Genomic DNA, 71,890 nt, shown 5'->3' with positions numbered 1-71,890 from the left:
ATTTTTAGCTGTTTTTGGGACGTGTCATATTTTGCCATTTTTGCCATACTATAGCCTTGCTTTTTGGGTCATTTTTTCAAGCTGCTTTAATATGGTGTTTTTGGCGGTTTTTGCAACTTTCTGTGCTATGGCATGTCTTTCCACGCTATTTTAAGTTGTTTTAAACTATTTTTAGCTGTTTTTGGGACGTGTCATATTTTGCCATTTTTGCCATACTATAGCCTTGCTTTTTGGGTCATTTTTTCAAGATGCTATATTATGGTGTTTTTGGCGGTTTTTGCAACTTTCTATGCTATGGCGTGTCTCTCCACTCTATTTTAAGTTATTTTAAATTGGTTTTAGCTGTTTTTGGGACGTGTCATATTTTGCCATTTTTGCCATACTATAGCCTTGCTTTTTGGGTCATTTTTCAAGATGCTATATTATGGTGTTTTTAGACATTTTGCAACTTTCTATGCTATGGCATGTCTCTCCACGCTATTTTAAGTTGTTTTAAACTATTTTAGCTGTTTTGGGACGTGTCATATTTTGCCATTTTGCCATACTATAGCCTTGCTTTTTGGGTCATTTTTTCAAGCTGCTTTAATATGGTGTTTTTGGCGGTTTTTGCAACTTTCTGTGCTATGGCATGTCTTTCCACGCTATTTTAAGTTGTTTTAAACTATTTTTAGCTGTTTTTGGGACGTGTCATATTTTGCCATTTTTGCCATACTATAGCCTTGCTTTTTGGGTCATTTTTTCAAGATGCTATATTATGCTGTTTTTGGTCATTTTTGCAACTTTCTATGCTATGGCGTGTCTCTCCACGCTATTTTAAGTTGTTTTAAATTGGTTTTAGCTGTTTTTGGGACGTGTCATATTTTGCCATTTTTGCCATACTATAGCCTTGCTTTTTGGGTCATTTTTTCAAGATGCTATATTATGTTGTTTTTGGTCGTTTTTGCAACTTTCTATGCTATGGCGTGTTTCTCCACTCTATTTTAAGTTATTTTAAATTGGTTTTAGCTGTTTTTGGGACGTGTCATATTTTGCCATTTTTGCCATACTATAGCCTTGCTTTTTGGGTCATTTTTCAAGATGCTATATTATGGTGTTTTTAGACATTTTTGCAACTTTCTATGCTATGGCATGTCTCTCCACGCTATTTTAAGTTGTTTTAAACTATTTTTAGCTGTTTTTGGGACGTGTCATATTTTGCCATTTTTGCCATACTATAGCCTTGCTTTTTGGGTCATTTTTTCAAGATGCTTTAATATGGTGTTTTTGGCGGTTTTTGCAACTTTCTGTGCTATGGCATGTCTTTCCACGCTATTTTAAGTTGTTTTAAACTATTTTTAGCTGTTTTTGGGACGTGTCATATTTTGCCATTTTTGCCATACTATAGCCTTGCTTTTTGGGTCATTTTTTCAAGATGCTTTAATATGGTGTTTTTGGCGGTTTTTGCAACTTTCTATGCTATGGCGTGTCTCTCCACTCTATTTTAAGTTATTTTAAATTGGTTTTAGCTGTTTTTGGGACGTGTCATATTTTGCCATTTTTGCCATACTATAGCCTTGCTTTTTGGGTCATTTTTTCAAGATGCTATATTATGGTGTTTTTAGACATTTTTGCAACTTTCTATGCTATGGCATGTCTCTCCACGCTATTTTAAGTTGTTTTAAACTATTTTTAGCTGTTTTTGGGACGTGTCATATTTTGCCATTTTTGCCATACTATAGCCTTGCTTTTTGGGTCATTTTTTCAAGCTGCTTTAATATGGTGTTTTTGGCGGTTTTTGCAACTTTCTGTGCTATGGCATGTCTTTCCACGCTATTTTAAGTTGTTTTAAACTATTTTTAGCTGTTTTTGGGATGTGTCATATTTTGCCATTTTTGCCATACTATAGCCTTGCTTTTTGGGTCATTTTTTCAAGATGCTATATTATGCTGTTTTTGGTCATTTTTGCAACTTTCTATGCTATGGCGTGTCTCTCCACGCTATTTTAAGTTGTTTTAAATTGGTTTTAGCTGTTTTTGGGACGTGTCATATTTTGCCATTTTTGCCATACTATAGCCTTGCTTTTTGGGTCATTTTTTCAAGATGCTATATTATGTTGTTTTTGGTCGTTTTTGCAACTTTCTATGCTATGGCGTGTTTCTCCACTCTATTTTAAGTTATTTTAAATTGGTTTTAGCTGTTTTTGGGACGTGTCATATTTTGCCATTTTTGCCATACTATAGCCTTGCTTTTTGGGTCATTTTTTCAAGATGCTATATTATGCTGTTTTAGACATTTTGCAACTTTCTGTGCGATGGCATGTCTCTCCACGCTATTTTAAGTTGTTTTAAACTATTTTTAGATGTTTTTGGGACGTGTCATATTTTGCCATTTTTGCCATACTATAGCCTTGCTTTTTGGGTCATTTTTTCAAGATGCTTTAATATGGTGTTTTTGGCGGTTTTTGCAACTTTCTGTGCGATGGCATGTCTCTCCACGCTATTTTAAGTTGTTTTAAACTATTTTTAGCTGTTTTTGGGACGTGTCATATTTTGCCATTTTTGCCATACTATAGCCTTGCTTTTTGGGTCATTTTTTCAAGATGCTATATTATGGTGTTTTTGGACATTTTTGCAACTTTCTATGCTATGGCATGTCTCTCCATGCTATTTTACGTTGTTTTAAACTGGTTTTAGCTGTTTTTGGGACGTGTCATATTTTGCCATTTTTGTCATACTATAGCCTTGCTTTTTGGGTCATTTTTTCAAGATGCTATATTATGTTGTTTTTGGTCGTTTTTGCAACTTTCTATGCTATGGCGTGTCTCTCCACTCTATTTTAAGTTATTTTAAATTGGTTTTAGCTGTTTTTGGGACGTGTCATATTTTGCCATTTTTGCCATACTATAGCCTTGCTTTTTGGGTCATTTTTTCAAGATGCTTTAATATGGTGTTTTTGGCGGTTTTTGCAACTTTCTGTGCGATGGCATGTCTCTCCACGCTATTTTAAGTTGTTTTAAACTATTTTTAGCTGTTTTTGGGACGTGTCATATTTTGCCATTTTTGCCATACTATAGCCTTGCTTTTTGGGTCATTTTTTCAAGATGCTATATTATGGTGTTTTTGGTCGTTTTTGCAACTTTCTATGCTATGGCGTGTCTCTCCACTCTATTTTAAGTTATTTTAAATTGGTTTTAGCTGTTTTTGGGACGTGTCATATTTCGCCATTTTTGCCATACTATAGCCTTGCTTTTTGGGTCATTTTTTCAAGATGCTGTATTATGCTGTTTTTGGACATTTTTGCAACTTTCTATGCTATGGCATGTCTCCACGCTATTTTAAGTTGTTTTAAACTATTTTTAGCTGTTTTTGGGACATGTCATATTTTGCCATTTTTGCCATACTATAGCCTTGCTTTTTGGGTCATTTTTTCAAGATGCTTTAATATGGTGTTTTTGGCGGTTTTTGCAACTTTCTGTCCTATGGCATGTCTTTCCACGCTATTTTAAGTTGTTTTGAAATGGTTTTAGCTGTTTTTGGGACGTGTCATATTTTGCCATTTTTGCCATACTATAGCCTTGCTTTTTGGGTCATTTTTTCAAGATGCTTTAATATGGTGTTTTTGGCGGTTTTTGCAACTTTCTGTGCGATGGCATGTCTCTCCACGCTATTTTAAGTTGTTTTAAACTATTTTTAGCTGTTTTTGGGACGTGTCATATTTTGCCATTTTTGCCATACTATAGCCTTGCTTTTTGGGTCATTTTTTCAAGATGCTATATTATGGTGTTTTTGGACATTTTTGCAACTTTCTATGCTATGGCATGTCTCTCCATGCTATTTTACGTTGTTTTAAACTGGTTTTAGCTGTTTTTGGGACGTGTCATATTTTGCCATTTTTGTCATACTATAGCCTTGCTTTTTGGGTCATTTTTTCAAGATGCTATATTATGTTGTTTTTGGTCGTTTTGCAACTTTCTATGCTATGGCGTGTCTCTCCACTCTATTTTAAGTTATTTTAAATTGGTTTTAGCTGTTTTTGGGACGTGTCATATTTTGCCATTTTTGCCATACTATAGCCTTGCTTTTTGGGTCATTTTTTCAAGATGCTTTAATATGGTGTTTTTGGCGGTTTTTGCAACTTTCTGTGCGATGGCATGTCTCTCCACGCTATTTTAAGTTGTTTTAAACTATTTTTAGCTGTTTTTGGGACGTGTCATATTTTGCCATTTTTGCCATACTATAGCCTTGCTTTTTGGGTCATTTTTTCAAGATGCTATATTATGGTGTTTTTGGTCGTTTTTGCAACTTTCTATGCTATGGCGTGTCTCTCCACTCTATTTTAAGTTATTTTAAATTGGTTTTAGCTGTTTTTGGGACGTGTCATATTTCGCCATTTTTGCCATACTATAGCCTTGCTTTTTGGGTCATTTTTTCAAGATGCTATATTATGCTGTTTTTGGACATTTTTGCAACTTTCTGTGCGATGGCATGTCTCTCCACGCTATTTTAAGTTGTTTTAAACTATTTTTAGATGTTTTTGGGACGTGTCATATTTTGCCATTTTTGCCATACTATAGCCTTGCTTTTTGGGTCATTTTTTCAAGATGCTTTACTATGGTGTTTTTGGCCGTTTTTGCAACTTTCTGTGCGATGGCATGTCTCCACGCTATTTTAAGTTGTTTTAAACTATTTTAGCTGTTTTTGGGACGTGTCATATTTTGCCATTTTGCCATACTATAGCCTTGCTTTTTGGGTCATTTTTTCAAGATGCTATATTATGGTGTTTTTGGACATTTTTGCAACTTTCTATGCTATGGCATGTCTCTCCATGCTATTTTACGTTGTTTTAAACTGGTTTTAGCTGTTTTTGGGACGTGTCATATTTTGCCATTTTTGTCATACTATAGCCTTGCTTTTTGGGTCATTTTTTCAAGATGCTATATTATGTTGTTTTTGGTCGTTTTTGCAACTTTCTATGCTATGGCGTGTCTCTCCACTCTATTTTAAGTTATTTTAAATTGGTTTTAGCTGTTTTTGGGACGTGTCATATTTTGCCATTTTTGCCATACTATAGCCTTGCTTTTTGGGTCATTTTTTCAAGATGCTTTAATATGGTGTTTTTGGCGGTTTTTGCAACTTTCTGTGCGATGGCATGTCTCTCCACGCTATTTTAAGTTGTTTTAAACTATTTTTAGCTGTTTTTGGGACGTGTCATATTTTGCCATTTTTGCCATACTATAGCCTTGCTTTTTGGGTCATTTTTTCAAGATGCTATATTATGGTGTTTTTGGTCATTTTGCAACTTTCTATGCTATGGCGTGTCTCTCCACTCTATTTTAAGTTATTTTAAATTGGTTTTAGCTGTTTTTGGGACGTGTCATATTTCGCCATTTTTGCCATACTATAGCCTTGCTTTTTGGGTCATTTTTTCAAGATGCTATATTATGCTGTTTTTGGACATTTTTGCAACTTTCTATGCTATGGCATGTCTCTCCACGCTATTTTAAGTTGTTTTAAACTATTTTTAGCTGTTTTTGGGACATGTCATATTTTGCCATTTTTGCCATACTATAGCCTTGCTTTTTGGGTCATTTTTTCAAGATGCTTTAATATGGTGTTTTTGGCGGTTTTTGCAACTTTCTGTCCTATGGCATGTCTTTCCACGCTATTTTAAGTTGTTTTGAAATGGTTTTAGCTGTTTTTGGGACGTGTCATATTTTGCCATTTTTGCCATACTATAGCCTTGCTTTTTGGGTCATTTTTTCAAGATGCTTTAATATGGTGTTTTTATGGTTTTTGCAACTTTCTGTGCGATGGCATGTCTCTCCACGCTATTTTAAGTTGTTTTAAACTATTTTAGCTGTTTTTGGGACGTGTCATATTTTGCCATTTTGCCATACTATAGCGTTGCTTTTTGGGTCATTTTTTCAAGATGCTATATTATGGTGTTTTTGGACATTTTTGCAACTTTCTATGCTATGGCATGTCTCTCCATGCTATTTTACGTTGTTTTAAACTGGTTTTAGCTGTTTTTGGGACGTGTCATATTTTGCCATTTTTGTCATACTATAGCCTTGCTTTTTGGGTCATTTTTTCAAGATGCTATATTATGTTGTTTTTGGTCGTTTTTGCAACTTTCTATGCTATGGCGTGTCTCTCCACTCTATTTTAAGTTATTTTAAATTGGTTTTAGCTGTTTTTGGGACGTGTCATATTTTGCCATTTTTGCCATACTATAGCCTTGCTTTTTGGGTCATTTTTTCAAGATGCTTTAATATGGTGTTTTTGGCGGTTTTTGCAACTTTCTGTGCTATGGCATGTCTCTCCACGCTATTTTAAGTTGTTTTAAACTATTTTTAGCTGTTTTTGGGACGTGTCATATTTTGCCATTTTTGCCATACTATAGCCTTGCTTTTTGGGTCATTTTTTCAAGATGCTATATTATGGTGTTTTTGGTCGTTTTTGCAACTTTCTATGCTATGGCGTGTCTCTCCACTCTATTTTAAGTTATTTTAAATTGGTTTTAGCTGTTTTTGGGACGTGTCATATTTCGCCATTTTTGCCATACTATAGCCTTGCTTTTTGGGTCATTTTTTCAAGATGCTATATTATGCTGTTTTTGGACATTTTTGCAACTTTCTATGCTATGGCATGTCTCTCCACGCTATTTTAAGTTGTTTTAAACTATTTTTAGCTGTTTTTGGGACATGTCATATTTTGCCATTTTTGCCATACTATAGCCTTGCTTTTTGGGTCATTTTTTCAAGATGCTTTAATATGGTGTTTTTGGCGGTTTTTGCAACTTTCTGTCCTATGGCATGTCTTTCCACGCTATTTTAAGTTGTTTTGAAATGGTTTTAGCTGTTTTTGGGACGTGTCATATTTTGCCATTTTTGCCATACTATAGCCTTGCTTTTTGGGTCATTTTTTCAAGATGCTTTAATATGGTGTTTTTGGCGGTTTTTGCAACTTTCTGTCCTATGGCATGTCTCTCCACGCTATTTGAAGTTGTTTTGAAATGGTTTTAGCTGTTTTTGGGACGTGTCATATTTTGCCATTTTTGCCATACTATAGCCTTGCTTTTTGGGTCATTTTTTCAAGATGCTATATTATGTTGTTTTTGGTTGTTTTTGCAACTTTCTATGCTATGGCGTGTCTCTCCACTCTATTTTAAGTTATTTTGAATTGGTTTTAGCTGTTTTTGGGACGTGTCATATTTCGCCATTTTTGCCATACTATAGCCTTGCTTTTTGGGTCATTTTTTCAAGATGCTATATTATGCTGTTTTTGGTCATTTTTGCAACTTTCTATGCTATGGCGTGTCTCTCCACGCTATTTTAAGTTGTTTTAAATTGGTTTTAGCTGTTTTTGGGACGTGTCATATTTTGCCATTTTTGCCATACTATAGCCTTGCTTTTTGGGTCATTTTTTCAAGATGCTTTAATATGGTGTTTTTGGCGGTTTTTGCAACTTTCTGTGCAATGGCATGTCTCTCCACGCTATTTAAGTTGTTTTAAACTATTTTTAGCTGTTTTTGGGACGTGTCATATTTTGCCATTTTTGCCATACTATAGCCTTGCTTTTTGGGTCATTTTTTCAAGATGCTATATTATGGTGTTTTTGGTCATTTTTGCAATTTTCTATGCTATGGCATGTCTCTCCACGCTATTTTAAGTTGTTTTAAATTGGCTTTAGCTGTTTTTGGGACGTGTCATATTTTGCCATTTTTGCCATACTATAGCCTTGCTTTTTGGGTCATTTTTCAAGATGCTTTATTATTCTGTTTTTGGTCATTTTTGCAACTTTCTATGCTATGGCGTGTTTCTCCACTCTATTTTAAGTTATTTTAAATTGGTTTTAGCTGTTTTTGGGACGTGTCATATTTTGCCATTTTTGCCATACTATAGCCTTGCTTTTTGGGTCATTTTTTCAAGATGCTATATTATGGTGTTTTTGGACATTTTTGCAACTTTCTATGCTATGGCATGTCTCTCCACGCTATTTTAAGTTGTTTTAAACTATTTTTAGCTGTTTTTGGGACGTGTCATATTTTGCCATTTTTGCCATACTATAGCCTTGCTTTTTGGGTCATTTTTTCAAGATGCTTTAATATGGTGTTTTTGGTGGTTTTTGCAACTTTCTGTCCTATGGCATGTCTTTCCATGCTATTTTAAGTTGTTTTGAAATGGTTTTAGCTGTTTTTGGGACGTGTCATATTTTGCCATTTTTGCCATACTATAGCCTTGCTTTTTGGGTCATTTTTTCAAGATGCTATATTATGGTGTTTTTGGACATTTTTGCAACTTTCTATGCTATGGCATGTCTCTCCACGCTATTTTAAGTTGTTTTAAACTATTTTTAGCTGTTTTTGGGACGTGTCATATTTTGCCATTTTTGCCATACTATAGCCTTGCTTTTTGGGTCATTTTTTCAAGATGCTTTAATATGGTGTTTTTGGCGGTTTTTGCAACTTTCTGTCCTATGGCATGTCTTTCCATGTTATTTTAAGTTGTTTTGAAATGGTTTTAGCTGTTTTTGGGACGTGTCATATTTTGCCATTTTTGCCAAACTATAGCCTTGCTTTTTGGGTCATTTTTTCAGGATGCTTTAATATGGTGTTTTTGGCGGTTTTTGCAACTTTCTGTGCTATGGCATGTCTTTCCACACTATTTTAAGTCGTTTTAAACTATTTTTAGCTGTTTTTGGGACGTGTCATATTTCACCATTTTTCCCATACTATAGCCTTGCTTTTTGCGTCATTTTTTCAAGCTGCTTCAATATGTTGTTTTTGGCAGTTTTTGCAACTTTCTATGCTATGGCATGTCTCTCCACGCTATTTTAAGTTGTTTTAAATTGGTTTTAGCTGTTTTTGGGACGTGTCATATTTTGCCATTTTTGCCATACTATAGCCTTGCATTTTGGGTCATTTTTTCAAGATGCATAAACATGGTGTTTTTGGCCGTTCTTGCAACTTTCTATGCTATGGCGTGTCTCTCCACGCTATTTTAAGTTGTTTTAAATTGGTTTTAGCTGTTTTTGGGACGTGTCATATTTCACCATTTTTGCCATACTATAGCCTTGCTTTTTGCGTCATTTTTTCAAGCTGCTTCAATATGTTGTTTTTGGCAGTTTTTGCAACTTTCTGTGCTATGGCATGTCTTTCCACGCTATTTTAAGTTGTTTTAAACTATTTTTAGCTGTTTTTGGGACATGTCATATTTTGCCATTTTTGCCATACTATAGCCTTGCTTTTTGGGTCATTTTTTCAAGATGCTATATTATGGTGTTTTTGGACATTTTTGCAACTTTCTATGCTATGGCATGTCTCTCCACGCTATTTTAAGTTGTTTTAAACTATTTTTAGCTGTTTTTGGGACATGTCATATTTTGCCATTTTTGCCATACTATAGCCTTGCTTTTTGGGTCATTTTTTCAAGATGCTTTAATATGGTGTTTTTGGCGGTTTTTGCAACTTTCTGTCCTATGGCATGTCTTTCCACGCTATTTTAAGTTGTTTTGAAATGGTTTTAGCTGTTTTTGGGACGTGTCATATTTTGCCATTTTTGCCATACTATAGCCTTGCTTTTTGGGTCATTTTTTCAAGATGCTTTAATATGGTGTTTTTGGCGGTTTTTGCAACTTTCTGTCCTATGGCATGTCTCTCCACGCTATTTGAAGTTGTTTTGAAATGGTTTTAGCTGTTTTTGGGACGTGTCATATTTTGCCATTTTTGCCATACTATAGCCTTGCTTTTTGGGTCATTTTTTCAAGATGCTATATTATGTTGTTTTTGGTTGTTTTTGCAACTTTCTATGCTATGGCGTGTCTCTCCACTCTATTTTAAGTTATTTTGAATTGGTTTTAGCTGTTTTTGGGACGTGTCATATTTCGCCATTTTTGCCATACTATAGCCTTGCTTTTTGGGTCATTTTTTCAAGATGCTATATTATGCTGTTTTTGGTCATTTTTGCAACTTTCTATGCTATGGCGTGTCTCTCCACGCTATTTTAAGTTGTTTTAAATTGGTTTTAGCTGTTTTTGGGACGTGTCATATTTTGCCATTTTTGCCATACTATAGCCTTGCTTTTTGGGTCATTTTTTCAAGATGCTTTAATATGGTGTTTTTGGCGGTTTTTGCAACTTTCTGTGCAATGGCATGTCTCTCCACGCTATTTAAGTTGTTTTAAACTATTTTTAGCTGTTTTTGGGACGTGTCATATTTTGCCATTTTTGCCATACTATAGCCTTGCTTTTTGGGTCATTTTTTCAAGATGCTATATTATGGTGTTTTTGGTCATTTTTGCAATTTTCTATGCTATGGCATGTCTCTCCACGCTATTTTAAGTTGTTTTAAATTGGCTTTAGCTGTTTTTGGGACGTGTCATATTTTGCCATTTTTGCCATACTATAGCCTTGCTTTTTGGGTCATTTTTTCAAGATGCTTTAATATGGTGTTTTTGGTCATTTTTGCAACTTTCTATGCTATGGCGTGTTTCTCCACTCTATTTTAAGTTATTTTAAATTGGTTTTAGCTGTTTTTGGGACGTGTCATATTTTGCCATTTTTGCCATACTATAGCCTTGCTTTTTGGGTCATTTTTTCAAGATGCTATATTATGGTGTTTTTGGCGGTTTTTGCAACTTTCTATGCTATGGCATGTCTCTCCATGCTATTTTACGTTGTTTTAAACTGGTTTTAACTGTTTTTGGGACGTGTCATATTTTGCCATTTTTGTCATACTATAGCCTTGCTTTTTGGGTCATTTTTTCAAGATGCTATATTATGTTGTTTTTGGTCGTTTTTGCAACTTTCTATGCTATGGCGTGTCTCTCCACGCTATTTTAAGTTATTTTAAATTGGTTTTAGCTGTTTTTGGGACGTGTCATATTTTGCCATTTTTGCCATACTATAGCCTTGCTTTTTGGGTCATTTTTTCAAGATGCTATATTATGGTGTTTTTGGACATTTTTGCAACTTTCTATGCTCTGGCATGTCTCTCCACGCTATTTTAAGTTGTTTTAAACTATTTTTAGCTGTTTTTGGGACGTGTCATATTTTGCCATTTTTGCCATACTATAGCCTTGCTTTTTGGGTCATTTTTTCAAGATGCTTTAATATGGTGTTTTTGGTGGTTTTTGCAACTTTCTGTCCTATGGCATGTCTTTCCATGCTATTTTAAGTTGTTTTGAAATGGTTTTAGCTGTTTTTGGGACGTGTCATATTTTGCCATTTTTGCCATACTATAGCCTTGCTTTTTGGGTCATTTTTTCAAGATGCTATATTATGGTGTTTTTGGACATTTTTGCAACTTTCTATGCTATGGCATGTCTCTCCACGCTATTTTAAGTTGTTTTAAACTATTTTTAGCTTTTTTTGGGACGTGTCATATTTTGCCATTTTTGCCATACTATAGCCTTGCTTTTTGGGTCATTTTTTCAAGATGCTTTAATATGGTGTTTTTGGCGGTTTTTGCAACTTTCTGTCCTATGGCATGTCTTTCCATGTTATTTTAAGTTGTTTTGAAATGGTTTTAGCTGTTTTTGGGACGTGTCATATTTTGCCATTTTTGCCATACTATAGCCTTGCTTTTTGGGTCATTTTTTCAGGATGCTTTAATATGGTGTTTTTGGCGGTTTTTGCAACTTTCTGTGCTATGGCATGTCTTTCCACACTATTTTAAGTCGTTTTAAACTATTTTTAGCTGTTTTTGGGACGTGTCATATTTTGCCATTTTTGCCATACTATAGCCTTGCTTTTTGGGTCATTTTTTCAAGATGCTTTAATATGGTGTTTTTTGCGGTTTTTGCAACTTTCTGTGCTATGGCATGTCTTTCCACGCTATTTTAAGTTGTTTTAAACTATTTTTAGCTGTTTTTGGGACGTGTCATATTTTGCCATTTTTGCCATACTATAGCCTTGCTTTTTGGGTAATTTTTTCAAGCTGCTTTAATATGGTGTTTTTGGCGGTTTTTGCAACTTTCTGTCCTATGGCATGTCTTTCCACGCTATTTTAAGTTGTTTTAAACTATTTTTAGCTGTTTTTGGGACATGTCATATTTTGCCATTTTTGCCATACTATAGCCTTGCTTTTTGGGTAATTTTTTCAAGCTGCTTTAATATGGTGTTTTTGGCGGTTTTTGCAACTTTTTGTCCTATGGCATGTCTTTCCACGCTATTTTAAGTTGTTTTAAACTATTTTTAGCTGTTTTTGGGACATGTCATATTTTGCCATTTTTGCCATACTATAGCCTTGCTTTTTGGGTCATTTTTTCAAGATGCTATATTATGGTGTTTTTGGACATTTTTGCAACTTTCTATGCTATGGCATGTCTCTCCACACTATTTTAAGTTGTTTTAAACTATTTTTAGCTGTTTTTGGGACGTGTCATATTTTGCCATTTTTGCCATACTATAGCCTTGCTTTTTGGGTCATTTTTTCAAGATGCTATATTATGGTGTTTTTGGACATTTTTGCAACTTTCTATGCTATGGCATGTCTCTCCACGCTATTTTAAGTTGTTTTAAACTATTTTTAGCTGTTTTTGGGACGTGTCATATTTTGCCATTTTTGCCATACTATAGCCTTGCTTTTTGGGTCATTTTTTCAAGATGCTATATTATGGTGTTTTTGGACATTTTTGCAACTTTCTATGCTATGGCATGTCTCTCCACACTATTTTAAGTTGTTTTAAACTATTTTTAGCTGTTTTTGGGACGTGTCATATTTCGCCATTTTTGCCATACTATAGCATTGCTTGTTGGGTCATTTTTTCAAGATGCTTTAATATGGTGTTTTTGGCAGTTTTTGCAACTTTCTGTGCTATGGCATGTCTTTCCACGCTATTTTAAGTTGTTTTAAACTATTTTTAGCTGTTTTTGGGACGTGTCATATTTCGCCATTTTTGCCATACTATAGCATTGCTTTTTGGGTCATTTTTTCAAGATGCTATATTATGGTGTTTTTGGACATTTTTGCAACTTTCTATGCTATGGCATGTCTCTCCACACTATTTTAAGTTGTTTTAAACTATTTTTAGCTGTTTTTGGGACGTGTCATATTTTGCCATTTTTGCCATACTATAGCCTTGCATTTTGGGTCATTTTTTCAAGATGCATAAACATGGTGTTTTTGGCCGTTCTTGCAACTTTCTATGCTATGGCGTGTCTCTCCACGCTATTTTAAGTTGTTTTAAATTGGTTTTAGCTGTTTTTGGGACGTGTCATATTTCACCATTTTTGCCATACTATAGCCTTGCTTTTTGCGTCATTTTTTCAAGCTGCTTCAATATGTTGTTTTTGGCAGTTTTTGCAACTTTCTATGCTATGGCATGTCTCTCCACGCTATTTTAAGTTGTTTTAAATTGGTTTTAGCTGTTTTTGGGACGTGTCATATTTTGCCATTTTTGCCATACTATAGCCTTGCATTTTGGGTCATTTTTTCAAGATGCATAAACATGGTGTTTTTGGCCGTTCTTGCAACTTTCTATGCTATGGCGTGTCTCTCCACGCTATTTTAAGTTGTTTTAAATTGGTTTTAGCTGTTTTTGAGACGTGTCATATTTCACCATTTTTGCCATACTATAGCCTTGCTTTTTGCGTCATTTTTTCAAGCTGCTTCAATATGTTGTTTTTGGCAGTTTTTGCAACTTTCTATGCTATGGCATGTCTCTCCACGCTATTTTAAGTTGTTTTAAACTATTTTTACTTGTTTTTGGGACCTGTCATTTTTTGCCATTTTTGCCATACTATTGCCTTGCTTTTTGGGTCATTTTTTCAAGATGCTATATTACGGTGTTTTTGGTCATTTTTGCAACTTTCTATGCTATGGTGTGTCTCTCCAAGCTATTTTCAGTTGTTTTAAACTGGTTTTAGCTGTTTTTGGGACGTGTCATATTTTGCCATTTTTGCCATGCTATAGCCTTGCTTTTTGGGTCAGTTTTTTCAAGATGCTTCAATTTGTTGTTTTTGGCGGTTTTTGCAACTTTCTGTGCTATGGCATGTCTCTCCACGCTATTTTAAGTTGTTTTAAACTGGTTTTTTCTGTTTTTGAGACATGTCATATTTTGCCATTTTTGCCATACTATAGCCTTGCATTTTGGGTCATTTTTTCAAGATGCTATATCATGTTAAAGCATTTAAAAAACAGTCAAATCTAATTATGTTTTGGATTTTTATTTGATATTCAAAAAGGTGGTCTAAGACAGTCTTAGTGACTTAATAATGTGAACCAAGTATAAATTATACAAACTTGCCTAAAGGCTCTCTGCATATGTGACACGGAATGGTAGCCTTTTCCTAACTTGATTCGCATACTGACTCACAGTTCTAAAATTATACTTTGATAAATTACTTTATTGTAGAGAGGCCTGGAAGCTGTAGATTTCTACTAATTGCTGCACAGTACAGTTAATTTTAAAGTCCAGCAGTATTATTATAATATTGCAGTTTGCTTCTTATATTTCTTTTTTCATACAGTTGTTCAAGATGTCAGCTGAAAGCAAAAAAGTGAAAGAAGTATCCACAAAAATCAATGTACTAATAAGGTTAAACTGTAACTTGTTGAAGCTATCGTCTACTCAGTTTTTTTTTATTGTTTTCAGAGTTAGTAAGCACAGTGTAAAAGTATCCTCCAGTGCTTTCTAACTCCTAATCCACAGCTGTCAGCCAGAACTTCCACCTGATCTTGCAGTGCCAGGGTTTGTTATGGTCACATCTTGATGAGATTTTTGTGTTTTCCACTCAGAGGCCGTCCTTTCTTAATGACATTTCACGACTGAATTTAATAGATAAATAAATGAGGGTTTTTTTTTTTTTTAGGCTGGTTTGTCTGAGACTGTTTTATCTGACACCCGCTGGAGTTTCTCCTGAGACCTGACGGAGTTATTCCTGAGACCTGATGTCTTTTTTTCTGAGGTCAGACACCTGACTCTGAGACCTGAGGATGGCCTAATATGGATACTGTATTGGAGGTGGTTTCTACAGTCACAGTCCTCCTTTAGCATTATGTTAGTATGAATGAACATTATGATGCCATCTGATCATGTTGTGAGAACAGCACTATAATGGTAGCAGGTGGTTTCTGAAAATCTCTCTTTAATGCTTCACCAATATAGCATTAACCCCTGCATTAGCCCCACAGTCGCAGCCACCATTTACTGATCTTGGGAATCAACCATGTGTGGGCCAATGATGAGATGAGGAAGTGACAGCGAGACACAGACAGATCAATAATCCCTGCTAATCCATAATCCCATTAACAGTAACAATAGTGAGCAACAAATGTTACTTTTCAGGACTGATCCATTATCTTTTCGATCTATGATAGACTTAAATTACAGTAAGTTGTGCTGACACTTTTTAGAAGTAAACACCTGAGTGACCACTGTCAACATGTATGTTCTTTTTGTTGTTGCTCCAATGCACTCATAATTTTAAACTTTGTTAAATGCATAGAGTGTAAAGCTCAGTACATTTTGTGTTTACAGGCCTGTTTGTTGACCAAACAGCTTGTTCCCATTACTGTGCTCAGGCCTAGGTGAACATGGTGTATGTTGGTTAGCAGGGGGAGACGCCAGATGCTTTTCATTAGATAGATCAGCGGCGGCAACCATCCTGTGTAATTTATCTGTTTTTGTGTCAGGGTAAATAAGAAGGAAAAGGAGCTCTCACTGGTGGTGGACTGTGTTTGTGTGCAAAGGAGCTTGTGTGCTGGAGAGCATCTTGGCTTCCTTCAACAGCTAATCTCTTTCCTGTTAGCTAAGAGTTCTGGGATGTGGCAGGTTTGGAGAAGACGGGGAAGGATTTTTATTTTGTAGCAAAGGCTGCAAGAGGCTAGCAAAGAGATGTATGTTCCCTCAGAAACCAGGACATCTGTTGTCTGTGAGAAGATTGGACAGGGAGGAGAGCCGGGACTGAGAGGTCCCTACAGTCCTGTCCACGCCGGCAGCGGCTACACTGCTGACTAATTGGTAAGAGGCCTGTGCGTGAGCAAGTAAAGGAGGGGTGTCTGGGTGGCAAGCCAAAGAGGAAGGAAGACAGGCCACCTCATTCCCACAGAATGAGGAAAAAAGTAAAGAAAAAAAAGAGTGACCAAAATACAGAAAAGGACAGGAGTAATGGCTGTTTCCCCTCTTCTCTCTCACCCTCCTTCTCTTTCCTCTGTAGCCCTTCCAGACCCAGACTCCAGACTAGCCTCATCCTTGTAATTTAGATTAATTTCTTCCACATTTTCCTCAGGGATTAGGCTGCAACCCCCCCCCCCTCCCCACACAAACACACACACACACACACACACACACATGCACACTCAACTCACCCCCTACCATAGTTGCTTAATGCCCTCATTATTGAACTACGTTACCCACACAGCTACACCCCATCCCCCAGTCTCCACACACACACAAAAACAGATCTGCTAAACTCTCAGCTCTGATAAGTGTTGATCTTTTAATGTCATTAAATGACTGCGCTGATTATAAGAATGAAAGTTATGTCTTACTTCACTTCATTAGCCTAACATTTACCTCATCAGAATAAACTCAGAGTTTTCAAAGACTGTCACCAGATGACTGATACTGAATTACTTCTGAAATGGCAGTAATTATTGGCCTAAGTTGTCTGTTATGAAGTAATCAGGAGGAAGTTAGTTTGGACTTCTTTTAAATCAGTCTCTCAAGGGATTTTTTCTTAAAATTTTTTTTACAAAGGTGGTGATGACTTGCTGAACTGGACTGGAATAATGAGAGGTTTTTCAGGATGCTACTACAGCTATTTCACAGTGAAAATACAATATGTAAGCCTGGCAACATCCACCAGACAAAACTGAACTCGCCATGTTCTCTGACTGCTGTAAAGTACAACACAGCGGGCAAATTCCAGCCCAGTTCACTCACTTTAACTCCAGTTGAGTTTAATGCCACATAGGAGCGAGTCACACTGGGAGCAGACACGACTTAAACCTTCCTCAACAACAAGTAAACACTAGAACCAATACAAACAAATCCAGGGAGCTAAAGTAACAAGAAAGCAAAGACATGCAGAAAATGCCTTACATTGCCATTTTGTAATCTATTGATTTACTTTTGTGTCTAATTGCAATTTTATTTTTTTAAATTTTTTTCTGTCAAATTGAAAAGCTGATTTCCCTGCATGAACGTATCCGTGTTGAGCAGTCAACATCAACTGTTGGCCTAAAAGAGAGGTGATAATTATCCATACAGAAGACCTCACCAGAAATAAAAGACATTTAAAAGTTCAATTAGTTAGTTATTATTATATTAGTTATTATCCTTTTTGGAATTTCTTTGTTTCTTAGTAAAACTTTGTTCCCTATAAGCGGAAAGGTAGTAACATTTTTCTGGAGAAACCCATTTCAAAATACTTAAAAACATGCAAAGAATGGGTTATGTTTTTGTTTTTTTTCACTTATCAGAGAGGAGCAGCTGAAAACAAATGACGGTGGTGATTAACATTTTGATGAGTTTATATGGGCGGCCCGCACGAATGACAACTAAAGCTGCATACAGCACTTGCTTTTCACCACAAAAGAATAATTTTCCTCATTAGTACATGCCAGTCTCCTGCTCTAAAATTGCTCTTCTGAAGAATTTTGCTGTTACATGCGTAATATTTAACTCAAGTTAAAGTATTTTTAATTTATTAGAAGCACCAAAGTGGCAAATTTCATGAGCTTAAGTTCCTTGTCGTGCCTCCTTATTTCCCTTCAAAAGAGAAACACATACTTTGAAAACAAAATGATCATCTGCTTCCTGTGTTTACTGAGCAGAGAACAACTTTGTCTCCTGATTTACACATGAGAATCAACTGTCGCCTGTATGACTTGTCGCTTGTGACATGGGATGTTAAGACTATGGTTTAACTCATAAAGTGGTTTCAGTGGTTGGGAACTGCAACCAAGCGATTAGTCTGACTGCAAATGAGCCTTAATGTACAACAGATTTTAAAGGCAGTTGTTAAAGGGAAGTAGTTGGACAAAATGGAAGGGGTGAAAGTAAAGTGCTAAGTATCTGGGAACATGTTGGGCAAAATGCATTAATTATGTAACGATCAGTGGGTGTATTTAATATAAAAATTTGAATATAACTCTTTTGATATCCCTCCCTCTTTATTTTTCAGTGTTGATTAGCTGATAAACCTTTGCCATTCAATTGTTATTTCAGTGCTAAAAGTAATTAAAATAGGAAAACATAAATATATCCAGCCCAAATGAAATAAAACATTACATCTAGTTTTTTCCTTTTTGCCGCCTTTTCCATCTGTCCTGACAGCTTTGTCATGTGACTTGACGTGACCTACATAGAAAGGTCATTCAGTCAGCGCTGGCATGAAATACAACTACAGTTGAGTGAATCTGGAGTTGACAAGTGGCCCTGGGGCATCCTAATGAGATCAAAAGAGTATATTAGCATGTCAGATATAATCTCTGAAAATAAAAGAAGCATATGAGTTTTTCTTCTTTTTTTTTTCATTAAAGAAGAAGAGGTGAAGTAACGGTAAGCCCAACAAGTCTACGCTCGCCTTCTTTTCCCAGCTTTATTAGGTGTGTCAGAGGTGAATTACTCACACTGTCTCACAGTTGAGAGGAAAATGTTTGACCAGTAACCACACTGCTTGTGTTTTGGAAAACACGTGATAAGGAATGACACATACTACACAGGTGCACTCTGGTCTGATTTAAAGCACGATATCTGTCTGGTAGAATATACTGTAGCTGTTTAAATCTCACAGGTGTTCATGTTTTTCCACCTCATACATTTTTTATTGTAGCCTACTTGTGTATCTGGTTTACCTTGACTGATACTTCATTTGGAAATGTTTGTGAAATGGCAGTCAGCTGTGTCAAACTTTAGAATGGACACTTAAAGTTCACCTCAAAAATAGGAAATATATATTCTTCCAACCCAGTCTAACTCATCACTCGCCAACTGCTAACACTTGGTCAGTGGCCCTTAGTGTCAGATACCAAAGCACCAAGACACCCTTTAGTAGCGATATGAGACACATCAGATGGCAGCATTTTTTGATGCTCCAAACAAGTGCAGTGGCGTAAAGAGCAAGGAAGTTTGCAGAATGGTCGGATGGGTATGAATGGTTTCAACAAACACCGGACTTTCAGCCAGCAGACTGCTGTTTGTGTCCCGTGTAAAGCCAAAAGTCAGTCAAGTCTTTTAAATAACAACGTAATGTGCTAGTATGTGTAGCATGCTATGCTAGTTACATATGTCATGTGACGCAGAGCTATGTGATGTTACATTTCATTAGTAACAAACATTTTTCCCAACCTAAACCAAAGCAATCAAACCTATAAACAAAGTTTTTCAATCAGGCTGCAAATTTATTTTGAAAAGAGACTATGCATTTAACAAGAGTAAATTGACAGGCCATTCCTGAGCATCCAAAATTTATACTGAAGGGTACCTTGGGTATCTTAGAGTTACCGGCCTTAGAAATGTCTGCCCTCTCAATGGAACTAGATGGCACATGACTTTTAGTGATTAAAGTACATTTAAAATATCAACAGCAATATCTCTTTTCAAAAATCATGTCCCAGTTACTCAAGATAAACCAAAGACCTTGCTGTGAGCAGTTTTTTTTATGTAGAAACCAATTTCTTTCTACCGAATTACACCCACCAACCTTGCCATTGTGCAGAAGTAAACATGCATCTAGCCTACTGCTAGCTCACCTACTCAGCTGCCATTAATGTTTCCATCTTACGCTCACAAGCATCTCGTAAAAGCATGTATCTAGTCATGGACAAGAGGCTTGTGCTAGTGACACCATGAACATTAATAGCGTCCTTCTTGGCTGAGCTGTAATGCTAGCTACCTCAGTGGGACTAGATATGCCATCTAATTCCATTATATTCAAGAGAAGGCATGCATCTCTACCATTGATATCTCCAACACTCAGCAGCTCACACCAAAACAATCCAAAAATGATTCACAGCACTACCGTTAAAAGGAAAAGTAAGTAGTTTTGTTTTGGTGGTGAACAGTTCCTTAAAGATACTCATCTGACAAGCTGTAACTCAGCACACTTGCTCTGAGGGGATCTCCTTCACTGACAATAAAGGTGAGGGAAGTGAATGTGTGTGTTTAATAGCTCACAGCTCCTAAAACAAAGCAACCTGTGATATTGCTGACAGAGTGACAACATGAAAGAGAGTCGCAGGGGAAGGGACAAAGCAAATGACTTCCAATCAAAGCGTCAAACACAGGGAGGATGTAGTCTCAACCACGTTCAACCGGTCATCAAAGACACTCAAGAGTCCACCGCCTCTTTCGTCCTCCACCAGCCTGCACCGATACCTCCTTCTCCTTTTCTACCACCTCCACCTCCTCCTCCTCCTATTCCCCACTCTAACAGGGCCAAGTGTACAAGCTCCAAATAACTGAAGGCAGTTAAAGTCAACCGCTGTGAGGGTAGTGAGCCACAAGGTTGACAGGTCTGGTTAAACAGGTTCTGAGGGGAGAGGCTGATACTTGTTTAACTGTTAGGTATGGCACACTGCTGCTGCTGCTGATGCCTGTCTAACATGTAGCATTTGTGAAGCACTGGTTTCACCCAATGACCTGTAAAGCAGGACACATAGCCAATGCAGCACATACGAGGAGAAATATCTTGTGGTCAAAATATCTTGTGGACAGATTCAAACTACTCATAAATCCAGCTTTGTGTCTGTTTTGCAATAAATAGGTTTCAATCAGCAGTGGTTTGGTGTTACTACGACTCAAACACAAACTCCTGAAACACATACACAGACAGACCATATGAATCAGCAGGAACTGGCTAGGCAGGTGATGATTAAGCAACTTTGCGCCACATGTAAATCCCATCCGCAGTTTTATACTGTTTCTTTTTCTCACAGACATCAAAGCAAGTGTCCTCTGCAGAGTGAAACTTGCAGCCCCACGTTTCCACAGAGAGAATACACCTTGAAACTAAAAGCAGATCGACATTCACGTTGGAGCACAACTGCTCCAAATACAGGAAAGAGAAAAGAGGAAATATCGGTGATATTGAAGGGATAGTTTTTTTTTTCAAATGGGCTTGTATGGGGTACTTATCCATAGACAGTATATCACAAAAAGTCCAGTGTTGAATTAATTCCTACAGAGTTGATTTCAACACTTTTTCAGGGTTTATATAGCTCCACACTTTTCAGTTAAATTAACTTTTTTTTTAAAATTGCTATACACACTATGCTATACACACTAACCCACAAAATAGAGTTAAAACAACACCTTGAGATTAGAGCTATAACACTGACCTAAGTTATATTTTGTACTATTTCAGCAGTGTTAGTTAGTCACTCTCTTAAGTGTCCAGATCCTCACTAAAAAAATGTACAACAAATTGCAGACAAATTAATTCCAACAAACAAAAACATTTTTCCAAAATAGCATTTATTTTCACTTTTCAAACTCACAGTCATTTATACAGATAATTAAAACATTGTGAATTAAGGTATACTGTACTTATCTTAAATATTGTATGAATTTTGCTTGGCATGGGATGAGATGGTTGATGTAGAAGTTGTCAGTCTTGCTCTTGTGACGCCCATCAGTGAGGAGGTATGGCTGCCGATCAGGCTGGTTGTGGAAATGTTCCTCCAAACTCCAGCATGAATTGAGATAAGGAAACTCAAATTAGACACAAGCAATATGCAGTCGTCAGAGAAAACTAAATTAAATAAGTGTTAACTCAAACATCTTCTTACCAGCCAGTGCAAGATGGGGATGCTGATCCTCGTCTTGACTGTTTTCAGATGCCAAGAAATGCATCCTGTGCTGCTTGCAGCATCATAGAAATGTTTCTGAAATTTAAAAAATAAATAAGAAATTTAAGAGAATTCAAATATCAATGTTATGCACATAACATCAGGTCACAACATGTTAGTATGACATGAAAGCATTACACCAACAATAATTATGACTTACATAGCCTCCCTTGGTATATGGATCCTTAAGGGAGGGGAACAGCCCCGATATCTCAGGAGCATACTCTTTTCTTCTGTTTGCCTTAGTTTTGAGGTGCCTGAGAGGAGAGATTACAAAAGGATGACAAGGTAAATTGACTTTTAGAGGAAAAACAGTATCATATACAACAAGTACCAGTTACAGAGAGAAGATGACACTTGAAAGATGCACGTCTGCCTGTTGGAACATGTTTTTTTGCAGCCACTTTAATGTTAAACCACGGTAAAGGTGGATAAATAAACCCACTCAACCACTAGCTCCAGCCTCAAACCTTAAACAATATTTTAAAAAGTAAAAAACATTAAGCTTTGTTTTCATTGATCTGAGCTTACAAGTAAATTGATGTTAAATCAGTTAAGTTGGATACAGTTGGTAACTGAAGGTTAGCTAGCTACCATAGACTGCAAGCTAACATCAGCTAATACACTGGACAACTCGCTGTTCAGTATTGGCAACAAACAAGGTTCTGTAAAGCAGATGATCTCTAGATGTTATAATGTTCATACTGCAGTTTATAGCATCAATTTATGATTGTTTCAGTACGTTTGCACTTACCCTGTAGAGCTGCATGTGAGGAACAAAATGACTCCGACTTGTCTCGTAGTCTCCAGCTGTAGAAGTCAAATCCACGGGCGCCTGTTGGTGGAGCTTAACTGCATCTCTGCAGAGTTGAACTAACACTGGCCTGATCAACTCTGTCAATTAACCCACTGAGCACCATTTAAGTCAGAATGTGTTAAAATTACACTTTAGGAGTTGGCAGTCGGCATGCCCCCAGTTTGGAGAAGCAGGTTGCAACATGGAAGCTGAGCAATGTACTACTGTGAATGGGGGTCAGCAACAAATTGTAATTTAGCTACCTAAAGAAATTCCCACCTAAACAAAAAAACAAAACAAAACACTATTAGTTTAAGTGTATGTTATATTGAAAGTATTTTCACTACTTTACCTTAATGTCAAACAGTAATTTCCACTTAGAAAGTGAAGCCATTGTATCGTTTTATTTAAAGCCAGACTCAGAAAAACTGTGCCAGACTGAGAAAAACTGTGATTTAACATTGCTGAACACAGGAGTTGCTGGTCTACTGCTGCCTCGAAGTTTGTTTGTGCTATTGTGTGACTTTGGTGTTTTAAAGGATTTCCAGATTCGCCAAAGTCACACAATAACTAACTAACTGGTCGAAGCAGCAGTAGAGCAGCAGCTCCTATGTTCAGTGAGCTGAAATTACTGTTTGTCTCAAAGTAGTCCAGTAGCTTTGGTGAGAGCATAGATGGGGAACAGAAGCAGTTAACGGCTTTCCCATCGGCACCAGCTGTCTGACAGAAAAGTAAAGCGGTGAAAATACTCTCAGTATAGTGTACACTTAAACTTATCTCGATTTGTTAGGAGGGACTTTTTTAGATGGCTAAAATACATTTTGTTCCTGACCCCCAGTGACCCCCATCCACAGTAGTACATTGCTTAGCCTCTGTGTTAGACTACAGCCTGCTTCTCCAAACTGGGCCATGCCAACTGTCATATTACTGTACGTAGTACACTGACTGTGTGTAAGTACCCCATACAACCCCACTTAAAAAATCCAAACTTTCCCTTTAAGCAATGGGCTCTTTGAAAAATCTGTTCAGCATTTAAATAGTTTTCTATGTTTAAACATAACCCAGCCATTGGTCTGCTCTCAGCTGTGCATCTTTGTTCATCACATGATGTACTTTTGAGGTCTCTGCCTTAGCCACACAGCCTATTTGTGAAGCTAAGTGAGAGCAGATAATGATGGCTACTGTTCCCATTAGTTTGGGGATTTTTCTTTGCTGTTTATTAATAGGAAACTCTTCCAACACATGACTTAACCATCCTCTGTGAGTACTTCTGAAAATGGGGTTACAGAACAATAGCCTAGCACATTAAAAAAATGTGTGTTTTTGTGCAACCTTGCCAACATAACTGACTCACTGAAGCAGGCCTTTATTTTATTTTTATTTTTCCTGAAACTTTAAAACAGTTGTTTTTTTTTTACATATTCTCAAAAAAGTATATCATGCCCACTTCCTAACCTCTACTCGATAAAAAACTAACCCATTTATAAAAGCTGAAGACGTCATCATATAAAGTGAAACCATACACCAGAATGATACCATTATTTACACAAGCCCATTAAATTACAACATAAATTAGAAAATATTTACATCCAGGATGAGACACTGGATAAAATTCTATGTTTGGAATGTAATGTCTAATTAAAAACATTTTTTAAAGAAAGAAATATTTACATTTACACACATTCGCACAACATGCACACACTCTGGCAGGGCTGAAGTGATTGGTAGGTTGATGATATCTTGGGGTTTTTTAAATACTAAGAATGAGTACCTAACATGGTCACAAAAATAATGCTGCCAAGTTTAAAAGAGAGTAACAATGGCAGCACTGCTATGCCTGTAATCCACATGAACACTGAAGAGGCTGGTTTCTGACCAAACACCGACTGAAAAAACAAAAAAATTGTCTTTTCTCATTCAGGCCTACATAAGATTCAAATCATCTTTCATGAACAAAGCACAATAACACTGGAGCCATTTTGAAGTGGTCGTACAAATCGAGCACACAAAAAAAGAAAGAAAATGAAGTGGATTTTCTTCTCTCTCTTTCTCATATAAAAATTGTCCCTTGCAAGTCCATTGAGACACAGGAAATCAGTGGATTTGCCTCCAGACAGAGCAGGAGGAGGTGGGGAGGGGGGCTGAGAGGAATTCACAGCCACAGCAACTCATCTTGAAATAATGTCCTTAAGGGAGGAAAAAAAAAAAACAGGATGGACTTCGTTCTTTTCCTCCTCTTGTCAACAGAGAGCAGGTCCCATAGTTGTAGCATCAGGACATTGGCAACTGTACCAACAGCAGTTGGTGTGATATGGTGTGTTTTGCGCTCTCACAAAGCGGGTTCCCATTAGGACCGGTTCAGGAGCGTTCACCATAGGTGCGGACTGATTAAAAATCAAAAACTTCTAAAAAATGTAACAGTGCGAGTACACACACACTCACGCACAAATTCAGCTCTCAAAATGACAATACTTATCAATCAATATTGATTTGTTAAAAAGTCCGAAAAAGGGGCAGACAGGGCAGCAAGATTAAGGGAGTCAGGGGTTCTCAAGTTCATAAGGATTCTCCTCTAAGCTCTCATTTCCTGTGCTTGTCCATTTTGTCGGCAGATTTGCTCCCACTGTCTGAGGATCCCTGGGTGTCGCTACCAGAGCTCAGGTACATCTTGTCCACTTGTTTGAGCGCCTCGTTCAAGTAGTTCTGAAGCGAGGTCATGGCGGCACAGATGGCCGGAGAGCCAAAGCCGTGAGTGATGAGGCTGAAGTGGGTCAGGCAGCCTTGGATTCCAGGCTCCATGATGGGGGCCGGCCGAGAGTTTCCCAGAGGTGAACGGTCCTGAGTAAGCAAGTCAGTGAACTCCTTGCAGATTTGCCTGAAGGTGGCAAACCAGAATGACTCTCACAATATATGTGTTGTTTCATAGTGATCCAAGAGCAAAGATGAAGAAAATTCAATCCGCAAAATCCTCCAGAAATCAATGAACACTCTAACACATAGGTACTTAAAAATGATCTAGATATGGTACATCCTACTTTGCCAGAGGTGTATTTAATTTCTAAATTAAAGGCAGACAATCAAGACAAGACACTTACTTGGCAGCAAGGAGCATGTTCTTGCGAGAGTTAACCTCGTTGCGTTCCACGTGCGGTCTGCCGAGGTATTCAGCAATTGCCTTTGCAGGGAACTCTGTCTCACACACGTAACCAAAGTCTCTCGCTAAGTGAACAGCTTCACCTGAGAGAAGGAAAAAAAACATACCTTGTAAGAGAAAAGAAAAAAGCACCTTTGAAACAAGACCCGGACACACCAAACTGACATCAAAGAATTAGTGGTAACTAAGGCCAACGGTTGTGTCACCTCACATTTCTGCTAAAAAATTGCTAGGACAAATGTTCTGCATCTGCATGATAGCAAAATAACTCGGCGGCGGTAGGCTGTATCTGAGGTAGGCTGTATTTATCATTCAAAAAGGGAAACCAGAAGACTGTCAGGACAGACTCTTTTTAGCTAGTTAGCACATTAACAACACAACCGGTTGTTGAAAGAAAAAACGATATTTACCATATCCTGCCGCACAATAACAAAATCACAAACTGTTTCTGCTAAAGAGCTCTATGGCTGTTAAGAAAAATAATCTTACCTAATATAACAGGTTTGTTTCAGTGTCACACCCTCTTGACTTTAGGTGTTTGTTTGCTTTCCTTATGTTCATTTCTCCTCCTGTACACTAAGCTGAAATGCTAATCAGAGTGATTTTTTTCACGAACGGGCTCCACAGGCTCCAACACCGATTTAACAGGCTGAATTGTCTGAAAACAGATGGCAAGGGCAGACTCTTGCCAACGGTGCGGGACACACCGCAAAAACAAGGGCGACAGACGCTCACAATGGCCCGACATTGACCAACAGCCGACAGTAAGCTTTGTCTGTCAGGGCCTTTGGACCACACTGAAGTTGAAACTTTGCTCTTGGTCTCAAACTAACACTGTGTATTTATGAAAAAATAAACATTATTATTATTTACACAGACATTATCACTGCATGCCCTCTGACACACTGGGCAAAGATCAAATGGTACCCTGGCCAGCATCAGCAATCGTCAATTTAGAGCGTTTTACTAGCAGCTTGGTTTTGGACCCGACGCACACAAGCATCAAGGCACATGAAGTGAAGCAGTTGAACTACAAAATAATCAGCTGTGCTCAGTCTTCTAGCTCGGGGGAAGAAGAGCTAGTGAGATGAATATATTTCCGTCTTGAGGGTGGTTTGACTTGCATGGTCATAATGGGCTTATGTGGATAAATGCTAGCAGAGACTGCCCACGGCACCAACAGCACCGCTTATTGATAGACACGCACATCACTTGAGGATGCAGGCGGCTATTCAGAAGCACAATCTTGAAGGTCAGCAGGCCCTCCTGGCGAGCCGAACACAAGATAACAAGGCTTAATTCAGCTTTGAAGGTCTCTAAATAACACAAGCCTGCAGTCATTCTCTTGCACAGAATCAGCAGCCCATTTATAAAAATTAGGCGTGTAGGGAGCGAGAGAGGGAAAATATATTCTACCTTAGCCTGCAGCTGGTAGATGTGATTAAAGTGATAACGTTTCTGTGGTGAAGCGTCACTGTCTGGCTAAGGTATGACTGATGTTGTTTTCGTATTCAAGTTATTGATGAGGGAAAGAGTCGTTATAACTACATAACTCCCTGAAATTAAATTATCTGTGGTCAAGTTGCATGATGCAGACATTTAAAGGCAAAATTTACAATTAATTTTTACAGTGGTGGAATTAGTGCAATTTTCTTTTTCGCTATTTAGCTGCACAATTAGTGTTAGACACTTGCTTATCTTAGAATTACCAAAGTTGAAAAGAGTTGAAACGGATTACTGTTTGCAAGGATAGTATTATTTTGTCTATACTGTAATCTTATTACGTTCAACTGCTCTGTGCACACATCTATTGCCGTATGTCCGTCCTGGGAGAGGAATCCCCCCAAAGTCCTGAGTTTTCTGCCATTTTCTTAACGTTAAAGGGTTTTTATGGGTTTGTCTTTATGCACTGTGAGGGTCGAAGGACAGAGGTGTCATATGTTGTGAAGCGCTCTGAAGCAAATTGTGATTTTCATTTTTGGACTATAAAAACAAAATTGAATTTAACTGAATTATACCTTTGATAGCTCAAGACTTTAGACAACTAGCTTGTATTCAAACATCAGTCACTCTGATTTTGGCTAAATGGACAAAATTACCGTGGGACAAAAGAACAGCTAATGTGCAGCTGAAAAAAAAAGTTTCTCAAGACAGAAAACATTAAAATTGTCTTTCTATAATTGAGAATTTCAATAATGTATACCCTTTGGAAAATGGCTGAAAAGATATTGCACGAAATTTAAAACACATACTCTGAATGAGACTGACGTTCTCACACTAATACAGCCACATTCCAGTCGCTGCAAACAGCAATTACTCCCGAGAAGTTGCTACGCGCTACTGAGTGACATGTCATACCTTCTACTAGTGAGGTAAGTAGAGTGACATTGGCTGCTTTCCGTCTTCCTGCAGGCAGGTTGAGCCCAATCTTATCCAGCTTCTCTCTCAGAGAGCGACCTCCATTTTTTGACTTGGCTCTGCAGAGTTAGAAAACAAAAATGGAAATTAAGTCAGTTCTTAATTCAGCCAAATAGTGCAAGATTACAACTTTTCTCATACATGTTAATGTTTTTAGAAAATTGTTAATGGAAAATTAAGACATCAATATCGCATTTTCCAATCTCTTTCAACATTATTTCCCTTTTATTAGTATCTGCTTAAGGACATTTAAACCCTTAAATTAAGAGGAACAGAATAGATTTGTCTGATTATTGTGCTTTCTACTAACACCCAGACATCGCAGACAAAACCTGTCTGAGAAGGCCATGCACTAACTTCTGCAGAATCTCTTATTATGCACCTTAAAAACAGGCTCTCCTGACCTAAAAAAAAAATCACTAACAAAATCAGCGCCTCTGCTGAAAATGCATGGCAGAGAAATCACTCATACATGCGTTTACAGAAACACTTAAAGTCCCCGCTTGCAATGGTCAATTCAGTTTTATGCATGACTGCATGGCAAGCTCTCCTTCTCCATGGTGGGTGAGAGAGGGAGCATCTTTAGGGAGGCATGTGTGTATGAGCACCCCCCACACACACACCATCATCCCCTTCTCCCCCCTGTCCCTCTGCTAACGATCCCCCTCCTAGTGCTATATGACCTACTTAAAAATGTCTGTGATTGTGCGTGCGGGTGTGTGTGTGTGTGTGTGTGTGTGTGTGCACATGTCAGCGTTAACACAGGCACATGGGAAGTGGCAAACGTGCACTCCAAGCACAAAACGCTCTGGTCAGGGGTGTTGAGTATGTACTACAACCTCACAGTCCCTCAACAGACTGCCACACTAACATATGTGCCATAAGGTCAACTACTCTGCCACAGATAAACCTAGCCGCGGTGCAACCCCCTGACAAACACACAGAAACACACCCACAGAGTCTTTAGATTGGTACTAACTGTGTTGATGTAACCTATCCCCGGAGGAAGCCGAGAACCAAAATTGCAGACCACACAAAGAATGTCACGAACCTTACGCGAAAAACTGATGAGCCAGAGCAACTGAGCCAAGCTGTGCTTTTAGAAAAGTATTTCCCATGGGCTGCTGAGCTTTAGTCTACATATCTCTAGAGCTGCAGATTGATGATTATTCATATCTGAGACGATCAGACAACCTTATAAAAAGCTTGAAGATAACAGAGATTTGATTTAAAAAACTAAGGGAATTCTTTGGTTTATTTCCTTTGTTTTTTGGGAATCTGTGCTACTTATACTCCTGTGTTGTGTTGGAGGCTTTTAAAAACAACAGAGACATATTAAATCCAGCTTGCTGTCATGTTGAATGAGTCTGAGCTCTGACCTGCGTAAAACCCCTCCCAGGAGCGATGCGTTTAGGCACTCAGGGGGTGACAGACGTCTCTGGACCTCGGCCACGGTAACCTTGTACTTGGATGTGGAGCTCAGCAAGGAAAGACGGCCCGGTACGGAGCAGAATACCTCTGTGGGATTTGATACCATGCCCAGCAAGGACTCTTTCTGGAACGGAAGACCCAGTGCGTTGCCTTTTGGTAGAGTGACAGGACCTGGAGGGTGAAAGGGAAAAAAAAGTGGGTAAGCTGAAGAGTGAAGAACAAAAGAAAAGCAAAAAAGATTCTGGTTGTGCAACAGAATTTGTTTATATATGCACTTCTTCTGTGTATGTACATAAGCTCTAATCATCATAATCCTTTCTGTGCAAAGGGGAATCTGTGTTTTCTTGTACGTAATCACAAGGAAGAGTGTGTGTACAGCTCTGCACGGCTGAGAAAACCAGTGTCTGCTGGACTTTTGAAATACTGTGTGGTTTTTCCAAACACTGGATACCTGATGCTAAAATGCCCTCATGCCAAACACCATCCACAAACAGGTACACACATACAGCCTGCCCCTCATCTCTAAGCCACAGATTCACCTCAATACTGTTTATTATTTTGCTCTCAAAAGCTCTAAGTAGACAATGTGTGTGTTTTTTGGCTGGCTCTAGACTAAGTTTTCAACCCCCCACAAAAGCACTGACAGTCATCGGACAAACAAAAACAAGTACAGCACACTACAAAAACAGAGCTATCTTCATCCTCACCCGCAAGAATGCCCCCCTGATAATAAGTCCTCTGTAAGCGATCAAGGTTCCTGCCACCTCGTAGTCCTAATACTGAGACAAAAATCACAGAGTCACATGAGTGCTTTAAGGCTCCTCTGGGGCACATGGCTGGGAATGACATGCCATTGTTTACAAGTGGAAAGCCTAGATTGCCCATGGCGTGCCCTTTAGCATGGGAACAATATAATGAGCCATCTCTTATTCCTGTAACACATGGAGACTGGTTGGCGTATCGTGCTGTGCAAATGACTTTCTGCATGTAACTACTGTACTGCACTGTAATGTTGTGACACTTTTTGCTATTACACTTTGAAAAAACATTACACTTTGAAAAAACAGTTTTCACTGTAAAATATTATAGAAATGTAATCAAATTAATCACACTGCTGTGGTACTGGTCAAGCTTGACAGTGAGAAATTAAAGCATGAGGTTTACATTTTAAAATAAAAGGCATGATTTAATATATAATATTTTTATTTGTTTTTACACATTTTAATCTAATTTTCTATCTCTCTGTACATCCGTGCATGGTTTGAATAGATAGAATAATGTTGCTCAAGCTGATCTAACTCTGACTCAAAGCCAGTTTAATGAAGCCCTGGTGACAAAACAGCGGGAGTAAGCTAAGTTCTCCCTCAAAACAGTTCATGTCCCAACAAATAACTAAACTGTCCTTCACATGCAAGCCCTAATGCCACACCCCGCCAGAAAGCTGGTTCTGCAGAGCCAAACACTGCTCCGAGATCAACTCATAATTTCCTGTTAACGTGAACTGAAAAGAGCTGCAATTGCGAGCTTAACCAGCCTAAAGATGATCCAAAGCTTTCCTCTTCTCTCACAGTCAACACCGACGTTGTGAGATTGCTCAATTTTCATGTCTTGTCAGCTGGAGCCTGACGCTTTTTTTTTTTTTTTTTTGAAAGGGGATCAGTTCTTTCCCACTGGGCATCCATTCAAGCACCTTCACCAACAGAATAGGCTAAGGATCACATCAAGCTTAGATAAGTGCATCTCATGGCTATGAGGATTATCAGTGTATGCAGTGCAAGTACAAATAGAGACTCCTCCTTTGCTGCACTCATGAACAGAGTGCCCTGACATGCCACTATAGAAGTAATTGTTATGACAATTCCAAGTATGTAGAGAGTGAAAAAAATATAGCCCTTACAGTAAATTTCCAGCCCTTGCCAGTAATTACTGCATCTTTATTTGGTTGCACAAAGGCACATGTACCCCAGGCAGCATTTTCCAAAACCTATTTTGATTTTCAAAATAAGAGTACTGTGGTTCTTTTGCAATGAAGATTAGATTATACACAAACATGCAGTAAACTCACCTTTTTTGATGACTGTCTGATCTGCCATAATAATACTGTGGTCATCGACATGCTGATAAAAAAAACAAAACAGAAACAGCAATAAGCAATTACATGCAATATTAAAAAGATAATTTAAAAAATAAATAGGGACATTAGGGAAATTAATTTGTCAGAATTGTCAGTGTTTGTCCAAATTCCCTGACATGTATTTTGCCTCTTTCATTCAAAACGAAACAAACAAAAAAAAGTTTTTTCCCATATGCAGTTGCAGCTATATTATTATGGCATGTTTCAGAAATTGATGGTGTACTTAAACTGCTTTTTGATCTCCTATGTGCTTAAAATAATGCCCCTGTATTATATACAGTAATCTAAGGAATTAACTTATGCTATACTGGAATACTTTTGGCTACCTTTGTCTGCAAGTAAACTCACACACTTGCAACAAGCATGCAGGCACACACACCTCAGCGACCTCCTCACAATTTGTGAGTGAAATTTCAAGTATTAATCTCAATCAAATCCACTCACTTGAACATCCTCCAATCCGTGGCCCATGTCGTGCATCCCCATGTTATCACCAATCACAGACGACTCTATGCCGTGCACGTGTGGCGGCAGCAGCTCCGGCCGCCGGAACCCTTCCCTCCTCACCCCAGACGAGCCTCCCTCCAGGCCCAGGATCTGACTCGCCAGCCCGCTCCTCCCGTGCGCGCTGAGGCCCTCTTGGCCCTGCCGACCGGGCCATTGCTGCTGGTTCGACGAAGGCGACTGATGTATGGAGTTGATGTTGAAAGGGTCGCCGAGGTGCGAGTATGGGTCACTGGATTGTGGGTAGGAGATGGGCTGGTAGGGAGGCGGGAAGTACGGGGGCTGGAAGTCCGAACTGGCCGAGTGTGAGAGGGAGGGAGACGGGCTGTAGAGGTGCTGGCTGACCGCTGGCAGGTGAGGCAGCCGGGGGTTCCCATTGCTGTTGCCGTCGTGTCTTTCCTGAGGGACGGGGGAGATACAGGTCAACTGAGAGAGCTGACAACAAGATGGCAGGTAGTGACATTTGTCCCTTAGGGGAATCAAGTGTGTTTTACCACCTGGTATGATGTTCACTGAAGATAATGTTTTAGAGAAGAGCATAATCTGTTAATTCAATTTTAGCATAAATTATATTGTATTAGTTTATCCGTCTTTGACATTGGAGAGAAAGACACTTTTTTTTTTGTTTTACATCGTATCATTTAATTCATTAATGATAAAAAAAAAAAAAAAGATTATTGAAACCATAGAATATTCTCACGGGTAATAATCAATGTAATAATAAATTCGTGTAATAATTTACCCTATAGGCCTCGTTGTTTGGTTCAATAGATGTTTTTAAAATTATTATTATTATTATTGATGTTATTATTAACTGGTATATTATTGTTGTCTTTTCGTCAAAATAATTATCATATCCGACAATTTCTCTGAAAAGTGCGTCTTGCTCTTACAGTTGTAGGCATTGCTCAACTTTTTTCAAATTGGATTTTTGGTTTGTTTTTGTTCCTCAGTTTTCGTCACGGTCTTTTATTATTTCAATTTTATCTTCCTTTACCATATCATCGTTTGTTATTTATATATATATATATAAATTATTAAATAAAGAAAGAAAGAAAAAAGAAAAGAAATGAAATAGACATATAGTCACTATTGTCGTTAAATGCCGAATTTTTGTTCGGTGTCACCCAAAGGGTACTTTTCCCCCTCGTTTTGCAACTCAGTCGAAACTTACCTCACAGTCATCCTCATACTTCACGTTGTCGGCTAATTTCCACAACATTCTGACAGAGAAAAAGTCCCTCCGTTACCAGAAAAAAAGAGTGAAAGAAAGAGAAAAAAATCTTGCCGCCTGCGAGTTAATCCAGGTATGAAAAAATCAGGAGCTTCCTGGTGATCATGAACCACCTTGTTCTTCAGCTGCGGCGAAGAGGCGAAGTTGTGGGTGAATGCTGAAGGGACGAACTGACCGAGCGACTGACTGTCCAACCGCAGATATGAGCTCCCAACAACCAGTATGGGAGAAAATATTCGTTGTCAAGCAATATTTTCCCTCCTGTCCAGTCAATGTGTTGTGTAGTTCTGTTTGGGAAGCGGGCGACAACGGTGCATATAAGAAACTTGACTCCCTCTTATGGACAAAAACGCGATGTTCAGTCTTATTGGTGCACACATAAGCACTGAACTATATCTGCACAGCCGCGCCGAGGGGGCGTCACCCTGCGCGATGATGTCAGTGAAAGAGGAAAATGAAAATATTGCTGATTGGCGGGACAGCGGTCCAATCAGAATTCTGTCCGTCTGTACAGTGTCAGACATTTAAACCCATTGACTTTACCGTAGCCCACTTTCCGTGGCTTACAGAGAGAAGAGTCTGTCACCACTTACTATTTTTTTTTTTGTTTGTTTTTATCTCCTCAAGCCCCATCAGTATTATGAGATCATGGTTTATAAATACACCTATGAGGACATCTGTAGGTTCTGTTTTAGGATTATATTACATACAAACTGAGATGATGGTTAACAAAGATATTCAAAATATCCCTCCAATTATTAGGGGAACGACTAATTTTTACAAATTGCCAAACAGAAATGTAAAACCTTTAACTAAAATTTTAGTAGTCCAACAAGTTGTGTAAGAACTATCTCGGATTACGTTGAAGTGACGGGTTGCTATAGTTACTGAGTTCCTCAGGTAATAACGCTCAGTGGCATGCCTCTCGGTCAGTCAAAATGCTCGATTCGAAATGTGCTAGATTTTTTATGCGTTCTTAATAATTACAAGAAGAGAAGGTATCTTTTGTTTATTATAATAGATAAATACGCCACAGAGTTCTAAACCTAGGCTATTTTTATTTTGATATATTTTTAATACCCTATATTTAATTATTATTTAATTTATTTTAAATTGATCTTAAAGTCAGCATATACCAATAGGATGTAAATAGCTGTTTGCATTTTGTCAATGGTTTTTTTTTTTTTTTACCCCTAATTAGGCCAAATTTTTTCATCGTAATTCTTGTTTTAAGATTATTATTATTATTATTATTATTATTATTATTATTATTATTATTATTATTATTATTATCATTATTATTTTAATCTGGGGTTATGGAAATCACAGTTATCAGTAGTAGAATAATCGTCTACTCTGTTTCTTATGAATGCCACTTAGCTTGACTTATAATTGTGCTCATCTGATTACCGACTCAAAATAACAAATTTTTTTAGCTGCAAATCAGCAAGATATTAAGATAATGCCACCGTCCGATTTGAATGCATGGGTAAGAATAATAGTCATTCAAAAAAACCCATGACACTGTGATGTTGGTGTTTCACAGTGGTGGTTAAGTGCTTGTTTCAAACCGCAATAAGCCCGAGGGCTTAGCAGCAGCGTTCTCTCTCTCTCTCTCTCTCTCTCTCAAAAAAAACAAAAAAAAAACTCTAAAGCTCAAAGGATCTCAACAAACAACTCTTTCTTAACTTCATTTACATTTTTGGTGGAGCTTTGCAATGACCAAAACAAGCCTGCTTTGAAGCTTTGATATGCATTAAAACCCAAAGTGAGGACAAAAGATGTTTTTTTTTTTGTTTGTTGTTGTTTTAATTATAACGACTTCACTTTGCATTATTTTGTCACATTTAAGTCAATTTTTTGTAGGCATAAAACTTTTAAATTCAGCATTATCTAGAATAATGTTTCCTTCCTTCACATAAACCTGTACGTCCATTATTTGGAGTCATTTTATTAATTGGTTTGCATCATTTGACGTGAGCTAAATGTCAGATTATAACTCGTGAGATTAATGGACAGACCTTTGTCCTCTAGGATAACAGCCTGTGGCGTCCCTGCACCCAAGCTGTGATGATCGGCTGTGCCTGGGAACAACAGGACGTGGGCGGTTGAGGATTAGCCTATCTCCTTTTTTTGCGTGTTGGTCCTTGGCTTGTTGTGATGCGAAGCATAAGTGAAATGCGCGCTGATTAAATGTTGTTTTAGCCTACGTTAGAAGAGACACAGAGCAGCAGACCTAAAGGAAGTTAGTAACGCTTGGCCTGCCGGTGATGTTTTGAACAAATCTGATGCTCAGCTTGTCATTTTAATGACACTCGAGTGCAGTGACAACCGGCTCAGCTGATGTCAGGTGTAAAGATTAAATGGATCCATGCCCGGACAAATGAAAAATGTCACAAATCAACGTGGGAGTTCTTAGTGAGTTTTACATTGGTTTGCTATAGAAATACTGTTTGTAAAGGCCTAGTCTTCAAGAAATTATATTTTTAGGTTGCGTTTACGTGGCTTTTCAAAATAAAATCAATTGAAATACTAAATTCAACTTTTATATAGACTTGAATACCAACACCACACATGCCATCATTAAGGTCACACTGACATTTAGGTTATATTCATATAGGCTACTGTATATTATCTATACAATGTTATATCACCGGAATGCATATTTGAATACTTTTGCATTATTCAGTGGTATAGGCTTTAACTGCAAATAAATCCCATATATCACAATGTTCTTGCAGGAACAACTTTTATAATTCAACAAAAGCTTAATTTTTATTTTTTTTATAAAGAAAATGTTGCTTTGGTTATTTTGTAGATATCATGAAAAAAGAAATGACCTTAGAAATACCTTACACTATTATTTAATTAAAATATTTCAGTTTCTACCATAAACAACATCACTAGTTTGTAATCCAGCCTCAAACCAAATTACTAGAAATCAGAGAATAAAGATTTGGCCTCGTTGACATTAATCACGGGTTATTCATACGGAGCTGCGCGATTACAAACAGGTGATTATGGTGGATAATAAAACAAATATAGGCTCAGCAGCAAAATAAGATGCAGGTTGGGTTAAACTAAGTCAGCTGTAAGAGGAAAAATACACGAGTGAACTCACCCTCCAGTCTATCCTCTCCAGCACAGACATCTGCAAGGCTCCAGTCACAGCAATCCCACTGAGACGCAGCGAATGAGTGAAACCATGAGAGGTTTACGTGACCGACTTCACCTGATGGTGCCGCAGTGCGCATGCGCCAGCCAGTGTACTACACCTGAGTGGGATAAATCAAGAAAATCTATCAACAGTTCCTCAGTGAAAACACGCATTTATGACGCTTTATATGGAGCAGCAGTTTAACATGGATTAAGGTGAGGACAAAAAACGCACAAATGTATTAAAATACATATTTTCTTCATAAAATAAACTGAATATAGCCTGCTGACAGTATTAGAGCTATGACCCAGATAGAATTATTGTTGATTTCATAATTATTTGCTATATTGTTGCGTAAAAAAAACAATGTCATAGAGGCTAAAATGTAAGAAAAGGCGAAAAAGAACACGTGGGGAAATTTCTAGATGAGGTAATTCCACCCCCAAAGCCACATCGCCTCAGGCTGACCAAAAGAATCTGCTTTCAAAAGCCACGGAGGCTTTTTAAGGCCTAAAATGGCTCTTGTTATCTGATCTCCCGAATACTTTAGCTTAAACTAATGAACAGATCAAAGTGTCTTCGCTATGTGGTGGAGAATGCAGCTTACATATCTTGTTCTGAGAAAAAAAAGAGCCTTACCTTTTCTGATGTGCAGCCCTGACACCTGCTGAAAAACAAAGCCTCGTCAAAAAAAAATAACTTTCAAAACATAAGGAAATAGATCGGAACAAACCGCGCGTGTCATAAATCAAAAATGTTCATGTATCTAGAAAATGTAATATTTTAAATTCCCACTCCAATGTCTACAAAGCTATTAATCGCAAATACCAGCTGTATTTTGTGCTACTTGAAAAGAACATAAACGAAAAATTAAATAGAGTTTAATTATATAGCCTATGAATCCCAAATATTAATGCTACGTTTATGGTTTTAATGAATGAAAGTTTAACGCAAATGCCATATGAATTTATGATACAATTTATTACAATTTTAAATTTACGTTACAGTGGGTGCAAATGTTCAGATGAATCTATTTGAAGATGCGTTCAACGACTGTAAGTTTTCACCGACTTTTTTTTTTTTTTTTTTTTTTAAGCTCATCACATTCGTTCCTGCACGGGTTGGTAGGTCAAATTTAACTTAAGAAACATCCACTCAGATCAGAAAATGTATCTTGGTGCTCCCAAAATTATGGGGCCACATTAAGGCAATACGGTGCTTTGGGAAAAAAATATGCCACTGGAATAAGCTATATAAAATCAACGAAAAGGCCGCTGAATGATGCTTCTGTCTTTCCTCTTTCACAAAAACCAAGAGTTGCTTTTGTTACTAACAAGAGGTCGTTATAAAAAAAAACCAACATGAGCGTATGTGGTTATTATTGATGCATTATTTCTTTGTAAACCATCTATTCAATGATCTAACGTGCGCAGAAAGATCTAAATCAACAACAAACAGAAAAACATGTCACAGACTGCTGCTGGATGAAGACAAGAGGACCGAGTGTTTATTTAAAATTTTAGCCACAATGATTGGATTATTTATGGTGTAACTTACATTTAATGAGAAGCAGGCAGACTCCTCTTAGTATGGTCTTTTTTTTAACCCTGCGACCACAGATCGAGTCTCTGAACTTAGAGCGTGAGATAAAGAGGCCTCTGCTGCCGCCTTGTGGCTGCATCCACACATCACCATTCAACTAATTTTTTTTAGGGGGGGTAGCAGGCTATTATTTTGGATCAAGTTTACTTTACCTCATTTGGACTGTAAAATATTCATATAGGCGTAGTATAGGCGAACAGTGTTGAAAGATTGGAAGCTGGAGTTTTCATAAAAGCTGTTGATTTTAATCAACACATCCTTCAACTCCAGAGATATAGCAAGATCATGGAGAAATGTAATTTAAACTTTGTCTAAAAATAACTAATAAATCTTCTACCTTAAGTACAAAATTAAAGCATTTCAGCTTTATACTACGCTACATTTCAGAGGGACATCATGTATTTTTTACTTCACAACATTTTACAGTGAGTAAAATAATTAATAATAAAATTATTATTAATTAAAAATAATTAACGAACTACATTTTACAACTGTAAAACACTACATATTAATGTAAGATGTGTGTGTAAAATGTATTCAAAAAATTACATTTACTCCTCTGTCGTTGAAAAAGCTAGAATAATTATAAGGTTTAATTATAGGTTTCATTTCAACATTGGGGAGCATATATGAGACAGAAGGTTTGGTGCTCCTCTGTGGGAACATTTTTAGCATCAAACATAATTTCCTGCATTCTGGTGAATTTTTGTGCACACCTTTGTGGCTTGTCTGCATCAATTTATTGTATAAATATCTTACATTTTGATAAAATAAAAGTCATCTACTACTTTCATACATTTATTGAAGGGAGATAAATGCGCATGTTCTCGATACTGAGGGGGACGGGTGTCCCCATGTCCCTCCTGACAACTAGACCTATGTAAGTATACAAATATTATTCAATTTAAAAGTTTAACTACTGGACACAAGATGCTTCCTACTTCATCCAAGTCTTTGTCAGTGTCTGTGCTCAAAGTTTCAAGTTTTCGCATCACACTAGGTTGCATATTAGACCAGTGTTGAATTCTTAACTTGTTATAATGTCACAAAGTCTTGCTCATACATGTACACGTGTTAAATTGAGATTTGAGATGAGCACAGAGAAAATTTACCTCTTCAGAAGATCAGTGTGAAATCAGCCTTCTAGTGTTAAACTCTGCACATCCATCACTCTGCAAAGCAAAGGTTAAAAGACCTAGTGAAGTAACAAGAAAAAAAAACATTTTGACAATAGGGTTAAGTAAACATTTTAATGCATTGCTTGTACTTGTAATTTGAGTACTTTTGCAGTGCTGGTTTGCCACTTTTACTCAAGTAAATGATTTGAAAAATCTACTTACTGCATAACTGGACAATCTGATCAGAAGCTGCTGTTTGGATCTTCTGTATCATTAGAAAACATTTGTGGACATCTGCACAAGTGTGTGGCAACAACCAAGCAAAACAGGATGATAACAGTAATATAAGTAAACAGTAATAATATAACTAGTAATATTTATTAAGTTAGATGCCGCAAGCTCAGTGTCACCTCATAATACAGCTGTCATTTTCACACCTCTTACATGTATGCACATGCACGCGTCTCTACTTAATGAGATCTTTTTATAGTTTGTTCTAGGTGTGAATTTTCCCTTGAAGGGCACAGCAGGGAGTTGTTGTTGCTGCTGTCATCACAGGTAATTATTGCTCTTCTTTGAACATAGAGCATTGTGTAGCCAAGCTTTATATTTTAGGTGAAACACACAAAAAGGCAACTTGTTGTGCATTTTACTTGCAATTTAAGTTACACAATGCATAAATACACAGTGAGCAAAAAAATCTTAATAGGACTGAACTGAATTTATTTTGGCATTTGCCTATTGCATACAAAAAAAAAAGAAATTACTCTCAAATAGGAAAAGGGAAGGACACATTTTAAATCTCCTTTAAAGTAATAATCTCAAAGATTTTTTTTTTATAAATACATGTCTGATGAAGGTCTTTTGTGTAGGATTTAGTGGTATTTAGCAATGAGGTTGCAGAACTAAAACTTCTCCCGTGTGCCATGCGTGTAGGTGAACAAAGGTGGCCAAAGGGAAAACGCAGAAACGTAAATGGCCCCATCTAGAGCCAGTGTCTGATTTGTCCAATCTGGGCTACTGTAGAAACAACATGGCAAACTAAGCGAAAGAGGACCCACTCCGTATGAAGAAATTAAGTTTATTCTAAAGTAACAAAAACACAACCATTTTAATTTTTAGGTGGTTATAAACTGATAAAACATAGTTATGAATATTATAAACTATTTTTGCCACTCTATCCTAAAGACTGGACATTTAAATCCTCTATTGCTGAATAAGATGGCACAAGAGGGCTTGAGCCTATGGCCCTCTGGTGAAAAAGTTTCACTATTTATATATCTGCAGTACTATGAACTGTGTGTTGAGGGTGTCATTTGTGGAAAAAATGGTGCATGAAGTTACTGCTAATGCAAACCACAGTTTCCTTGATGTTGCAGCTTCATATTTAAAGCATTAAACGGGGGATACAGGAGTTCACTTTTATTATAAAGCAGCCACAGGAAATGTGTGCAGTGTGTTTTTCAATGAGCTTAGAATTTACTGCTAATGTTTATCAAAAATGTGTCGGAACTGTGATTTTTTTTGCATTTTTTGACGGGATAAATTTGAAATATTGCAGGGAGTAATAGAGTAATGAAGCAGTTTGATTAAGAGCTGCAGACGACAAGCTGCTCACCTCCAGATTATTAAGAATACCAACTTCCTTTGCTTTGCACCTCTCTCCACAGAGTGGTGTGCAGCATAAAATTAGATCATGGTTGTTCACAGAATGACGGAAAAAGGCAAATTATTGCCCTACTTCTTAATTAAAACAATAAGTTTGTTTTGCTGCCCCAGAATTGTATAAATTGTAGTATTAAACATTTGCTGTTACCACCAGTAACTGCAGGTGTCTTCAAAGAAGCCAGGACTAAAATCTTTGCAATTGCCACTTTAAAAAGCGCAAACTGTCTAAAGAGGTGTGCAGTTGAAAATATGACAAGACAACTTTACTACATTCTGCTATTTAACTGGAAGCCAACATAACATGTTTTGTTATTTTTCATGTCAAAGGTCAGAAAGGAGAAAACAGACAGTTGGTAACACCTCATTGGGAAGAAAAATAAACTTGTGATGCTTAAAAATCAAGAACAATTACTGAGCTAAAAGTATGTCTTTTGTCCTGTTACTTCACAGCAACTTATGTTTGTCTTTTAAGGGGGGGTTGAGTGATCTACATGCATTGATTCATCAAAAATAATTATGTAAGAACTTGCTTTATAGATGTAAAGCTTTTCTACTTGCTTGCGTTACCTAAAGGGGGAAATCCTTTACATCACCTGGCACTACTTTTTTAACCATGTGGAGATGACTTTAAAAAGCTGCACTCTGTCCACTAGGAGACAGCAGAGTGACAGAGATAATCAAGTCACCTTAGCATCAATTCTCAGAGCACTTGTGACTGAGAACATGGAGACACTGGCAAATACATGGGGGAGGACTTAGGTTACAAAACAAAGAGTTTGAACAGCTTGGGGAGCCATTAACAAAATGTTCACAACATGTAAACACTAAGCTACTGGGGACTGAAAAGAGGTTGGGAGTTAGTCCACACACTGATGACATTATTAGAGGTCGTGTGCGTCTACTCAAGTTGGGTTTGCAGAACTAGGTTTACCAATGATGGGTCTTTAATGGGTCTCTATATCTGGGGCAATCTAAAAATGGTGATCTTTGCTCAGAGTGACAGTTACTAAAAGTGATAAGGGGTGTGGGTGACCCAGTTGGATGTCTGATCTTTAGTGCGCTTGGCAGAACTGTGGGTGGTGAAAAGTGATTTGAAGGCCTCTGACTTCTCTGTCATTTCCTGGATGGACCTTTTGGTGGCGGAGGATGTCGAAGACTTGGTTCCTTTAGAGGAGCTGGAAAATCCGGACGATCCAGCCACAGCTATGTGATGCAATGTCAAAAGGACAAAGCAGCAGGAAGAAGATGTGAACAAAGAAAAACAAGGCAAAGAATTAGAAAAATGTGAACAATCTTACCAGCTTTTTTCTGTTTTTTTCTGCTTCTGTTTTAATACAGTTAATATATTTATTTTGCATATATTTATAGAATACAATATATTTATTTTACAATAAACAAATTATCTCACTGGAGTGGCATTCATTCAGTGGAAAACTGATCTGTTAAAAACAAGTCAGGCTGCGTGCTATTCTTTATGAAAACCAATGACTGTATATAAAGATGAACAGCATTACAGCTCCCCAAAATTGAAGGCAAAACCTCTTGATTGCTCACAGGTGGCTAGCTGCAGTCTAGGTCATAGACCCTGTCCCCTCTCTGATAGTGGCCAAACTAAAAACTCAAAGTACAAGTCAAATACATTCTTTAATTTTTTTTTTTTTGGTAGATCTTATCATATTAATATCTGTTCAAGGGTTCAATTTTCTGATAGGTTTGGTTTTAATTAGATATCTGATGCCATAGAGGCAGATATATAGATATCTAATAGATATCTACGTATATAGATACTAGATATAGATAGCATTTGATATGCTATTGGAGCCACAATACATAAACAAGGGCAGAAATGCTAACAAAATGCCTGCAGCTAGCTAAAACATTAAATATCAGCATGTCAAAGGAGGGACAGTAATAGTTAGCTTCAACCCCTACAGTTTGTCTGGTCAGATTAGTAACTCTCTCTGCTAATCCCACACTTCTGTATCCACATTTGTCCTCTCAAAGCCTAAGTTTTTGGTTTGGCAGCTTATAAAAACACAGTTCTGGGGTTCTTTACACCGATGGTAGAACATCCAAAGACATATGAGCTTTAAGAAATTTTTGCTCGCAGATGTAAATGTCAAGGAGACACCTTCAGGCAGTACAAAGTCAGTAGAGAGTGATGATTCCTCCCCACCACCCCATTCCTGTCTCTGTAAAAGGGAGGGAGGGTGGGGTGGGGTGACACTGTGATTGACAGCTGTTTGTGTCAGTCAGCGTTTTGCAATCAATGGCGCCACTCAGAATTTGGTCAAACAGGTGTATGGGCGCCTGCATTCATGAAATTTTGGCTTCATGTTTTTACAGTGGGAGGACGTTGGGACGCCTCGTCCATTGTTAAGTACAGTCTTTGTTTTAAATTAAGCCAACTTTAAGGCTAGGAACCACAGTTTGCCTATATATTTTGTGTTTTACATACAATATTACATCTAGCATAAGCTTTTTTAACATTCCTTGATGTTAAAGTTCTTGATGAAGACAGGTGATTATAGGCACTATATTTCATGTACTGGTCAATTTGGAGATTTTGGGCTATTTATCTTCCATAACAGACCCTCTTTCAAACTGGTAGCATTTAAACATAACATTTCAGAAAACTCAACATTAACAAAAAATAACTGTCTAAATATGAAGAATTAACTGGGGAAGATTCACGGTGACAAGTTAAAATGTTTACCCTTTTCATTTATAGTGCCATATTTTTGGTCTAAAATCTACAAAAATCTACACTTCACTTGCACTTACTCACACCAAACTTTCCAGTTTTAATCCTATATATATATTTTGAAGGATTTTACATAGGGGGTTATTCATATATCATTCTTGTCTGATTTATATTACATTTTATACCTAAAGACATGATTTTTTTATGGCTGTATTTTCTGATTTATGGAGAGATAAAAAAAATATATTCAAAATAAATCTGTAAAAACCTTTGATAATTTTATGTCAAAAAAATGTTCAGATTTCTGTTCTGGAAATGCATGTACATCAGAGCATATTAATTAGACATAGCCTCATTTGAATATTTGAACGTGAAAATTAAGAAACAGAAAAAAAGAAGAAAATTGCTCCAATGTAAGTAATCAACTGGGGAAGGTCTATGGTGATCATTGCACATTCAAAGTTTTACCACGTTTCCCAGGGTTATCTCCCGTTAAGTTTCGTTTGTCTGTAGTGAGGAAAAGTGTGGTTAGCTACCTGATTGTCTGCTTTCACCACCATTCTGTAGTGAGCTCCCTGCTACATCCGCCTGTGAAGACTGTGTGTCATCTGCAGAAACAAGAGTCAGACAATTTGATAATGATAGCATTCAGTAGTTAGGGCAGACAATCTAAAAATGTATATGATTAGAAAAAAATTGTAATCAATAAAAACTGATCTGATAATGAATTACAAAATGTTGCATTTAATCTTAAATGATTATGAACTTTGTGAACATTTACAAGAGACCTGAACCCACAGTATGTATCCACATGGAAGTTTGCAATAATTGTCTGTTTTCCAACATTTTATCTGATAATAAAACTTACTTTCATAACATCAAACAAGCTTTTCACAAGCAGGAAGGGGAAAAAGCTGCATTTGTGATTTCTTTGATTCTGTGATTTCTCTTTCTTTGAGTAACACATATAAACATAGAGTGTTTCTCAGCCAACATCCCGTTCACTTCTGAGGGGAAAGGCCTGTACCGTTCTGAAGAACTAAACAGGAATCCACACCAACGCTCTCTTAGGATGCAAAACACTGCAGGTTTTTAATCGAAGACGACTAGACTCAGGGACAGACTGTAAAAACCTATGAGCCTTCTCCATTTATAGGATCTGTGTTTATTTTCTTTATGTTTATTGCTCCTTTCTTGGGAAAGGAACAATACACATTATAGTTGCAAAAGAGACCAAAACTCAATGACTAATCCAAAAGTATTCCCTAAATCTTCTCTCATTAGATCATACTGTAGTTTTTTTTCTTTTTTAAAAAGTCAAATTGAACATCCTGAAAACTTCACGTCCCCACAGTAAGTATCAGATAATTATTAAAAACACAGTGACTTAATGAAATATGACCAGACTAGTTTAGAAAAACATGTCTAAAGCATCACAGTAAAATCACAATAAACTCAAGAAATGTGCATATGAAATGAGGACATTTATCACGTGAGTACAGAGATCCGACTTTCTGCTGTGACCGCAGTACTTTGTAGCATCTTAAACAAAGATTACCTCTACTAACCAAACTGCAACATCCAGGGCTGAAAAAGTGAACCTGACGCAGAAGTACCAAAAAACGCAGTTCCCTGAATGGCCACTTAAGGCTGGCTCCACAAGCAGAAATGAACATATTTATAGCCTGGGACAAAAATGGTTTTGGTCTCTATAGCTAATTTCAACATTCATGACAACTGCACTGCATTTGTGGATGGTTCAAATAGAACTGTTCCATTCTGTAAAGTTTTTCTGATCTGATATTAAAAGGTGCAGTTAGAAACACTGTAGTTTGCTGATTGGTCGAAAGAGAATCGTCACTCTTGCTCAACAAGGACTCAATGCATAAACCAACTATCTTCAAATATCACTCAAGTTACTTTGCATCATTGGTTAAAAGGAAAGTTTAGTGAGAGCTGTATGGAGCTTTGACGTAGCTATTACTATCCAACCCTGTATACGAGTACTGTCCACGATGGAGACGCTTCATAGATCTAACATTTAGCTACATGTCCTTATGGGTCATGTACCAGTTCAAGGGTACTGTGCTCCAAGTGTTCTGTGGAAACACAGCTTAAGTGTCAATACAATCTGTGAGTCAGATGCACCCCTTGCTCCTCCCCAGCTCCACCCCATTATCCCAATGTCGTCACTTCTGGCCCCCCCAAAAAAACAAGATCGCGACAGCCAAATTTCCAAATTTAGGGCCTCAAAACACTATGGTTGCATCCATTATTTTTTACACAGTCTAAACTATTAACAAAATTATTAAAAAAAAATAATACCCTTGCACAAAAGAAAACACAAGCCCATATATATAAAATCTCAATATTAGTATAATAGTATATATATATATATATATAGTATATATATATATATATATATATATATATATATATATATATATATATATATATCATTGAATCTCATAAACAGATTTGTCTTAATGTGATGTATGACACCTCAACCAGGCTTTCCACAAACCTTTTGATTCCGATGGTGTGGACACAGTTTCAGCTGCTTTGCTCTTCTTTGATTTCTAAAATAGGAAAGAGAAATATATATCCTTTACAAACCTCTTTTTTCAAACTTAAAGAATTATTCCCAGACAAGTACAAAGGATAAGATGTATTAGTTTACATATTTTGTCCGTGTTAAGACAAATACTATTCAAAAGTTAAAGGATAAGAAATCACTATCAAGAACCCAATAACATTTTTTAGAGTTTACTCAACCTAAAACAACTGTAAATTAGCTGTCATCAGCTTTGTTTTAATTAAAACCCACCTTAGTTTTGGCTTTGATTCGCTTCTCTTCCATCTTCTCCCTCAACTTCTCCACCTCTTCCTTGGTGCCATTGAGCACCACAATATCCTCATCTTTAAACGCGTCCCCACACTAAAACACAAGCATGGACACCGAGGTAAAAGATAGTAACTGACCCAATAGAAAAAACTTTTCCAACATATATAAAGGCAGTATACTGATATATCCTTAAAACCTATAAGAAAAGCAAGGCAACACTCCCTGAAGCAATTGAAAAACGTATTCCTTGTTGTACTTCTGAGTAACATTCAGTGGAACTGTATCCTAATTATATGATCATAAATGCAAATTGTAAACAAAACAAATAAAGTAAATAATGAAGTTTGTGTTAAGAGTTTGGACTGAAACAATGGACAACAAGTGGAACAAAGCTGATTTTATGTGTATTTTTTAAATCATAATATATATTTTTATTGACTCGAAGGACCTTTTGTGACTTATATACATAGATATGTTGAGATGCTGGCGCACAAAAATCAAAATCTTCTGCCATTAAAACATTTGCAATCTGGGGGCCATGCTCACAAAGAGTTGCTCCAGGTAAGGTGACGAAATTGCAAGAAAATTCCCAAAATTTTTATGTTTCTGAAGAATTTCTTCCAACAGTTAAGAGTAGATCCTGGTAAAGATAACAGTTGTTCACAAAGCATGTTAACCCCTTAAGAGCACTCCCCATGTAAAAAGCTGAGGAGTCTGGCTCCGAAAATCCAAGCTGGCAACGGCAGAAATGCTGAACTCAAGGCTTCAAAACAGGAGTCCACAAACATTCTCACTTAGGTCAAAGTTTTTGTCTCCTTCTTGCTCAAAGTTGTTCTGACAACTTTCCTTCATCACTCCTAAACTAGGACTCCTTGCTAAAAATATTTCGGAGCTCTTTCAAGACTATTCTCATAATGATTGTGAATGTAGCCCCAGCAGTTACATTAAATGCTGTATCCCATATATCAGACAGCCAATTGAAGTAACTACCAGTTAAGCACTAAAACACTCAGTGTAGCCTTAAAAGGAACTGGCAAATGTCATAATAGTACTTTTTGGTCCCTTTCATAATCATGTCTAAACTGCTGAGGGCGAGTTGGAGCAGAGAATTTTGCACAATATTGATTTCAACAATATCACAGTGCCCTGCACAGAGTACTTGCTACATTTTAGTGTCAAATTATCAAGTAAACTAGTCTGAAAACTAATTCATTATCTGGTGTCTACTAGTGAGCAAAACGAGGACCCAATACTGGCTTTTGTATTTTTGTGATGGGAAGTGCAAAACTGAGCTACATGCCTTTGTCCAACAGTCTAATAATGCTGTTTAAGTAGTACTATGGTTTATCCTTCTGAGCTGCTCATTTACAGAATGTAACTAAGAGAGACATTTAATGTGTTGACAGGACTTTCCCTGTCCCTTACCTTGATGCATATATATATATATATATATATATATATATATATATATATATATATATATATTTATGGGTATCAGGCTAGTTTAAGACACATTTTCATGAAAAGGTTAACCAAATTTCCATAAAGGCATCTCCTGGATACACCAAGCAACATTCAAATATGTAAGTAGTAGTATGCTCAGTAGATGAATGATTAGGTGAAACTCCACAAACCGCACTCAGGTGCACAACACAAAAAGACCTGCAGTCCTACTTTGACTAGCAAAACAATGTTTTGTTTATCCAGAGTGATGACATAGAAGGGATACATAGACTGAAATGGCAGATAGTAAAATTAGTTATTTCCATATGCATCTTTTCTGCTGAACACATTTATGAGCTATGAAATATGAAAGATCAACATCCAGGTTATCTCCCTGCCACATGATATCTTCCCTTTTCACTTTATTTGCATGCACTCTGGGAGGAAAACCAAATTAAAACAGTGAAGCAGATGAAAACAGGCAAATTCAGATTCAGATAGACAGACATTGATTGATGGCATTTCGTTTAGGAGCTATTCACTGAGTTTATCGTTTGTTTTATTTACGTTTATGTTTACCACATTTTCTTTTAATTTGTATTCGATGGTCAACCCATTATTATTGTGAAACTACTTACATACCTTAGTTTGCACCCGTTGCAACGTTTTGTTTTTTTTTTGACACTCCCGCAGTTTTCTATCATTACATAGGGTTTTCTTTAGAGGGGGTAGTAAAACCAGTTCAACCAGACCCACAGGCAGGATGTGAAAGCATGTGAAAGGGAAACAAATGGTACGGTGTATTGATAAATTCACTTGAATTGCCATGCATATAATTTTCAGGGTTTTTCCTGCACTAAGATTTGGAAGGCGACTGCCTATATCAAATTTCCGTCTGCTTCCAACTCTCAATAAACTCACACACTGACAGGTGTTATAATGAAAAACTATCCGCTGACAAGCCTTGCACTTGGTGGATTTCCGCCATTTGTAACTGCAGTTGTGTCATTAACCCACTGTGGTGGTGCTATCGTAATAAGGTGCTATCATAATCAGCACAGTGCACCAGGGAAGGCACTGGCAAAACTGCATATCTTCTAGCAAGCCTTGCACTTGGTAGATAACCGTCATTTGCAAAAACAGTTCTGGCGTGCCCCAGTTGTGGTGGTGATACCACTACCAAGCGCTATCATAATCAGACAGTGCACCAGACAAGTCAGGGCCAAAACTGCCAACTACGAAGAAAAGGCACTGCATAGTCAACACCAATAAAAGGTAAAGAAATTCTTTTTTTCCACTTTATCAGTGCAAAAGTTAATTAATTTTTAGTTATAGCCTTACTAAAATGTTTTTGCTTTAAAACTTAGCCAACTTCCTAACCTTTTCCTTCTGTCTGTGGATTGCAATTATGGGATTAAAATGATTGCAAAAATTCAGTTTAGGCTACCGCAAAGCAAAGCAGGCAGGCTATTTATCTCCTCAATGATGTTTCAGTACAGACAGTGCGCATGTCCTACACATGCCATATACCATATCAGCACAGCATTAATGTAATGCACATCACAAAGGCTTCCCCATCGTGCAATTAAGGGGAGCAAAGTTTTGCCAGACAACTTTTTGTTTCGAACATCATCAAACAGTGAGGTGATTATATTTAAGCAGCCAATATAACTTAATTTTTTCAGAAACTGACAAAATAATAATAAATACATTGTAATTAAAAATAATAATAATACTTTTTGGACCACTGTGATCGCTCATGCAGCTGATCAGTTTGGCCAAACTGTTGCAGCTCAGTGAATCCAAAGTGTCTAAATGAACAAACAAACTTCTACAGACTGCTTTGTTTTAGCTTTGTCTGCCTGTCAATGGAATTCTATATAAATGGGAGGGCACATTGCCGGTGTCTCTTCTTTCATTCAGTGCTGTGCACTTTCATTATTACCAGGGGCGTATTTAGTGTTGTAGGGGCTTTAGGCCCCAGACACATTGCTCTGCTTTAGTTTCACTCTTTCTCTAAATGGGGATGTTTGTAGGTGGTTGGCAGCTGTAGAAGAAGTACTCAAAACTTTTTTCTTTTGTAAAACTATTAATAGAAAACAGCTAAAAATTAAAGTCAAAGTCCTGCATTCAGAGGAGGAATTATTAGCACAATGCATTTCAATTTACTAAAAATCTGTTCAAAGTGAACCTTTTTTTATTGTAATTAAATGATGGATAGTTTCTTAAATAATAATGCATCATATTTTAATTGTTGTTTTGTGAGTAAAACTGTAAATGTTTCTCTTAGGTAAATGTAGTGCTACAGTGTTTACCTCTGAAGTACAAGTGTACAGTTGTGGGGATGTGTGGGAAATGTTTTAAATGTGCAGAAAGTTATTTTCTAAAGTTAGTGTGCTCCTAATTTTGTTAAGCTAGGAACATATGTGCTCCTTGGGGGAAAAAAGTCAGCATCAAGCCCTATATGTGGATCTATTTTTTGCACTTATGATGGTGAATAATTGTAAACATTACTCTGGTTCATTCTTCCATTCTCCGGTGTTCTGGTATGCATATAGTGTCAGCACTCAGCAGCTTTAGATAGTGGTGGATCATCGCAGGGAAGCACCAGGTAAAAGGAGAGCAAGAGATTTTTAGTCTGCGTTTGCGGTCAAATGTTTGGACACAATTTGGTTTTTTTTTTTAAAACAAAGACATTCTTGATACAACACTTGCTGTTTGTAAAATATGCAGATAGAAGGTCAAATACAATGGCAATTTGCCATTTAATTGTTATGTTAACTTGTTATGTCAATTTTTCTCTGATTCCCTTGCAAAAAAACAGCAGACTCCTGACTGTCTAGTATCCAGGTATCTATTTCACACACACTGAATAAAGGGCTTGCACTGAATGTTTGTGTAGTTCAGTGTATCATGCTTTTCCAGTATTTTATCTAAACTACCACTCCACAGAAATAGGCCAAAAAAAGTCACTATATTGATTTCTAGTCATTGATTCATATCATATCGCCCATAGCCCATATTGGTCTTGCATATATATGTGTCATACATGACCAACCATGTATCACACATATCGCATCGTTGTTAAAACATAATGTTGCACCCCTACTGACATTCCATGTAACAATTTGGCCACAATCTATTAATTATTTATTTCCAATCTTAAAATTATAAACTCCTGACTCCTGTATTTATATGTAAATATGCATTTGCACCCAGATTTATTTTATTTTGTACATATTTGTTGTGTGTGAAGCACACTGACACAAGGGGAAAAGGAGCACGCTCCAAACTGCAAATGAAAAACTCTTCCAGGTGCACGACACAAAAAGCAATGTATGACAAATCTGACCGTCAGCACACAATAATGTCCTTTTTAGATGCTTTTAATCACATCGAGCCGACATTGTATGAAATTGTGCTATATAAATAAAGTTGACTTGACTAAAATAATGTTGCTTGTAAAAAGTGTTTCCTTGAGCCACTTAAGGGCATAGAACACATGATCAGGGTGGTACCACCTCCGCCTCACCTAAAAGCAGGAAAATTTTGATTACCTGAATGACAGGCAGGCTGAATCACTCTACAGAGTTAAAATAAGAAGTGAAGCGCTGAATAATATGACTATGGTTCCTTTTGGGATAGGCATGAGTACTCGAGTACTTATGTGGACATCAGTGTTCAACGTATAGAGTACTTACCACCACCCCTACTACATTTGAACATAGTTATTGTTTTTTTTCTGTCTATTTAGAATGTGTAAAATCTTATTTTAATGTAGAGCTTTGTGCAGGGTATTGCTTGACTCAGCACCTCTTTGCCCCACTGTCCCCTTTCTCCTCTCTCTGCTTATCAATATTACTACTGCTGTGAGAATGTGGCCTCCACACCCGGGAACAGTGCCATGCACACACACGCACACAAAGAAAGGGCTTACTGTTAGCATCACACGACTATTAATAAGTTTAACGATAGAGTAGGGCAGTTTCAGTGTCTGTGAGAGTTTGTTCAGACCGCTAAACTGCTCCGTGTTTGGTGTAAACAGGATGTTAGCTGCTGTTTGCTTGTGCCAGGCAGAGGGTGAACTGACTTTGAGGAGAAGGGCTACCTCAGTACTGCCTTTAACCTGTAACTTTACTAGCAATGGCAGAAAGTTTGCTGATTTTTTTCATGTTTACTCTCGATTTATGGTTTAATAAGCTACCTGGAACCTGGTTGTTCAATAAGTGTATTTCAAATCCCCCCCTTTTTTTTCATTACCAGCTAATGTACATTCCTATTCTTACAACAGATTTTTTTTGTTGCAAGAAACTGAGTGTTCTAATTTAATGCGAGTACTCGGGGAGTTTCTTAATCACACATCCCCTAAATCAACCAAGTTTTGATAAAAAGCTAGACTGGATTTCATGTTTTTCGCCAGCAGGGTGCAGCCATCTTTCAACAAGCTAGCTGGTGACCTCATGTCAGAATAAATCAGCCATCAAGGGACTAAGCAGGCTTTACAGTACCACATTTTCCAAGCCCATTTCAACAACTCCCACTAGTAAACTCAGACAACAGAGATTAACCATTCTTATGATATTACCAGTCAGCTTTCTTTAAGATGGCAGCACCCTGCTCACAAAAAAAGTTAATACAATATAGTTTTCTAGCAAATCGAGGTGGATACCAAGTCTGATTACAGTGTCATGTCTTGCCTAAGGTAAAAATCAACTGAACCACAGTCATATTGTTAAATGTTTCATCTCTTAACTTGATCAACAGGAATTTCCCTTTGAAACACAATGCTACAATAGAAAACTAACTGTGGTTTGATTTGTGCATTACAGACCAACCAGAATTATTCTGGTTAATTCATTTCACATAAGCTTTGCCTATGCCAGTTAATTCAAAACTTAGATGGTAGATATATTACTATATTTAATTCATCCAAAACAGTTTGTAAATTGTTAACAGAAATGCAACACGACACCTGGTCACGGCACCTCTGTGGGAAACCACTGAAGAACACTCTTTGAAAAGAACAATTATTGAACATCACTGCAATTTTTCTAAACAGAAAGTGCAAAATCTCTATTTCACAACTTCGTATAAAACTCAAAAACACTAACATGAGCAGCACAACTGCTTCTAAAAAGGGAAAACACACCCATGTACAAACACAAATATTAAACCCCTGAGTAACCAGCAGGGGATCTATTGTGTTGCCGTAATGCAGGCTCAGTGGGTGTGAACTCGGGCCATGTGCTCTGTTCAACACAAGAGGGATAATCTCAGAAGCTGACCAGGCAGCAAACAAACTGTGGCTGCTGCTCTGAAGTCAGTCACTCTGCGGCTGCTTTATCACGTATGAAAGAGGCCACCAGTGAGCTGAGAACCAGGATATCAAGTCAACTAGAATCTTTTCTCGCCATCGAACCAGCTACTTGACAGGCAACGAGAGGGTGAAGATGACAGAAAGAGCGGGCACAGTGGAAAGACAGTGTGGATAATTCGATATGCGCACTTCTAACTTTGCAGATGAACTGGAATTATACCTATTTGTGGAAAAAAGAAGCTAAAGGGGTTTGAGGAAAAACAATGGAAAGCAAGAGGACACAAAAAGAGATATCCAACGCACCAGTGAGTAGGACCCTGTAGGGGGGGAGGAGAGTGGAAAAAAGGGAGTGTGTGTGTGAGTGTGTGTGTGTGATTTGAGCGTGTTCCGGTGTGTCAGGTGCATGCGTGGGTGTGACTTCTGGTAACCAGGCAGGGACAGACCTCATCTCATGGGGATGTCGGGGGAGTGACTTAATCAGCGATGAATACGACCAGAAAGGAAAAAAAGCACATGCAAAGCACTCTGTGTCACTCTGACAGGGTCTCAAGCTCAGAGAGCACAGCCTCTCACTCTCTGTACAAAACCATCCTGCCAACCACATTTAGCTGATACACATGACATAAACTGCTGCTGCTGCTGTTGTTGCTCTGTTGCTGATGATGATGGCACCAATGGGAATGACTTGTGGTCTCAACCGGACTCTGGATGGATTGTAGTAAAAAGCTCAGAGTAGCTGTTTAATAATGAGAACAGGCGCTGATGTCTAATGTTTTACCTCTCAACAAGGACTACAGACTGAACTGCCTCCAAGGTAAACAGCTCTAATTGCCGTCTCTTTGACATTCTGTCTTTCCATACTGTATCTGCCTGTATGTGTGTTTACATGTGATGCATTGATATAAGCTTTACATATCTGATCTAGACAGCAAAATAAGAAGATGGATATAATCCCTCCGTGAATCTTAAAAATGTAAAATGATTATCATCAAAAGATTTGAGGTTTTTGATTCAGAAAAAAACTCAAATTACACTATTAGCAATCAAGCTTTTTTTTTTTTTTACATACATGCTGGGTTTCAGTAGTTTTTTCTCCCAATGTCAGTGAGGAAAGGTGTGTGTGTAAGGGGTGGGGGGTGACAATATCACAACAGAGGTTTGGAAAAGTATATATTTTCATGCCAGCTTCCCTGCGGATATCTTCATCTTTGGTCATTAACAGCATGTGAGGAAGCCTCACTGGGATTAAGAATAGTCCTCAGAGACATTGCTCCCCGCTGTGACTTTTTCTCTAATACTCCACAGTCTCTCGTATGCTCAATAAAGACCATTCTGAGTTGACAAGAGATTGATGTCAAGTACTACAAAGATATCGGGAGTTTGGTGTACAAACACTACCCTTACAATGCATCAAACAGTAACTATTATTTTGAAAACTGACCAGCAAAGAATCCAGTCATACTGGATTTACTGCACAGCTAGTTAATTGTAGAGGCTGGTATTTTCAGGCCTCAGGAAACAATGAGGTGCCCTGAGAATATCAGTCTGAAACCTTTCCTCACATCTCACAAAAATGTTGTTTACTTATTACTATGTATTGCACCATGGACATGTCTATCCTGAAGAATACAGTCACCAAAGCTCGTTGTTAGGTGAGTCTCTACAGCATGTTTCAATTAAAACTGCAATTGCTTTTGTTATTGCAAATAACCATTTCTCAGTTGTTTTTCAGTTAAGTTCAGATTAATGTAAAATAATGTAAAATCCATTTAAAAATACAGCCATTCTCAATTACCCCTGTTTTTATCTCAAGATACTCTTATTTTGTCTGTACAATCTCCATGCTAATTTCATAATAATAGGAAACAAAAAGAAAGTGAACTATAACCAGAAATTTTCTATTGTTTGCACGTGACTGATTTTGGACTGATTAAAAATTCTAGGTAATACATTATCTGTTAGCTACTCATTTCAGCAATAGTTTCAATTAATGTTCCTCACAAGAATGAAAATATCAATTGCAAAAAACTTTCATGTCTGTCTTTAAAAGGTTTATTTAAGTATTCTACTTTGTCAGCTCCCTCTTCATTTTGCCAAATGTTGCTGAACAGATTTCTTTTATATGTTTTGATTTGGATTTTGGTTGGGGCGCAAAGTAGAGGAAGAACAACTCTCTACAGTTGAAATGTATTAGTTTGCATGATTTAAAAAAACTGACCTGATAAAGATCAGTTAAAATCCTATATATTTCACAAATGCAAATTTTAAATATGTTTCAGAAATATGAACCAGAGACAATGTATTGCCAGTTATCCGTCCCATCTCAAATAACAGTTATTAATAGGCTGAATTTGGTACACTCAACTACATTTCTTGCTCTAAAAACTGCCTCCATCAATTAGTGCTAACCTACATATATAACCCTATTTATTATCCCACAGGACTCCAAGACCCTACTGCAAATAACCAATGTGGATGTCTTTATTGCAGGAGTTTCATCTGTGGTGGTGCTTTTTGGATGCGGTGAAGCAGGGCTATTATGCTCCAGCTTGAAGGGACAAAATGCAGCTTCCTGTTGTGCCTGGGGATGAGTATTATTATCTGCTCAGTCATTTACTTGAGGACGAACATGCCAACAGAGCCCAAGCCACTGGAGCCTCCAAGTTGCAGGCCGTTCTCTGCACAATGTAAAACTTCGCTGCTTGGCACAGAGGAAGGGGTGGAGTGGAACCGCCATGACTGCCAGGTATGTTTTGACGTATACTGACAAATGTAGGTAAAGATACAAGGGTATATGTTTGAACAGCGTGGTGTTCTTATATCTTTTTTCCGTCCATAGGTGGAAAACTATATTCTGGATAGTCGCATGCAGTGTTCCAATATGATGAGAGACCTACACTTTATCACAAGACCTCTAAGTCGAGAGGAAGAGGACTACCCTTTAGCATTCATTGTTACTGTTCACAAGGAGCTGGAGCTATTTGTGCGCCTGTTGCGGGCCATTTACATGCCACAAAATGTCTACTGCATTCATGTGGATGAAAAGGCTCCATTGGAGTACCAGGCGGCTGTGCTAAAGCTAGTCAGCTGCTTTAAAAATACTTTCCTCTCCAGCCGCAGCGAAACAGTGACATATGCTGGCTTTTCTCGCCTAAAGGCAGATTTGAACTGCATGAAAGATCTGGCAAAATCCAAGGTTGGCTGGAAGAAGGTGATAAATCTGTGTGGGCAGGATTTCCCTATCAAGAGCAACCTGGAATTGGTGCGGTACATGCAGAGCAAAGAGTGGAGGGACAGAAACATGACGCCTGGGATAAAGCAGCCGGCAACTATGAGGCACAGGACACATCTCCAGCACAGCGAGATAACGGGATCACATGTAGCTCTTAAAGGGTTAGGACTAACAAAAGGTCCTCCTCCACACAATCTTCAAGTTTATTTTGGAACAGCCTACTATGCTCTGACAAGGGCTTTTGTAGACTTTGTTATGGAAAACCAAATAGCCCAGGACCTCTTGGAGTGGTCTAAAGACACATTTAGTCCAGACGAGCACTACTGGGTTACCCTCAACCACATCAAAGGTAAATTGCAGTTATCAAATGTATCAGCGTTCTTAAATGGGTACATGGTGGTGGAAAGATCCTGATAAATCTGTCAAATATTAACTAGTGTGATCATGATGTTTGAATCAAAGGGGGAGTGAGATTTAGCAATCAATGCAACAAGGTCAAAAAGCATATTTGATCCTTAGACTTCTTAAAATGGCTCAATCACTCTGCAATTATCACAATAATTCAAGTTTGCGTGAGTGTGGGCTCTAAAGCAATGTGATGGTAGAGAAGAGGACCAGCGTTTAATTGTTTTTTGATGGACAAATTTTGTATGTGGCAAAATAAACAGCATTGCCAATGTACGAACTGTGGAGTCAGAAGTCTTGGATTGGCCTTAAAGTGAGCCACAGTATAACTAAAGCCATCAAACTTGTACTACTGGCACATCAGCAAAAATAAGCATAAAATGTAACAGCATTAAAAGACAGAAAGTGATAAATGCGATATGTGATAAGTGATGTGGTCTAGTATAAAGTCTGGAGCTACTCCATAAGACAATGATTTGGGAAATATGTTAAAGATGACACTGAGAGTACCTGGGGGAATGCTCTGAGTATATGGGTACATTTTGTGTTTCAGAACTGAGAACACTGCTCCAGAATAAAACTCATTTGAATATAAAAAAGAAAACAAACATTTTGTTGGTCCACAAAATCAGGCTCCCATTCACTGTCTGTTGAGCAGCTCCAGACTTAATATCATATAACATCACAAGTTTGAGACTTACTTCTCTAGTTTCAGGCTTTAAGGGAGAGTAGCACATGTTCACAATTATGGTTTGAATTCTCCTTGGGCCATGGAAATAACATAACGGAGTTCTTAATTGTGGTTGTTTTCCCCTTTAACATCATACTGATACTAGATCTATATTAGGCCATGTCCACATAGAGACGGAACTGATCTATTTCTTTTTTGTTTAAAAAAAAGTTTTCCGTAAACACAGAATTGTCTCAAGAAATATGTGGGTACACACAAAACCACTGAAAAAACCCCACTATATATGCCAGGCCTGTAAGGGGTGCTGTAATGCTGCCACTGAAATACAGCAAAAACAGAAAATAAGACATGGAGCATGCGCATAAAACTCATGCCATGTAAACAAACACACAAAGATGAAAAGGCGAAGAATACAAATCAAGCTAGAAAGGAGACATTTCTGTGGACTGACAACGAGATAGAACTTCCGCTTCGGGTCACACTTGACTACAAGACAAACAAACTGCAGGAGAATGCTGACTGGGAGTCCTGCCAGTCCAAATATAGTGATATAATGGACATATTTCAGGTTGCAGTATCCAAGGCACCCGAGAGACAAAGATTTCCTTCAAGACATTATTGCCATAACAAAAGCCCAGGTCACCACCAAGGTAAAATCATCCCAAGCAAATATAGGCAGGCGGTGGACACTGGGCGTCGGAGTGGCCAAGGATGTGTGGTGCTCTTGTTTTTCGATGTGGGTGCTGTCAACTGCTCCAAAACATTGTGGCATGCCATGAGCACAATGGAAGCCCACAACCAGATCCTCAGCCTCGGGCTCAGTAAAAGGCAGCTTGATGTATTTTGGACCCAGGTGGATGGCGATTGCTCTGCATGTCTGCCTAACAATGACGGACACAGTCTGGCGTGACACGGCGAAGGCATTAGTAAGCAGTCTTCTGTAGCCCTCCCTCCTCACTCAGGAAATAAAGCGTTATCACAACTCTTTTGTTTGCCCTTTGATATATGGGCACAGTTCTTCCCTCAGGGCACGACAGAGGCTCTGGACATGCAAAAGATCTCCTGCCATTCATTAACTATGACAACACCATTGACAAAGTTGTCCCACCAACTGCTGGTTCTGCCTGGGCTTACCCAAAACTTTCTCCTGGTTGCCCTTCTGGTTGTTCTCCATGGTGTATCTAGGAACGTGCTGCATATGCTGTTCTCCATGTCCACTTGTTGCTCACAGTGGTAGTAGAGGAGCAGAGGATTTTGCTGTAAAAGCCATATCACGCTCAGAAGCTTCTGCAGCACGAACACAACACTGTAATCCGCCATTATTGTTGTTGTTTGTAGGCGGGGTAAGCACATGCAGGTTAAGGAAGAGTTGGGGCTATGGTGTTATCGGTTCAGGAAAGATGCATATGGGTTGTAAACATGGAAACGCAAGGGTGGCGTCTTCAGATTTGTTCACGCTGAGACCCGGTTTAAAAAATTAGCATATTCGGGCTCCGAAAATGCCGGCTCCATGAGGACGAAACATCCATACGATAAAAAAACCTTTGCGAATACACCTACACTCGTTTCCGTGTGGACATGGCCTTAGTCAACAACAATTTTGTATCAGAAGGTGTGTTCTCATTTCTAACATTTTGCACACCTTTGGTTACTTTCGAGTTAAGTTTCAGGATGTCAGATATCTGGTAAACTGAAACAACAATTTTCCTCCACAAAGAAAGTTTGTCCCCAGGTGGTACTAAGAAGGGTGGTTGAAATGTGATGAGGGAAATGTGATGAGGGAAGAGGGCCACAGGGTGGAAGCCTATTCTTAATGTCTAACCTGAACTGAACTCTCATTGACTTGAAGTGCTATCAATATTCATATTGATAATTTTGCAAAGATGTTAGAAATTCTTAAAAATCAATGTTATTGCTCCATTATTTAGGACTGCTAGTGTGAAAATAAGGCTACAATAGATGTTCTTTATGATTTTTTTTTGTATTATCCTAATATAATTTCTATTTGGAACATTATACGTGTGATAAGTAAATACTAGGCCTGTTTATGCCTTCCCAATGAAAATTTTAGGGAAGTGGCAGTGCAGTGCTCTTATTTAGAGGTGTGAAGATTAACTAGACGTGACTGAGGTGAAAAAAAACTTTCTTGGATAAGCTGCACAAAGATGCCCTTTGATGCTCTCAAGGAAGCGTTTTCAAACAGGTTTCAGTTTTACACGAGAAAAGGCTTAAAGGATGAGATTTTACTGGCAGACAAATTCACCTCCCCACCTCTGATAAAGAGCTGCACATAGCCGCTTCCGTAAGCTTTTCCATGGAAAGCATCCGGGGCTGTCTACCACGCAGAGGACATGACAGCCCATAAGTTACTCCTTATAATTCAATTAGGTCACATAATTAGAATTAATTTTGTCTGGTTATGTGTTTGAAGAAGCTCCAAACAGTCACATAGATGGAGGTTGGGAAGGAGCCATCCGGGCAATCAAATGGAGGGATCAAGAAGGAAAGGCACATAATGGCTGCAAAGGTACAGTACGAAAGTGCATGTGTAATAATGAGCTAACGTTTAATTGATTAATTACTGTTCCACAGGGCTTATCTGTCTAAAATTCTACATGTGTTGTTTAACTGTAATGTTTAATTTGTGACACTAAAACGCCATAGCAATACTTAAAATCTGTTATGTAATTTACAAACAAATGTTCAAATTAGTATTTTTTGGTGGCCAAACTCACTTCTATGTGCTAGGGATAGGCATGAGTACTCGAGTTCTCAATTTGGACATCATATATCTATGCAGCCACAGACAATGTTCAAGGCTTCAGTCAGACACCACATCTTATGTTATGGGAAGGGTGGTAAACTGGGGCCAGATACATAAACGATGTGTACGCACAAAAAACATGCAAAAGTCTTTTTCCACGTATAAATCGGTATTTAAGAACGTGCTGTGAGAATATGCGCAACTCATGCATTCTTAAGACCAGGTGTACACAGGGTTTAAGCAGAGATAGTAGCTGCAGGTGATATGATAAGGAGCAGATTAACATAGCTTAAGAGACAGATAACTCTGTTTGTGTTATTATTTTTGCAGGCTGCATGGTGTCAAATATCAGTCAAAGGCGCATTATAGAGTCTAATCATTTATGAGATAAATTTCATCATCATTTTTATTCACATTCATCTCACTGTTAGAGATTGTTTCATGTTATCCTGTGAAGCACTCTGTAAAGTCTGTTTGAACATGAGGGCTATGAATGAATCATTTATCACCCTTCTGATGTTTAATAATCAGAGTGATTGAGATTTTACCATGACGATGGTTTGCAGAAATGTGGTGAATTAGCAGAAAGGAGGTTGCAAATATCTAGCCGTGCGTGCTTTGGCATTGAACCTCACCGTTGAGACGCAGTCTGTGAAATTGTACTTTCTTTACTGTATTTCTAATCAACAGGTCAGGAGTGGTGGAGGGACACAGGTATCAATAGGCAAGCACATATTTAAGGACAATTCTACATCAATTTATGTTTAACTTTGGGCGTGGAAATTAGGCTTGTGCGTCCTGTGCCACAAAGATTGAGATTTATAAAACAATCAGGTATAAGCACAGCTTTTTAAATCTGACAAAAAGAATGTGAATGCATATTTTTGCCTTTTTGGGTACACAAAGTTTAAGTCATGGATCTGGACAGAGTTTTATGTATCTGGTCCCAGGCACAAGAGTAATGTTTGGAAGTATTTTGACAAAACAGATGTGTAGTGGAAGATTAACATTCAATTTAGGTATATTAGTTAATCTCTACGGTCTGTGCAGCACAGAAAAGTAGACTAACCTCTACTCACATTTTCGCCTGGGTGTTCATTACTGACCCTACACTTCTGTTAAATTTTTATTTTTTTTTGGCAGGAACTCAATAATAACTCGATATCAAAATTTATTGTGACTATGCCAGTATGGAACTTACTTAAAATACCCTTTTCTACTGCACACATAAACTAATTATACCAATTGATTACGCGTCCTTAACATTAGCTTTATTCTACATCTGCCCTATAACATAAACTCTGTCTGCTCCTAACTCTTTGTATTGTGTTTGGCTTTTGGCTCCAGACAGGATTACAGGACCAATTACATTCTAAGGCAAGGCAAGATTTACTCAACAAAAGATGATAAGAGGACAGATATGAGGATTTATCTGATATGACATACTCTGCAATAGGTTTAGTCTGTGTTCTTTATGACCTTTTACAGATAACAGATTTAAAAATAAGAAGTAATAGTATGTGATAATAAAAATGTGAGGCAAAACAGACTCAGATTCTATATATGTGATACACAAGTACAAGATGAAAAACTGATGTTGTCTTTCAGGACATTACATACGAGACATCTGTATCTTTGCAATGGAAGACCTGCCATGGATCGTTGAGAGAAACAGCATGTTTGCCAATAAGTTTGAGAGTAATACCTTTCCTGAGGCTGTTGACTGCCTGGAGCAGTGGCACAGGAACAAGGTGTTGAACCAGGCAACTGTTCCCATAGCGCCATCATGGCTGCTGGCTACACAGAGCAACTCAAGCAGCAGCTATTTCCACAGCACTGCTGGAGCATGAAACTGCTTTTGGTTTCCTCAGCAAAAGTCAGGTTACGTGCAGTTTCGATTACTTGCACTCATTCAGTGGCTGTGAATGTCTCATTTGTGGGCAGAAAAACACTGAACTGAGAGCAGCAGAGGAAGCACTGCCTACTTCCTCTGCTGCATAATTACCATTCTTATACATATTTATCTAAGTATGAAACTGTGAGATGGCTGTCCTTTATGTAAATCAGAACACAGCGAGGACTAAAATATCTACAGTAAAGCAGCTTAAGTGATGCAGAAGTACAATGAATTCACATTAAATAAAATACACAGGTATATAGGAGACACTATATAAGAGAACTACACAGCACAACGGATTGAATAAATGTCTGAATATGCATTGTTGTTTAATTTAATTAAACATTTAGGCAAATGTTTAACGTAGTATTGTTCAGTGTGTAGTCCAGTTACAAAAACACTTGTTGATTAAAAACTACTGTCTGTTTTTCTCTTTTTTATGAATTAGATAGTACCTGGTGTAAATAAACAAATAAAGACAATTATGACAAAAAAAATCTCCCTTCCTTCCTTTATAAAACAAGACTAGGGCTGGGTAAAAAAAATCGATTCATCGGTGCTCTACAATATGTTTTTTGCAAATTCAGTATTGTTTCATTAAATCCTGAAATCGATTATTTCCATTGTGATGATGCATCGCTCCTGTGGGGGCAGTGTGAGTGCCACTGGAGAGTGACTGACGTTGTTCAGAGGTCCCGCTTGACCCCCCAAACACCGGCTGTTGTTTATTCATTAAAAAAGGCGACAGTGGTGCGAGGTAGCAGTGTGTTAAAATCAGCGCCGACAACATTAAAAGCCGACGTTTGGATACACAAAGTCGATAGTAGTTACGTCAAGTGTGAGCCTTGTGAGTCAGTGTTAAAACACCGCAACAATAAGACGAACCTACGTAACCTTTGAGCCGACAACACGCAGATGTTTTGCAGCCTGTTGCTAACGCTAAAGCTGTGGATCACACACAAATCCAGGCAGATAAATCCTGCATAAATGTTTATTACTTTTTTTAGGTTCTGCTCAGGCAAAAATGTGCACTTTTCTGTACTTTAAATTTATTTTAGTTTTAAATTTATTTAATAAATAAAAATATAGGCTAATGGTAAAATAAGTTTGGTGTCAGTTTGTTCTAAATCAATACAGATAATGAACACTTTATTGAACACATATCAGAAGGTATTCTAATGAATTATCTGTGGGTATTTCTGACATCAACACACGTAACTGAATCGAAGCAACTGGATCAATATCGAATCCAAATTTAAACGAATCGTGACCCAAAGAATCGAAATCGAATTTAATTGTGAGGTTCTTGATAATACCCAGCCCTAAACAAGACTATAAAAAAAATCTACCATCATGAACGCGTCTGAACTGATCAGAGCTGCAGGTTCTCATCAGTTTAAACTTGAAATCTCTAACACATAATCAGGCAAAACACACCACCTCACAGTGTATCCAGACCACTAAAAGCACTGAAAACACAAGGGCCTGTGAAAGTTAGGGCATGCTGCTTCAAGGTACAGGTAGAAGATGAAATGTGAACAACAAGTAGGGCTGGGCGATGTGTAAAATGTTAACAATAAGTTGTATTTTTTCTCAATATAGTAAATAGTAATATAGTAAATGTTCAAGGGAGGTTGGCAATAATGCACATTAACTCTAGAGTCCAAGCCCCATTAACCAGAAGAAAAAGGAGAGGTAACGTTTGTACTCGCAGAAGGAGAGGAAGATGAGTCAATAAACATAATTTTTGTCTGAATCAGATCAGGTTGACTTTCTTCTGGAAGAAATGAGCCCACGTTACTTCACACATTTCGTCTTTTGCCTCTTTGTTCTTTTATATTGTCAGCTAACGCCTTTGTAAAATGTTTTAACCTACTTTACAAAGAGTTTCACATGCTACTGACCAGAATTCTTTGTCTATGTATTGTTTAATTTAATGACATTATTTTGATTATAATTGTACTGAATCTACCTTTCATTTGTAAAATGTACTGATTTTCGGCAAATGTTTTCAAGTTCTGACAATAAATAATAGTTTAAACCACAATGAAAAAGCGCAAAATTCAGCCTTTAAACTTGAAATAAATAATGATTTGACTTTTTTTCAGAGTGATAATCATCAATATTGACTGATTCCAAAATATGATCTAGGCTCTGAAACCTCACAAACTATTCAGGCCTAACACTCCTAACACTGTCCAGCGATTTACAATTATATGTCATTTCATGCTATATTACAAGACTTGGATAGATGATGGAGTTTTACATCACTTGTGCAACAAAAAAAAAAACAACATGTTTACTGTGTGAGTTCAACTTAATCACAGCTGATTTCAGCTTATTTTGTTTTTGTCTTTTGCTTGAAAATGTTAAGTCCTATAACTACATTCTGACATATTCATCAAATTTGCCAAGAACAGTCTGCACTATACCAGGCAAATGTGAGATTAGCTAAGGAGCATGCAAAGTCCTCCTAAATGTCAGTGGCTATAAATACAGAAAAACTGTGTTGCCTAATAAGTCCATCCAAGTAAAAATCTCTGCAGACAGCCAGTTTCCCACAAGAAGCAATGTTACATTTCTTATAGTTTCAGGTCCTATTTTTGACAAAGTCAAACAACTGATCTGTGCCAAAATGCTTCCACCTCCACAGAAACAACAACAGTGAATGGATATAATCTGTGGTCGGCTACGTGTTTATAGCCGGCACATGAGAAATTTTGACCACAGCTTAAAACAGGTCAGGACCCCAAATTGTTCAACGGCATGCTACTGATTTCCATGTGGCTCCATTTGACTCATTGTCAGAAATGACTCAAAAATAGATGAAAAAGTTGATGAAAAGGAGGAAAATGTTAACCCTAAACATGCATTTACAACTTCATGTGAGTGATGTCCTCATGTTAGCTGACCAAAGCTTATGCCATACCAAAACTACTAAAACAAAAAGGGAACTGTGGAAGAAAACATAAAACTGATCATTTACCAAATGTGGAAGACAGTCACACATGAGAACAGGGGCAAATTGGAGTAGGCTGTATGATTCCCATTGCACTACAAAGGGATTTATAGCAGGTACAGCATGTGCAGACGAGCGGCTCTATTGATTTAAACCATTTCTACTCTGCCCTCTCTAGCATCACTGACCAAATAAAAAAAGGAAATAATTTATCACTGTTACTTGTAATACATTTCTTAATGCTGTGGCTATTGATGTTGTTTTGCTGATTCCAACAAATATAGAGTAAATATTTGGCAGCAATAAGTCTTTGAAAATGTTGCTGTTTTTTTTTTTTAAATTATTTTTCCTTTCTTTTACTCTAACACTGCATTACCCAATTGGGTATCATTTTGGATTATCTTTTAAATCTATAAACACAAACTGATAAGATATTCACCCATCTCTTTGTATCATAAGCCTGTGAGACATTTGCAGAATTATATATTTCAGACAGGTCAATCACCCATTAATCACCCCAAAAGCACACAGGAAGACTTTTTAGCAAATATCTGCTGCAGTGGTCAGACTGTCTCCTCAGATATACCTTTACTGATTAATTCTGTTCCTTTATTTTATTTATTTCATTCTATTTATTAATTTTGTTTTCAAATTGAAGTGTTTCTAGTCATCTAAATGACTTCACTTGTGTTAATAAAACCGTTTTGGGACAATGTAAACAATACACTATGTTTTATTTGAGTTTTAGTTTGAGATTCTGCAGAGCTGATACAATTTATTCAACATCACATTACCTTTTGCAGTTTTAACACACATTTTTTGACATCTAAGCAACAGATTGTGCATCTGCAATCATGCCTGTGCCAGACTGCCTGTGGGTTATCTACATTGATAACTGCTTATTTACCCAACATTAGCAGTGAGAGGCAGAATCACTGCCGAACATTGCATGGCCAACGATAGGGAGGCAAGGAGAGGGTTAGGGCAAGGACAGATTAGAAATCTATCAATAAAATGAGGTAAATAAAGCAAAGTGGGCAAACAATCAGTCCATTAAAGAAAGTTGTAACAGAGTGACTGGGAAAATATGGCTCACCTTGTGGCAGATTTCTGTCTTGACCTCTTTCAGGGCCCTGTCAGAAAAGACACAGCCGCAGGTCTGCAGGTAACAGAACCTGAAAATGGACACATAGCAGCATTAAAATATTTTTAAAAAATAAAGAAACTTTTAGCACATTTCCTGAAGAAAGTGAGCTGTCGATACAAGTATGTGAGGTGCATTTATCCAACACTGTTGATCAAAGGTTTATATGAAGTTTAACATCTGTGATGAGAACAGCTGAGTTCTGTCAAATATTTTAGCTACGTGTATCAACTACTAGCACAATGTGATTAGCACTGAACTCGCCAAAAATCTGATATGTTTTGAAAGTCTTGCCTGATGAGTAGATGATTTCTACACTTCAATAAACTGGATGCACAAAGTTGGTCTTTACATCAAATGGAGAAGCTTTCTGGTGATACTTCATGCATTATACTAAACATAAGAAAACACCACCCTCTTTCTAATTGCTAGGTTTTGGACCCTTTACTTGTTGTTTTTTACCTGTGCTTGCCATTCATCTCCAACCCAACAACAGGGCAAATGAACATGCCGCAGTGGATGTCCTCATATCTGTCTCCTTTAGTATTCCTCCTCTCTCCCTCCCACTCAGGGTTATCAGTCAAGTTCAGTTCTTTTATATCCTGCAGAAGGTGTAGATGGAGGTACATGCATAAAAAAATAAAATAATGTAAAACCAATACAAATACACAGAAGTGATACCCCTAGCATAAACATACAATTAAAATCTGGCACACTTACATAAAACAGAACAGCACTGGAAATATGTGTGTGTTTTAACAAGTGGTGTAAAGTAAGAATATCTTGTTACAGCGCTTTAGTATTTTTTGAGAGTATCTTTACTATACTTGAGTTGTTATACTTCTGTACACTCTTACCTTTATTCTAGCACATTACCTATATAAAATATATACTTTTACTCCAGTACATTTTCCCTAAGGATTTTCATTACTTTGTTACTTAAAAAAAAGGAAAAAAATTGGTAAGGTGTGCAAATCTGTGGTCTTAGTTTGCAAGTTAGATCATTGGTTAATCAGGTATGAGAAAGTACTGCGGAGACAAGTGCTGTCAAAGCCACAGTTAAGTTCCATTTCCAGTAAAGCCCAGGATGCACGTCAGATTAGATGCTATATGCTCAAGATTACAATCCACAAAGAAACTGACTTCATGATGCAAGCAACAAATGGCATCCCACAGCAGAGAGGGTAAGTAAAAATTCAAGGAGATAAAGATTTGTAACATGCAACTGCACAGTGGCTGCTCTACTCCTGAGTGCCAGACCAGGAGGTTAATGGTTTTCTTTAAATCCTTTAAGTTTTAAGAAAGATCTTGCTTTTCTTAAAGTGTGAAGTAGGCACCATTTTAAAGGTAGTGTATTATAAAGAAATCATCATCATAAGTCTCACAGTTTTTTTAATACCAGCATCTACTTGTACATTTACTTTCAACACTTCAGCACACTTAATCTCATGAAGATATACTTAAGTACAGTTAAATAACAGATGCTTTATGACTTTTACTTCAGTAATATTCTAAAAGGTGACTTTAACTTCTACCAGTGTCTTTTTCTGGCAAGATATCAGCGATTTCCCTAAAGTGGGGCTTTAGGCACTTCATCCCTCCCAGGTTTTAACATGAGAAGAAAATGTCGGTGCAACATACCTTAATCCCACGGATGTGAGCTACAGCTTCAGCATTGGGTCTCTCAGCAGTCTTATCCAGAAGGTATTCAATGATGGCATCTTTGTTATAAAGCCTGAAACATAACATGGATACAGTGTGCATACTGTGACATATCAAAAATCGATGGCTGATTGGGTGCCATGAAAAGCTCATTAGTCTGCAAGTTACTGTAAGTTTTTTTTAAATAAATCTGAAATACACATACAATATCGATTAAGTGTCACATCAAAGAGTGCTCTCCATAATTGTAACTGGGTAGCTTATTTTACCTAAATAATGGTGACTAGAACAGAAAGCCAACTCTTACCTTCCCAGATCACAGGAAACAATGGGCCGTCTGAGTTTCTCCTGGCTCAAGGCACAGTATTTCCATTTGGCAGCTAACTCTGCATTTTTATCAACCTGGACACATGTACGGGTATATAAGAGCACACAACACACACATAATAGTAACGTTAGTACGTGTTTTATTTTTCAATTTTACAAAATTTAAACACACCAGCATTTTCATAGATACAGCTCACATGTAACAGAAAGCAAGCAACATTTGCAATTATGTTTCCTAGTCAATGGACCCATATTTTCGTAAACATGTTGGCCACATTATCACTATGAAACGTAACCTATCCTCTCAATTTGTGTTAATACAACTCATTCTCATATCTCATTGACCCATTCCTTAGTAACGTTAGTAAACTGGCGCTTCGTCTTCAATATGTGGCGATTTAACAAACAGCATGTTCTTCTTGAGAAGCTAACTTTGATTGGCAAGCTAACTGTGGGGTATTTAACCATCGTAACCACGGGTAAATGCCACCTCACAATACAAAGCCGGCGAGTGACTGATATATATTGTAAGTAAAGCTATATAAAATACTTTGTCACACTGTCAAACACATTGTCACTTAAAACGAATATCTTTCAAACAATTCGCCGCTAGCTAGCATTAGCCTGTTAGCTGGCTAACAGCAAACAACTGACAGCTTTTTCCAGTATCGGTTTTAAAAATTTGAAAAAGAAGGAAAAAAATAAGCGTAACAGACCTTTTCGACTTTTTTGGGTCCTTTCACCAACTCGTGTCTCTTAGGAATCGTGCCACCGTCACATCCCATCTTGAAAGCTGACTTGTAAAGTTTATTCACCAGTTAGCTTGCAATGGAGAAAGCTACTACAGGCCGGAAGTCTCCAGGTTGTAAATAAACAACGAGAGATCTGCAAAGCTCGCGGGAAGTGAGAACCGTTTGACGTCGCCCTCTAGTGGCTGAATGAACAAACAAAACATTTTAGGTTTACACCCCTTTTTCAGTATTTTCTTGATTGAATTTAATTCAGTGCTTTCCTCTCTCACTCTCATAAAGAACAAAATAAAACCCACATTTTTGGATTGTTACAAAAACTTTGGTGAAACCCCTGATATAATGTGAATATGTATTATTTTTATTTTTTGTCCTGTCCTTTTTTTTTGTATTTTTTAAATAATATTTAAAATATTTTTATCGGTTTATGTATTGATATGATGTTTATTTATTATCTTCTGTGTAAAGTGTCTTTTTTTAGTGCTCACATGTATGTTTGTGTTCTTGTTTGTCTGACTTATTTTGTACATATCTTTTGTTAAATAAAGCTGGGTAAAAAAAAAACCCTTCAAACTCTTCTTGAGGTGTATTTTGTAGCGGCAGCCACAGTGTGGAAGCATCACCCAAAATATAATTTACTCAGCTTCTGTTTATCATGCAGCAAAGATGGGAACTGCCACGGGAATGGAAAGCAAGAAGAAATTTAGTCTACCATATATATATATATATATATATATATATATATATATATATATATATATGTATTAAAAAAAGAGTAATAATAATTTTAACATAATGATGCCACAACATGGGAATGAACATATACTTACTAAGCAACTTATTACCAGTAAGAACTTATGATAATTGCTGCATCAATATGGCCTGCGCTCACACAATATTCTCTTTATGTTGGTCCCAAAGGACCAGAACACCAGAACTTGGCAAAAAAAAGGTTTTAAATATGCAGTCCCCTCTATTTGGAATAACTTACAGAAGGACCTGAAAATTGTCTGAGCTTATCACTGTGGGGGGATTTAAGTCTCTTTTAAAAGGCTGCGAAAATAGCACTCGTGGTAAATATGAAAGCGTCTCTAATTCTCACTGGAATTGAAAATTGCACGTTAATGCATTTGACTGTTCTGTGTTGCATTTTAACTGGATGTTGTGCTTGCTCGTTGTAATATGTGATGGTTGTATTTGTCTGCTTGTATTTATTGTTGTAAAAATGTTTTATGTTGCCCTCTTGGCCAGGTCAGTCTTGGAAAAGAAATAATATATATATATATATATACTTTTTTAAATCAATTTTCCAGTGGCTTTATAAGTTTTCAGAATCAACTTACGCTATTGTGGCCATACACGACAGCATGACGAGACAGTTCACGTTGATGACTTCCCTCTTTGACTGCCCCTCCATCTGGTAAATGTTTTTCAGTCAGCCATTAAACCCAGGACTAGTAAGTGACATTAGTCTGGCTTTCAGGCCTGTTGTCAGAGTGGTCTAAAGATGAAAGTTTCCTTGGAAGATAGTTCAATGAGTGCTAATTAGATCTGTTTCCTGTGCCTTGCAGGCTGCAGATTAGTTTACTATCGATGGCGCTGTCCAAGAGCGACCATTAGTTTGGGGAATACCTAACAGAGACATCTCTGGCAGCATGGCTGATATTCTGAGTGAAAGAAAAAACTGAATGAAAACACAGCATTGGACTTCATTTTGGCTGAGAAAAATAGATTTCCGCCTCTCTACACTCACAACACACATGCCGCTGCTACTGTGGTTCCCAAAATGTTCTACAATTAACAAATATAAACATAAAAACATTTCTCCATTTTCCCTGTTGGTTCGATTGGTTCTTCCTGTAATTTATAAATTGTGTTATGTGTCTTATTGAATTTCCCCCCTTTCTCACACAGAGCTAAATGTTTAGTATGGATTTTCATTAGAGGCAAAGGAGTAAAAGCTCTGTTAGCAAACTATCTTTGAGAGAGTGGAGTGCCCCAGGCTGATACTGCAAACCAACACCTCAGGAACCCACAATGCACAATGGCTACTGGATAAAAGGAGGCTAGAACAATGGTCCTCTATCCCTGTCTTGCATGTTCTGCTGTTGTCAAAACTGCAAAGCCCGATGGAGCTCTTTTAGATGATATATTAAAGTGATGATTAAATCTTGGTTAAAAATGAAATGCGGGTTTTGGGGGGGGGGTTTGCATCCATGTTATGCATTTCAAAAGTTCCAAATCAGCTTTAAGTCTAGTTTTATGTACTGTGTTGTAACATAAAGTAAAAATGCAAATATCTACGACGAGCTCTGGATTCATCCCAAAGTATTTTGGCACACCAAAGCAATCAAAAAATGCCTGTGTTGAAGCTTTAAAGTGACTTGAACTGAATGGATAAAAACAGAGGATTTACTGTAACTGTTTAATACCTGACATTTCACTGACTGGAGACATATAGTCCAAATGTCACATCGTCTGTTCATGTAACAGAGAGATGTGTGCTGAAATACAGCAGAGGCAGTCTGAAATGACAACAAAATGAAAATGAAAATAGTGGAAGTCTTGTTTTCTTTATGGGTTGCAGGCTACATGTTAATTACGACCCTGAAGAATACAACCCTGATCTGTTCAAATACTGTGACACTTGTTTAAGTTTTTCAAGAAGTTGAATCAGATTTAATTCAAATAAACCTAAAATTGCAGTATAGGCAAAAGGCAGCAGTGGGACTAAGTCATTGTTCTGTAAGTCACGACT

General features: G+C 37.5%; 3 protein-coding genes and 1 long non-coding RNA gene across 9 annotated transcripts; 1 reads left to right on the top strand and 3 right to left on the bottom strand.

The window, feature by feature from the left end:
* Positions 1–21,386: 21,386 nt before the first annotated feature.
* Positions 21,387–21,930, bottom strand: LOC121949203 (uncharacterized). The gene is made up of 2 exons (XR_006106217.2): positions 21,718–21,930; positions 21,387–21,614 (listed from the first exon to the last, which is right to left on the bottom strand). It is a non-coding gene; the product is annotated as an uncharacterized LOC121949203 (long non-coding RNA).
* A 2,007-nt stretch (positions 21,931–23,937) lies between these two features.
* tfap2c (transcription factor AP-2 gamma (activating enhancer binding protein 2 gamma)) lies at positions 23,938–39,442 on the bottom strand. Of its 5 annotated transcripts, none has more exons than XM_088088597.1 (10): positions 39,320–39,442; positions 37,245–37,269; positions 36,570–36,723; positions 32,155–32,613; positions 31,642–31,693; positions 30,284–30,355; positions 29,525–29,747; positions 28,086–28,204; positions 25,669–25,810; positions 23,938–25,448 (listed from the first exon to the last, which is right to left on the bottom strand). In XM_088088597.1, exons 3-10 carry the CDS (start codon positions 36,597–36,599, stop codon positions 25,154–25,156), a joined length of 1,392 nt encoding a protein of 463 aa, XP_087944723.1. In that variant the 5' UTR covers positions 36,600–36,723; positions 37,245–37,269; positions 39,320–39,442; the 3' UTR covers positions 23,938–25,153. The 5 variants fall into 5 exon arrangements, with proteins under 5 accessions (XP_087944723.1, XP_087944712.1, XP_087944730.1 ...); XM_088088586.1 differs by having other exon boundaries at positions 37,245–37,272; positions 39,320–39,429; XM_088088604.1 differs by lacking the exon at positions 30,284–30,355 and having other exon boundaries at positions 37,245–37,272; positions 39,320–39,429.
* Positions 39,443–40,390: 948 nt separating this feature from the next.
* rtf2 (replication termination factor 2) lies at positions 40,391–69,259 on the bottom strand. Its single transcript, XM_042505291.2, has 9 exons — positions 69,100–69,259; positions 68,364–68,458; positions 68,036–68,129; positions 66,857–66,996; positions 66,347–66,425; positions 46,525–46,635; positions 46,222–46,276; positions 44,234–44,305; positions 40,391–42,196 (listed from the first exon to the last, which is right to left on the bottom strand). The coding sequence occupies exons 1-9, from the start codon at positions 69,166–69,168 to the stop codon at positions 42,000–42,002; spliced, it is 912 nt and encodes a 303-aa protein (XP_042361225.2). The 5' UTR covers positions 69,169–69,259; the 3' UTR covers positions 40,391–41,999.
* Positions 49,068–63,940, top strand: gcnt7 (glucosaminyl (N-acetyl) transferase family member 7). 2 transcript variants are annotated; one of them, XM_088088609.1, is made up of 5 exons: positions 49,068–49,260; positions 55,793–56,048; positions 56,142–56,883; positions 60,062–60,157; positions 62,003–63,940. In XM_088088609.1, the coding sequence occupies exons 2-5, from the start codon at positions 55,842–55,844 to the stop codon at positions 62,242–62,244; spliced, it is 1,287 nt and encodes a 428-aa protein (XP_087944735.1). In that variant the 5' UTR covers positions 49,068–49,260; positions 55,793–55,841; the 3' UTR covers positions 62,245–63,940. The 2 variants fall into 2 exon arrangements, with proteins under 2 accessions (XP_087944735.1, XP_042361202.1); XM_042505268.2 differs by lacking the exon at positions 49,068–49,260 and adding an exon at positions 49,281–54,116.
* Positions 69,260–71,890: the final 2,631 nt, after the last annotated feature.

The sequence above is a fragment of the Plectropomus leopardus genome, chromosome 2 (genome assembly GCF_026936395.1).
Source record: "Plectropomus leopardus strain MGB_pleo_1.0 chromosome 2, ASM2693639v1, whole genome shotgun sequence".
In the NCBI taxonomy this organism is placed as follows: domain Eukaryota; kingdom Metazoa; phylum Chordata; class Actinopteri; order Perciformes; family Serranidae; genus Plectropomus; species Plectropomus leopardus.
Note: the sequence above shows the minus strand (reverse complement) of the source record. Positions and strands in the feature narration are given on the sequence as shown.

Coding starts and splice junctions, on each gene's coding strand:
- tfap2c (XM_042505247.2), bottom strand. CDS start 33,436: ATGTTGTGGAAATTAGCCGACAACGTGAAGTATGAGGATGACTGTGAG. Junction 32,614..33,388: donor AGTATGAGGATGACTGTGAG/GTAAGTTTCGAC, acceptor CCCGTCCCTCAG/GAAAGACACGACGGCAACAG. Junction 29,748..30,283: donor TCAGGGGGGCATTCTTGCGG/GTGAGGATGAAG, acceptor TTCACCCTCCAG/GTCCTGTCACTCTACCAAAA.
- gcnt7 (XM_088088609.1), top strand. CDS start 55,842: ATGCTCCAGCTTGAAGGGACAAAATGCAGCTTCCTGTTGTGCCTGGGG. Junction 56,049..56,141: donor GGAACCGCCATGACTGCCAG/GTATGTTTTGAC, acceptor TTCCGTCCATAG/GTGGAAAACTATATTCTGGA. Junction 60,158..62,002: donor GGCACATAATGGCTGCAAAG/GTACAGTACGAA, acceptor GTTGTCTTTCAG/GACATTACATACGAGACATC.
- rtf2 (XM_042505291.2), bottom strand. CDS start 69,168: ATGGGATGTGACGGTGGCACGATTCCTAAGAGACACGAGTTGGTGAAA. Junction 68,130..68,363: donor GTTTCCTGTGATCTGGGAAG/GTAAGAGTTGGC, acceptor GTTATGTTTCAG/GCTTTATAACAAAGATGCCA. Junction 46,277..46,524: donor GAATCAAAGCCAAAACTAAG/GTGGGTTTTAAT, acceptor TTCCTATTTTAG/AAATCAAAGAAGAGCAAAGC.